The following is a 72,089-nucleotide window of genomic DNA, read 5'->3' as shown; positions in this document are numbered from 1 at the left end:
GATTTTCTTCTTTCCAGCCCATAAATACGCGTGCCATCCAAATCTATTATCAAATCCTTCCAAATCCAGCAACTCTGTATTTTCTAATTTTATCCATTCCTTTAACCAACAGAGACATGAGACATGTCCCACACTTGGCCATCTTGCAAGAATAAGGTAAGCTCAAAACCACACCTCCAACACAATTCCTACCCCCCAAAAAATTCAGCTGCCCTGAGACTATGGCAGAAATACGGATGCTTTTTGTTACAGAGGAGGGAGGGACTCTTGAGAAATTAAAGAGCATATTTCAGTGCAGCCCTACCACAACTGGTCCCAGCCTCAAATAGATCTAAATGCATTGCACCCCAGAGAAATTGATATTTGCTGAAGCTTCTGATAGTTTTCCAGTGCCAGAGTGATAACAGGTTGACTCTCACCTGCTATGCTGCACGACAGCAGTTGCGTCAACGTTTAAATAAGGAAGTGAACAGTGATTCATTTTGACACTGATGGATAAAAACCTCAGCATTCTCAAGGTAGATAAGTGGTACAGATCTTCATGTGAATTTTATCTTCATGTGGGTAGAAAACTCTGGAAAAAGAAAAGAAAAACCACACACACATGAGCAGCAAGGCTAAGAATAGCACCAAATAAACATTCAGGACAATACATAATTCCAAACCTGCTCATGGGATGTGTTGATTAAGCTAATTTGCATATTAATTCAGGAGAGAAAACATCAGCTCTTTTCTTGGGATAAATATACACAGCTGAAGCACCAAGGCAAGGCACCGACTGGTTTATTTGCTTTCAGCTTTGTTTCTTCAGCAACAGCAAAATCTTACCATTGCAGGAAAAACACCTTTTACTATCTCGGGGGCAATTCAGATTGCCTGCAATGTGCAAACAACTAGGAACTGCTATGGCTGGATTTGAGAGGAAAGATGCCCTTTGTTAATTACATTTGAAATACGACTATACTCATCCATGAGCAAAGTTTTGGGAGTAAATCCCAAGGAAATATCTGTTCCCGCTGCCTTGTGGGACATCTTTGGGAGAAGAAAAGGCTAAAGAGTCAACCTTACACAAATCTGGTGTGGAGTCCCTAAGATAGTCGGATGGTACCTTGTACACCTCCTTCTAGTAACTCCTACAGCCAAGCTGGTGCCAAACATGTTGCTCTGCTTTTCTTTGGACTACATATGTGAGGCCAAGAGGGGGGTTTGTTTGGGCAGCCCAGGACGTCCATTCACATGGCCCAGGCTTGCGCCCTAGAGAGATCACTTCAGTGCTGCTAATGCAGCAAAAACAACATGGGAGGCAGCAGTTATGACTTAACATCTCTGCAGCCACAGCAGGCGCTGTGATTCTCCAGTGGTTTGACTTCGCTCCCGGAGGTGTACTCCATTGTCTTTTGAGACAGATGGATGCCAACAATCCTACCTTTTCTCCAGGGAGCTCAAGTGGGCATGCAGTGTTCTTCCCCTCCCTTTATCCTCACAAAAACCCTGATGTCCTGCCCAACCCACAGCCAGCCAAGGAAGAGACATGTCACTCAGCCATGACACAAAAATAAGCATCACTACAAATAGCATATAAATCAGCATGTGTAAGACAGGCAACATTTCCAGCACACATTCAGACACATGGAGGGATTCCATAAATAGCTTATTTACAAGAGGGAGCTGCTTCTGTAGGTCTCTGACATTAATAGTGCAAAACAAAACATTATAAGGAAGGGGGTGCAGCTCTCATGGGACAGGAGAGACTAAACTCCTGCAAGAGTGCAAATTGTTTTCACTCTCAAAAAAACCGATCTTTCTGCAGTTAAAAAAAATCAGCACACAGTTATGAGACTGACTTCTGGCACAATGCAAAGTGCTCACTTGGAGACAAAATATAAATCCACAGATGCACACAGGGGAAGGAGATAAGGGAGAATGGAAATTATAAGGTAACATTTATGATTTATGGGGAATTCTTCATTTTACTGCTAATCATAATGGACTCCTGCTGCTTATAACCTTATTGTAATCAAAGGGGTCTATTCATTTCTCACACAGTTATGTGCACATAACTCTTATTAGCTTCAGTGCAAGCTATGCTCTCGCTGTGAGGGGCAGAGAGGTCCCATACAATTAAATCATTTGCTGTAGCTGCATTGTAAATGATTAGAGTGGCTTGTAGCATTATAATTATAGATAACAATATACAGTTTTAATTTAAAATAAGATTTGCAGCAGTGGCCCGGTGGCTTCACGCTAAGGGGGAGGAAAGGGCTAACATTGTCAAGAGGTTACATTCAGACCAAAGTGTGAGTTGGTCTAGGATCTATTTATTCCATCATTAGCACCTTCCTGCAGTAGACCTGCTCAGCCTGTAGAAGGAGGTTTCTCGAACCAGCATACTGAGATCCAGCAGGAGGCTGCTTTCATTTCACAGCTGGGATGAGGGAGAAATTCAGTCAGTTCACCAATCTAATTCACACTACCCAAACCAATGCCTGAAGTGAATGGCAGCCATCCTTCAAAATATACACTTCTCCAAATTTTGCTATGCAGTTCTCCAACCCCAAAAATGTGTACAAAAGCACATATATGCACAAAAAGTGTGCACAAAAATGAATATATCTTCAACACATACCTGCCAAAGTGGCCAAAAAGCCAATTAACCCATTTCTTCTTCAGCACCCATCTGAAGTACTTCTTCCCTTGCCAACACAGTGGAGCAGGAAAAGAGGAAACCTTCATGACAACAAGACAATTGATCATTACTGTTGACATTGATGGACACCTAGTCTCCAGGGTTCCAGGCAGGGATCTTTCCCAGCCTTACCTGGAGATGTCAGGGACTAAACCTGGGATCTTTTACATATGGATCATGTGGTCTGTCACTGGGCTATGGCCCTTTCCCTTAGACAAAAAGAAACACTGCACTACCAAGTCAATCTCAGTATGAGTCAAAATTCCTACAAGGCATCATGCAAGGCTACCTGTTAATCTTACAGTAGAAGGTGGGGTGAGTGCTGGCAAACACCAAAGAAGGTGGGGACTGGGCAGAGTGGGTTTATATACCCGCACTTGGCTTAACCTTTCTCTGTCAACATGATATGTGTCCGCACATCATGTCAGGGGTTTCCTGTCTCTCTCCTGGCCCTGCCTGCAATCCCATCCCTGCTTGGACCTGTGCTAGGCCAAGAGGAGGAACAGTGTTGTGAAGTAAGGCTTCATCTCTTCTGAGAGTGCGATCATTTGTTAGCGACCCACCAATAAGTTCTGCGATGCAATATGGAGTTGCTGTTACTGATTCCCCATCAACACCAAACAAAGCACTTCATGCTCCCTCATCGGTTGTGTGAAGGGGGTGCTATGAAGATAGCTCATTGCAAGAGAGTATTGCGATGACATGTCAAAAGTAAAATAGCCCTACATATTTCATCACCTTGTCACAAGTAAAATAGCCCTATATATTTCAGTACCTTGGACAGCAAACACTATGGTAGAAAGATGGAAGGAACACGCTTTGAGATTGGAACTGCAGAGTTCTCACTAAGGAATTGCTATGCTCTCACTTTAGCCACTGAGAAAAGAGTTACTATGGGAGAATGCTGTACCACTATAAATTCTGTGGTGACAATGAACCAATGTGGCCTAACCAAGATCACCATCTAACTTGTGGAAGATTAAGATGCACCTAGAGCATGCAGCCCTGAAAAATGCTTTATGCTGAAATGTCCCCAGAGGTGGCTGCTTTTCATGTCCCCTCTGAACCCAGCCTTGGTAGTCTACACATTGCTAGTCTTTCTGCCCATAATACCTGTGATAGTCTTTCTGGTGGTTCAAAAAACAGAACAACCAGTGCTGTTTAATTTTGCAAAAATTCTCTTGAATGAAGAGGTGATTCACACCCATCACATATTACTGAGCTCTTTTACAGACCTTTCTTACACTGAGTGATTGAGATACAGTGGTACCTTGGGTTACATATGCTTCAGGTTACAGACGTTTCAGGTTACAGACTCCGCTAACCCAGAAATAGTACCTTGGGTTAAGAAGTTTGCTTCAGGATGAGAACAGAAATCGTGCTACGGCAGTGCGGAGGCAGTGGGAGGCCCCATTAGCTAAAATGGTGCTTCAGGTTAAGAACAGTTTCAGGTTAAGAACGGACCTCCGGAACAAATTAAGTACTTAACCCAAGGTACCACTGTATAGAATTCCCCTTCTCACCTCTCTTGCCTTTTTCTAGTGCTAAATGCCCAACATGGCATTGGAGGACATCACAGTAACCTTGGACACACCCACCCTTGGTACCCACTAAAGCCCCCTGGTTCTCTCTTTTAAAAAACCAACAACAAACCTGTCAATTTCTTTTGGTCATTGGCTGGAAGGGATTGCCTGTTTGCATGCAATGTTGGCTGCTTGTTTTCCCTCTGTGTTATTTGTTTCGGTCAACACTGCCAGTATTTCTCTTCTGCGAAATGGGTATTTTGTTGTGACCACAATAATTTCTTTCCAATGTGCCCCCGGGGCCAAAAGGGTTAGGATTCTCAGTTCTAGTGGAATACTCATAGAATTGGAAGGGACCACGAGGGTCATCCAGTCCAAACACCTTCAATGCAGGCATCTTTTCCCAACATGGGGCTTGAACCCATGGCCTTGAGATTAAGAGTCTCATGCTGTACCAACTGAGCTCTCCCATCTTGGAAGCTGCTGCATGCATATAAAAAATGTTTATGACTACTGCATCTCCAGGATATATATTTTTAGCATGCCTTAAGTACTACTCAGAGCCAGAATGATTATGGGATTAGGCCCTTCCTTTTGTTTCTAGCGCTGAAAACTGTAGCAACTGCAACAGGAAGGACTCCCCAAAGGGCGGATTAAATGTAAAGAAAACCGGCATCTGCATAATTGTCAAAATAAGCATGACTAGGGCCAAGTCAAGGGCTTACCTCCCTTTTGACTGAAATAGCAGGTGGTTCCTTAAGATGCTGAGATAAAAATTATATTCTTTGGTTGAGATGTACTGATACCAGCAGGTAATTGTATTAATTTCCTTTGAACAGGTGGACAAAACATTAGCAAACTGGGGTATGGGTGGATATACACTTTTGTCTTCTCAGTATTATTCCACCAAGATCATCAGGTTACACAGCTCTATTAATCCAACACCTTTCTTTTCAGCTTTTCAACTGAAGTCACGTCATACTGCTTATTCAAAAACATGTGATGGTCTTAGGCGTCTGAGTCACCAATGCTTCTTATTCACAACAACCAGAGATATGGTAAACTGATGACAATACATCAAAGATTAAATCAGCCAGCTATGAAAGATGTATACTGCTGGCAGCAAGTTTCCTAACCTGATATTATGGTTAAAGCAGATGCAGACTTAAAGACCTACAACATCTACTGGAAATCAGCACCAGGCAGTGTTCACATCTGAGCACGGGATACATGATATTCCATTGTTCAAAGGGGAAAACTGTTGTTGGAATCATGTTTGTTAATAAAGAAGGTCGGGACAGGCTATATGAGCCTACCTGGCTACTGAGATCTAACTCTGAAACCCTGTTCCCAGCTGAATTAACCCCCCTCACTAGCCGAAGTCACCAGAAATAGCTTATTGTGGTATTTTCTTTTCAGAGTGGTTCAACCAAGGCTATCTTTATTCCTTTGTTTATTTGTTTTTTGGTGCCAGCTAAAAACATATATTTAAAAAATCTAAGGTTTTACCTTTTTTTATAAAAAAAAAGTAACCTTTTAAGCTTTTGGTCATTGTTCTGTTTTGCTCTGGATTTCACTCCTCACAATTGCCTTGTTCTGTTGATGTTATTGGATTTTATGTTTTCATTGTAGCTTCCTCTAAGGGCCATTTTTAATTTTTAAAAAAATCTTCCAGCATGTTCACCCATTCACCAGCTGAAAAAAGACTCTCAGAGTGGCATACACATATCAGTAATTAGACAGTACCTACCCTCAAACTCACAATCTAAAATGCACCACACAAGAGGAAAGGGGTTGGGAAAGGAGGGGAGGAAGCAAGCACATACACTAGTTATTAGCTGCACAGCTCTTGTAACAACCAGCTAGAATGGGAAGAGTTTGAGGAGTGGGGGAGCCTGAAGTTGAGGTCTTTCAGTCAAGTCAATGGGGGGCTCCAAACCCTATGACAGTTTCTGCCTCAACATATGTGCATGAAGGTGTAGAGCCCGCAATTGGCTAAGCAGATGTTATTGAAGTCCTATGAATGGGTGAGGGAGAAAGAAAGAAAGAAAGAAAGAAAGAAAGAAAGAAAGAAAGAAAGAAAGAAAGAAAGTTATTCTTATTTATTTATTCATTAAATTTGTAAAGAAAGAAGGAAAGATTTCCAGATTAGAAATGACACAAGCACAGAATTCATCTGCATTATGGTGAGATAAGTAATGGTATGATTACCTTCAAAATTATAACATTTTTACATTAATTCAGCTTGCCAAAAAGAAAGAGAGAGGGGCAAAGAGATGGTGAGTGACTGTGGAGCAAATAACTGTGTCACATCTTGCCATCTTCCTTAATTACATGCAGGCAGCCAACTCATAGCAGAGGAAAAGAGTTTCGTGAAGCAAGCAAATCTATATATTCCTGGCCATTTACACCCTGCCAGAACTTGTACTGAATGCTAAACACTTACTCTAACCATGTATTTCAAGAGTCACTTTGGCCAAAGTGACTGAATAATGTTAGTTAATACAACATTAAGGTACAGTAGTCCTCAACACACTTGACAGCCCTGTCAAATTATGGGTTTTTCTGCACCAGTGACTTGCTGCAAAATAATGTCTGTTTAATGCATATTGCACTCATGGAAATCACAGACTTGTGGGGCATATTTATACAACAGTCTGGAGCGCATTTAATAATCAGCCTCTTCCAGAACCCCTAGCATCCGTGACTTTGTGAGATGGAATAGGGAATCTTTAAGAGAGACTTTCCAGTACAGTGGTACCTCAGGTTAAGAACTTAATTCATTCTAGAGGTCCGTTCTTAACCTGAAACTGTTCTTAACCTGAGGTACCACTTTAGCTAATGGGGCCTCCCACTGCTGCCACACCACCGCCGTGCGACTTCTGCTCTCATCCTGAAGCAAAGTTCTTAACCCAAGGTACTATTTCTGGGTTAGCGGAGTCTATAACCTGAAGCATCTGTAACCTGAGGTACCACTGTATTCTTTGATGAAGCCATCACTGCTAAAGCAATATAAGACTGAGGCACATTTGTAGTGCAGAAATGTCCATGGAGTGGAGGGGGTCTAAAAGAAATCTGCTGTGATCCAACTAGGGCAATGAATATTCAGAAGCCATGCACATCAGTTGGTACTATGCATACAATTCTGGGCAGCATCAACTTCTGAGTTGCATGTTTGGGTCTCATCTCTAGATCAAGAGCTGCAAATATAGCCCTGATCAAATGATCAGAGAAGCATCAATAGGCTCAATATTACCAGTTATTTGGGCAGAGAACACCAACATGAAAATACCTCCTTGAATCTTGATCCCAAACATGACACATCTGCAAAGTGAAATTCCAATGGCATGCAAATCTGTGCAACCAGAAACTGGTCTCAGACTGTGCCTGCCCCTGATGCTCTGCTCTGATGCTCAGAATCTCACAGTTAAACAATGGCATTTGTTCCCACAAGAGAAAGTGGTGGCCTCCAACTTGGGTGGCTTTAAAAGATTAGACAAATTCCTGGAGGATACATGGGTGGCGCTGTGGGTTAAACCACAGAGCCTAGGACTTGCCGATCAGAAGGTGTGTGGTTTGAATCCCACAACGGGGTGAGCTCCCGTTGCTCGGTCCCTGCTCCTGCCAACCTAGCAGTTCGAAAGCACGTCAAAATTTGTTGTTGTTGTTTAGTCGTTTAGTCGTGTCCGACTCTTCGTGACCCCATGGACCAGAGCACGCCAGGCACCTCTGTCCTCCACTACCTCCCGCAGTTTGGTCAAACTCATGCTGGTAACCTCGAAAACACTATCCAACCATCTCATCCTCTGTCGCCCCCTTCTCCTTGTGCCCTCCATCTTTCCCAGCATCAGTGTCTTCTCCAGGGAGTCTTCTCTTCTCATGAGGTGGCCAAAGTACTGGAGCCTCAGCTTCACGATCTGTCCTTCCAGTGAGCACTCAGGGCTGATTTCATTAAGAATGGATGCGTTTGATCTTCTTGCAGTCCATGGGACTCTCAAGAGTCTTCTCCAGCACCATAATTCAAAAGCATCAATTCTTCGGCGATCAGCCTTCTTTATGGTCCAGCTCTCACTTCCATACATCACTACTGGGAAAACCATGGCTTTAACTATACGGACCTTTGTTGGCAAGGTGACGTCTCTACTTCTCAAGATGCTGTCTAGGCCTGTCATTGCCCTTCTCCCAAGAAGCAGGCGTCTTTTAATTTCGTGGCTGCTGTCACCATCTGCAGTGATCATGGAGCCCAAGAAAGTAAAATCTCTCACTGCCTCCATTTCTTCCCCTTCTATTTGCCAGGAGGTGATGGGACCAGTGGCCATGATCTTCGTTTTTTTGATGTTGAGCTTCAGACCATATTTTGCACTCTCCTCTTTCACCCTCATTAAAAGGTTCTTTAATTCCTCCTCACTTTCTGCCATCAAGGTTGTGTCATCTGCATATCTGAGGTTGTTGATATTTCTTCCGGCAATCTTAATTCCAGCTTGGGATTCATCCAGCCCAGCCTTTCGCATGATGTATTCTGCGTATAAATTAAATAAGCAGGGAGACAAAATACAGCCTTGTCATACGCCTTTCCCAATTTTGAACCAATCAGTTGTTCCATATCCAGTTCTAACTGTAGCTTCTTGTCCCACATAGAGATTTCTCAGGAGACAGATGAGGTGATCAGGCACTCCCATTTCTTTAAGAACTTGCCATAGTTTGCTGTGGTCGACACAGTCAAAGGCTTTTGCATAGTCAATGAAGCAGAAGTAGATGTCTTTCTGGAACTCTCTAGCTTTCTCCATAATCCAGCGCATGTTTGCAATTTGGTCTCTGGTTCCTCTGCCTCTTCTAAATCCAGCTTGCACTTCTGGGAGTTCTCGATCCACATACTGTTTGAGCCTTCCTTGTAGAATTTTAAGCATAACCTTGCTAGCGTGTGAAATGAGTGCAATTGTGCGGTAGTTGGAGCATTCTTTGGCACTGCCCTTCTTTGGGATTGGGATGTAGACTGATCTTCTCCAATCTTCTGGCCACTGCTGAGTTTTCCAAATTTGCTGGCATATTGCGTGTAGCACCTTAACAGCATCATCTTTTAAAATTTTAAATAGTTCAGCTGGAATACCATCACTTCCACTGGCCTTGTTATTTGCAGTGCTTTCTAAGGCCCATTTGACTTCACTTTCCAGGATGTCTGGCTCAAGGTCAGCAACCACACTACCTGGGGTGTACGAGACATCCATATCTTTCTGGTATAATTCCTCTGTGTATTCTTGCCACCTCTTCTTGATGTCTTCTGCTTCTGTTAGGTCCTTACCACTTTTGTCCTTTATTATGGTAATCTTTGTACGAAATGTTCCTTTCATATCTCCAATTTTCTTGAACAGATCTCTGGTTCTTCCCATTCTGTTGTTTTCCTCTATTTGTTTGCACTGCTCGTTTAAGAAGGCCTTCTTGTCTCTCCTTGCTATTCTTTGGAAATCTGCATTCAATTTCCTGTATCTTTCACTATCTCCCTCGCATTTTGTTTGCCTTCTCTCCTCCGCTATTTGTAAGGCCTCGTTGGACAGCCACTTTGCTTTCTTGCATTTCCTTTTCATTGGGATGGTTTTCGTTGCTGCCTCCTGTACAATGTTACGAGCCTCCATCCATAGTTCTTCAGGCACTCTGTCCAGCAAATCTAAATCCTTAAACCTGTTCCTCACTTCCACTGTGTATTCATAAGGGATTTGACTTAGATTGTATCTTACCGGCCCAGTGGTTTTTCCTACTTTCTTCAGTTTAAGCTTGAATTTTGCTATAAGAAGCTGATGATCTGAGCCACAGTCAGCTCCAGGTCTTGTTTTTGCTGACTGTATAGAGCTTCTCCATCTTTGGCTGCAGAGAATATAATCAATCTGATTTCGATACTGCCCATCTGGTGATGTCCATGTGTAGAGACGTCTCTTGTGTTGTTGGAAAAGCGTGTTTGTGATGACCAGCTTGTTCTCTTGACAGAACTCTATTAGCCTTTGCCCTGCTTCGTTTTGATCTCCAAGGCCAAACTTGCCAGTTGTTCCTTTTATCTCTTGATTCCCTACTTTAGCATTCCAATCCCCTATAATGAGAAGAACATCCTTCTTTGGTGTCACTTCTATAAGGTCTTGTAAGTCTTCATAAAATTGGTCTATTTCAGTTTCTTCAGCACCAGTGGTTGGTGCATAAACTTGGATTACTGTGATGTTAAAAGGTCTGCCTTGGATTCGTATCGAGATCATTCTATCATTTTTGAGATTGCATCCCAGTACAGCTTTCGCCACTCTTTTGTTGACTATGAGGGCCACTCCATTTCTTTTACGGGTTTCTTGCCCACAGTAGTAGATGTGATGGTCATCCGAACTGAATTCGCCCATTCCCGTCCATTTTAGTTCACTGATGCCCAGGATGTCAATATTTATTCTTGCCATCTCATTTTTGACCACCTCCAACTTACCTAGGTTCATGGTTCTTACATTCCAGGTTCCTATGCAATATTTTTCTTTACAGCATTGGACTTTCCTTTCGCTTCCAGGCATATCCGCAACTGAGCGTCCTTTCGGCTTTGGCCCAGCCGCTTCATCAGCTCTGGATCTACTTGTACTTGCCCTCCGCTCTTCCCCAGTAGCATGTTGGACGCCTTCCGACCTGAGGGGCTCATCTTCCAGCGTCATAACTTTTATATGCCTGTTGTCTTTGTCCATGGAGTTTTCTTGGCAAGGATACTGGAGTGGCTTGCCGGTTCCTCCTCCAGGTGGATCACGTTTGGTCAAAACTCTCCACTATGACCTGTTCATCTTGTGTGCCCTGCTCGGCGTAGTTCATAGCTTCTCTGAGTTCTTCAAGCCCCTTTGCCACGGCAAGGCAGTGATCCATGAAGGGGCACATCAAAATGCAAGTAGATAAATAGGTGCAGCACCGCAGGAATGTAAACAGCATTTCTGTGTGCTGCTCTGGTTCAGCAGAAGTGGCTTAGTCATGCTGGCCACATGACCCAGAAGCTGTACACTGGCTCCCTCGGCCAATAAAGCGAGATGAGCACTGCAACCCCAGAGTCGGCCACGACTGGACCTAATGGTCAGGGGTCCCTTTACCTTTACCTTAAGGTACCAATGCCTTCTATCCACAATGCCTATGTCCTACCTCCACTGTCAGAGGCAATATGCCTTTGGGGACTTGTTGGTGACGATCAGATCAGTCACTTGCATTGCTGTGTTTTACATGTGTACTTAAAAGTAAATTCCGCCTAGATCAATGACAGTTCCTTCCATGCAAGTAGGAGACACTCTGGGGCTGGAACTGGGACTTGAACTGGGAACGTTGCAGCATAAGATTGGAACCTATCCTAGTCTGCTTTCGAAGATAGAGGTGTAATGAACATTCAGACCAAGGTGAGGATAGTGCTGAGCCAAATTATTCAGCCCAGACTCTCTTTTTTTGTGGGGGAGGAATTAATTGGCTAATGGCGAGCAACCATGATGCATATGTTCTTCCTTCACTGTTGGAGGCTGTATGCCAGTTGCTGGAAACCATAGGATGAGAGAGTTGCATTATGCACAGGTCCTGTTTGTGGGATTCCCATAGGCATCTGGTTGCCCACTATGAGAAGAAGATGCTGGACTAGGTGGGCCCCTGGCCTGATCCTGCAGGGCTCTTCTTATGTAACTCCTAATGCCTCTTTCTTGCCTAGATGGATCTTTGGTCAGTGACCATAATAAATCAATTCATTCATTCATTGCCTAGATGGGGAGGAAGTGTAGGACTTTGTGTGTTTGTGTTTGCATAGAAACATCTGACATTTGCATGGCTGGAATATAACCTACTGGTTACAACGTTTAGCCTTGCCCACCACTGGAACATAGATCTCCTAGAAGGTTGTCCACGAGGACTGAAAAATATTCCCCATCCCATAGATCGATAGATGATGATAGATAGATAGATAGATAGATAGATGATAGATAGATAGATGATAGATAGATAGATAGATACTGGATTTGCCTTGATTTCATTTTGTGTGTTCCTGATGCTTTAATTGGCAGCACTTTTGCTTGGTGCCTGGAGACTGTGAGCGCAGCTCCATCTGGTGGCTCCTATGACTTTAGGAACAGCAGATCAGCCTGGCCATCCTCTCTCATCCAGGCCAAATCAGAGGGGGGTGGATTAAATGAATTAGCATCAGCATATTTATTTAAATTCTGTTTTAATTAATCACAGATTGAGTGGTAAATGAGCCGCTAAGTGGAAAGTGGGCAGAGTGGGGAGGGGTGCTGAAGTGAGTGATGGCTCACAGATAATGAACCTCATAAACGAAAAGGGCAGTTATGCTTCTAATCGTACACTTCCTATGGCCAAACTGCACATGATATCACACGTGCGTCTTTGTATCTAACATGCAGGATCTGTCCTTTTGTTTAAAGTAGGAGGGGAGTGATAATTCATGGGACCACAGTGTGCATGGAGAGTGGGATTTAATCCCTTTCTCCCCTGCTGGGATCCTGTGGAAACTCCCACTTCCGAAACTGGTATTCACAGAGGGGTGGGAGGAGGAAATCCCACACTGATACCAAAAAGGAATTTCTTCCCAACAGCAATCTACACTGGAGGATTTTCCTCAGGGCTGCAATGGAAGGGGAAAGGGTTAAACTCCCACTCTGCCCCTGGTCTGATCCCATTATTTCTCTGACCATGGTGGTCCAAATTATATTTTAAAACAAAGAAGCAAATACACATATAATGTCATGGGTAGTGTGGCCCTGAGAGACATGCTTTCCTCTGAAGTGGGGCCACTCCCTGCTCCCCACTTCTGCCAGCCAGCACCCCAATTTGCCATCTGCTGTGCAAGAGGTTTGTTTTTCATGTTTTTTTCTCCCAAAGCATATCAGTCTAACAAGGGAAAGAGAAGAGGAGGAGAGAGTGTTTTTATTATTATTATTACTGAATAAGCAGGAAGAGCAGATGACACTTGACAGAGCTACATGTTTGCAGCTTAGTGGTCCTAATAACAAAAGGTCTTTTAAAAAAAAATAGTCCAAGGTCTAACTAGACATTATGGGGGATGCCTTGTTACTGCTGCCTGGTTTCTCCCACACATCTCTTGGCAAGCCACTCAGAGCACAGCCTTTGTAGCCATTGTTTGTCTTTTAGATTTCAAGGCTTCGAGCAATAATATATTTGTGGCATAACCAGGAGCTGTAAGACATATTTAGCCAGCACAGCTAAAGCTCAGAACAGTTTTATATGAGATTTCACACTGTGTTTGTACTAAAATGTTGTATGCCACATAAGATCATGTAGCCATTATTGTACGTTTTATTGGCTACCAGTTATATATTCATTTTGGGAATATTTTTTAAAACTCTCACATAGAATGCAATGGGCCCTGCTTCCTGTCTCTCCCAGTGAAGCATTCTGGGAGAATAGATGACTGCTGAGGGGAAAGAAAACCTGAAGAATCTGGCCTGTCGCAGCAGAGCCAATGGAGTGAGCTTTGCTTCCCAGCTCTCCCAGTGAAGCAGTCAGAAGCCAGTATTTTTTATAGTGCTCCTTTATGGCGGTTAACTAACTAAAAAAAAAGAACCCTTTCTTTTCTTAAATAGTATATCTCATACCCTCCAACATTTTTCCAATGAAAATAGGGGCGTCCCATTCCATAATGATAATTTTACTATTTATACCTCACACATCTTACTGGATTGCCTCAGCCACTCTGGGCAGCTTCCAACATATGTAATAACATAATAAAACATTAAACATTTTTTAAAAACAAAAACCTCCCTATACAGGATTGCCTTCAGACAGCTTGGGGGTCAGATAACTCCATACCCGCCAACATTTATCCAATGAAAATAGGGACATCCTAAGGAAAAGTGGGATATTCCAGGATCAAATCAGAAACCAGGATGACTTATCTAAATCAGGGATGTCCCTGGAAAGGGTCTGATATCTGTGTGGCTAGCTTGCCTCCCTCCCACCTCACCTCCAGTTCAGGCCAGCCACAGCACTGGAAAATTTGAGTTTTTGCAACTGGAGACTCTTGCAGTGTGCTGAGGATTGTCAACTCCAGCATGTTGCACTCGTGGCATGACAAAGCGCCGCCACATCCCTTTCTTACGGGTAGCTGGAGAAGGCTTTGTCAGTAATAGTCTGTGCAAAAATGCACAAGGCATCCTTGAGAGAAGCACAGCTGGGGACATAAACAAAGCCTTGTTGCTTTTAGCCCCATTTTGTTTTGCTATGTCAGGCTGCGGGAGAAATTATTGTTTTAGCTTAAGTAGCTCCAGAGCTGCGATGGGAGACTCATCCAACCGAGGTGGCTGCTGTGTACAGTGAGAACTAATTTCAATCACTACATCTCTTAAACAAACTGGGCAGAGAGAGGGGCGCCCCTGCTTGGAATTTACTTAGCTGTCGAGAAAGGCAATTACCAAAATTCTAAGCCGTGTGCGCAGTTGCGAAAAGGACTTGCATACAGCTGCTGTAAACCTAATCAAGTTGTCTTAAGCTGCAGTCCTATTCAGTGAGGATCCAGCTGATCTAGGTAGCCTGGAATGGAGGGGGGCATTCAAGCAAGACTCCTGCCATATTTCAATATACTGTTCTCACTGTCTGGGAGCCATTATTCCTAACATATCGCTGGGTGATTTGACATGGGCATGTTCTTTCTTAAGAAGCATATTCTTTCTTAAGAACTGGGAAGAAATTTCATCAGAAGGCATGTTTTTCTGAGAAAATTTCTGAGATCTTCTTCTTCTTCTTCTTCTTCTTCTTCTTCTTCTTCTTCTTCTTCTTTACTAACAATCTCCACCTAAAAAAAGAGCACTTTGAAGAATTTTCTCTATTTTGAACCTTTAAAAAAATCAACAATAAGCTAAAAGAAACTAGGGAGTTCTGAAGTGTGGGCACAAAATGGTGGACAGGCTGCCAACATAGATGCTGACATAACAACAAGAAGAAAAATGGTTTAGGTCCAAAGAAAGCAGCTAGGCTACTGCCGCTGCAAATGGAGAGCCCTACATCTGAAAGACAGGAGAATTTGGTGGAATAATCCCTCCCACCCTCCTTTAGTTTTTCTTCACATATTCAGGTTCAAAATGACCATTTGCACATAGCTCTATTATTTCTAGGAAACCTGGAGTTGGTGGGGCCAGAGCAAAGGTGGGTGATAAAAGAGCCTTTTCTCTCTATCTTTCCCTTTTCTTTCTCTATTTTTCACACACACAGTTTTTCTGCCCTTATCATCTGCATGATATTAGACCAGGGGCAATAGATCCATTGCCACACAACTCTACTGTAGGCTAGAAGGAAGGACCAAACAGCCCTGATTGTTAGCTTCGTGTTTTGTCCTTTCCATGAACTAAGACGATTTCTAGGCTTCTCTAAAGCCACCACTTCAGCTTCCCTCTCCACCAACCAAAGTCTATGAAGGCAACCAGTATAAGAAAAGCCTCTGCCCTGGAGTCTGGAAAACTGTAGCCTGTTAGGGCCTTCTCTGTTGTTGAATGCACTCTCCAAGGAGGCCCACCTGGTCCCAACCTTGTCACTGTTTTGGCACCAAGCAAAGGCATCTTTTGTTCTCCTAGGTATTTGGGCAGCACCAACAATATTTCTGATTTATCATTATTATTTTGTTAAACATGTTCTTAACATGTTTTCATAATTTGATTATTGTATTTATTTATTTTTACTATGCTTCTAAGGCATTTGGGGACTTTTTTAGTAGGAAGCAATGGATAAATGGAATGAACCTAAACCTAAGTATTAGAGTTGATGACCCTGGTCTTATTCAATAAGAAGCAACTCTTACTGTTTCATATATAGCAACTGGGAAGCAGACAACAGGGTGCACTGCAGAGCCTTCATTCTCTTTCCTTTACAGTACACATCTCCAGAGGTATCTAGAATAGGGTCTCCATGTTTCCATTAGGCATCCCTAAGATTTCCTGAGTAGCAATGATCCTTGGCTATCTGTGCCCTTTCCTGTTTCAGCATTCTGGTTGTCTCTGGGGAGCAAAGGCAAGGAAGCCACTTAATAGGTCCCCTTGGGATAAACATGAGCAAAGCAATACAACAAGAACAGAATTCATTACTTGCCTCAAGCAGGAGGGCACATTAAAGCCATCCTCCCTCTGGAGTGGATTAAGCGGGCAATCCAACTGGAACCATTAGAAAGAAACCACTCCTAGCACTGAGCATCCAGAAATCTTGCATTATTCACCATGTTCCTCCGTGAGCACCTACAAGAAGAGTCCGGGGAGAGTGAAGCTCAGCAGGGAAGAAGGGCAGCTTCAATCAAAAACAAATGAATGTAGCACGTTCCTCACAATAGGGAGGCATATGAGGAAGAAGCCTGCATGTGAAAGGAGTTTCTTCTGCCCTCTCCATGGCTCTTTCTTTGCAACATGCTGCTTTTATTTGATTCAGGCTTTGAGAAATGAAATTCCTGCACCTGTTTTGCTGGACGTCAATGTATTGCTTTCTTTCACTGGCAGCTTGCCAGGCTGACATAACACTGAACTGCGCAGACTGAAATGATGGCGCATTGTCTGCATTTGGAAGTGAAATGCACAGAAAGACACACAGAGAGACATTCATGAGCAGGACAAATTGCTAAAGTTCATTCTTATTTGTCCTGGGAGTTTGAGGCACATGAACAGGGCCAGCCTTGGGGTAAGCTGGGCATTGGCCCAGGACTCTAAGCTGAGCTGAAGGGGATGCCAGTCTAAGTTCAGTGGTTGTGGTTGTGTCAATATACTGTCTGCAGTGTGCTTGGGACAGCAAAAAGTGTCTGCAACTTTCCCCGCCAATCTTCCACAGGTTCCCTTGGGCACTGAATACAAAAATGATATTAGCTAGGAGTGGTGTGAGGCCAGGTCTTAAGGAAGGAATCCTTCCTGAGTGAGACGTTGAGAAGTCCAGCAGCAAGCCATAACCAGAAGACCTGTGAGACTGAGCCCCAGGAAGCAGAAATAAGCTCTGCCAGAGGGAGCTTGGAATTAGAGGAGTGTCAGACTTCAGAGAATCCAATCCCTCCCATGGTAGGCAGCCAAGTATTAGATAAACAAGGAGAGTTCTTACCAAGTCTTTTATTCAATGCATTCACAGAGAGAGGCTTGGAAAAGTTGCCTCTTGTAGTAATGGCATTGCTCCGAGTGAAACCCCACACCCTCCGTCTCTCCCATTATACGTCATTCCTACAGTGGCTGATCTGTGCCTTCTGCCTCTGAGCTCTCTGCTCTCCTACTTTCAATGCCCACTGGGTTCTACGAGAGGGGGGTCTGGCATGTTTCTAAAGACACTGAGTCTGTCAGCTGTCTCTCCCCTGGTGCTTCTTCTTCTTCCTGCTCCTCTCCCATTATTTCCCAGCTTCTCTCCTCCTCTACCTCTGAGCTACGCCCTCCCACAAACCACTGTTGCAAATCTCTACTGTCTTCCTCTTCTCTGGAAAGTTCAGGAGGAGGGAGAGGTGATCTCCACCTTTCCTCCTCCGCTGTCCAGTCCCTGACAAAGAGGTACTCAGGAAAAGCCCAAGCTGATCTCTATTCCCTTATCCCTCTGTAAGAAAAATGAAGCACACCCGTCATTCTGCTTGATCCCAGGACAAAGTGGAGCTGCAGGTGAGAATCTTCACATGTAGTCTATGCATGTAATAATTCTTGCATAGTGCCCCTAGCTTTATACACACATGCATGGGAAAGCAGCAGATCCAACAGCATCACACCTGCACCAGGAACCACAAAACTGTCCAGGTGGCCCTGCAAAGCTGGCCATGGGGTCAGGGATGCCAAAAAGAAGACCTTTGGAAACAGAATGTACATGAAATGACAAGGATTGAGAAAGAGCCCCAATTTAATTTAATTATCCTTCTGCTGAACAATGAACGTGGAAAGGGAAATTCTCACCATCCCAGCGTAAATTAGTTTCTTACCGATCAACAACTGCAGTGGTTGGAAGCCATCACCAAAAGTGTATAATCAATTATCCGGATTCAAACCATTTAACATTTTCCTCTCTCTCCCTACCACACAATAATTATTATTGTTATTATTTTATCATGAAGTAATAGCTTTTTGAGGCCATTTCACCTTGATGGATTACAAGACTGCCTTAAATGTCAATTGATAATAATTATGCCATAAAAAGCACAATAAATGTTATTGGTTTAAACCCACAGTGCCATTCTATTAATATTTCTAATTTACAGGCTCGTTGGGACATTTTACAGAGACAATGGGGGTAATAAATCCCAAGGGAAAGCTGAATGAGCTGTCGAGTAGATTGTCGGCAGCCATTAAACTTGAGAAAGTTTTTTTAAAAAAACCTGGCCCAGGTACAGCCTAAAGTCCAACAGGACACAAAACTATCATTGTGAAAATATGATGTGTCTCAGGGTCAAACTACACATGACGTGGAAGTTGGAGAACTGGAACTCATAACATCTTAATGAACATAAAGCAGCCAGGCAAGGTGACTTTATTTTATTTTTAACCAAAGGGACATTGGGAGATTCTATAATGTGCGGCAGATGGGCCATAGAGCTTCCCCCAGAGACTTGGGAGGGCCACCCCAGTAGATCCACATCTTGTGGAGGACCCACAAGGCTCGACCTTGTCATGTGTCAGCCACCACCTGAAGGCTGAAAAGGGAGATACATCCAGTGCCTAAGCCAAAACCGACCTACACCTGGAAGCAATTGTCTTGCCAAAGGTGGGTCTTCTGTTTGGAATTCAGAACCAATACAAACCACAAGTGAGTGAGAAGAAGTTTTTATTCCTAAACATCAAGCAATATATACATACCAGGTATGAACTATCTGCCACTTGGAAACCCTCAAGAAGTGGCGAAGTGACTCCCCCAGGTAGCCTTAATTAGCATGGCCCTGCAGCCAATCAGTTCATGCATGAGCTTCTAAATCACTCTGCTCAAACCATTTGATTTTATAGATAGCCACCTCTTTTTAATGCTCCACCCTCCAACAACTATTTGCAACACTAAAGAAGGTTCCCAGCACTAACCTCGCAGACTGATTAAGACAACTGGGGGGGGGCTTCACCTCCTCCCAACTGATTAGGACATCAGAGAAGGTTCTCACACCTTCAAAAACTTAATAGCTGCCAGGGAGGGGGAAGGAACAGAGGGAGGAAGGGTAACCATGTCAGAATCACTACCTCCTCGATATACAATTGGTCTTCCAGTTCAGATTTTCCCATACAGCAATATAGTTGTGGCCAGAACATTGTCTTGTCCAGTTTGTACACCTTCATAGACTAGCCATTGCTACCCGGAGGGGTCGCTTCAAGTGGGTCTGCAATGAAATGCTAAAAAAAAGGGTCTCCACTCAGTTTGTCTAAACATACAGCAAGCATGCTTCACAATAAAGAACATGGGCATCTGTACACTGACTGCCAGAGTTGGCAGACTTGTTTTCCTGAAGCCAGATTACCAGCTGTTTTATCAAGCTATGAAGTATTCTTAAGCACAGTCTCCTTTTCAATGCCAGAGGAGAGGAGCACGTATATTGGGGAAGTGTTTGCTGAGGAAGACGCTAATTCTTTGTCCTTAAATAATCATGGATTGTTCACATACTGGCTGACTAATATGCCTAGATCCCTCTTTATGTGCTTCCTTTATGTTTCCCGAGGAAAGGTTGCACAAACATTTGCTGTTTTACAGGGTAACAGAGTGGCTTTGTGCGTTACTCTGTAGAGGACAGCCCCGTACTAGGAACCATCATCAATGGTCAAGGATCATGACTGTTGGATTCCAACATCAGAAGGGCCGCAGGTTTGTCACCCCTACAAAAAATAAAATATTTATTTCCTTAGATGTTTCTCCTTAGATGTCTCCTTCCTTAGATGTTTCACATTTGTCTTTAGATGAACATTTCAGTGATAACCAAGGCCCTTGTTGCTTCCGGCTCTACTTGTTTCAGACAAATGGAGTCATGTGTTGATATTAAGACTGCAATGCTAGCTGTTTTCAGCTTTCTATAGTTAACACAGTAGAGCATAGTTGCTCACCACTGTCAGCATATACTCACCTTTAGCCATACTAACTTATTTTACTCTTCTTTAATATCTATCTGCACCTAAACGGAAGGAAATGACAAATGGGCTATGTTTTAAGCAGTACTGCTGTGTTGAACTCTAAGACTATTTACTTTCACTTCTCTAGGGACTTGCTGAATTGTCTGTATGTTTTCTGTTGTAAACAAAATCTGCCCTTTTTCCCTTATGGGGTATCCAAGAGCCCATATAGAGGCCTTATGTGGGTTCCCTTTGGTAGGAAAAAATAACAGAGGCCAACCAGAGAATATTGAGAAGCAAAGCAGCTAGTAAGCCTGATCTTTATTGATCTGTTGCAACAGGGTGCTTCCCTCACACGCAGGAAAGGAGGACTCCGAACAAAGGTCTACCTGCCCTTATATAGACATTTTAAATTCCCTGCCCTGGAGCGCAAGACCACCCCTCCATACATCATACATACATCACAGAAGGGGTGTAACCCAAGACCACCCCCCACAAAAATCATACCTACATCACAGAAATTTGAGTGGTGTTGTTTTTCCTGTCTGGCAGGTTTTCTGATAATGCCTTATCTGATTGCCTTTCCTGGTAGTCTGCCCACTCCTTTGAAATGGTGATTACTATTACCCACTCCCTGAGACAATGGGAAAGTTCCCTCACCCCTCCCTCCTTGCAGAGAAAACATTTGGTCAGTTTGGGAGTCAAAATGGTTCCAGGGAGTCAAAATGGTTTCAGGAAGGTCTGTGCTGCTCCAGACATTGGTACATTTATGAACATCTGTGTGTGTGTGTGTGTGTGTGTGTGTGTGTGTGTGTGACCTTAAAATTCTTATAACAATATGTACCTAAATATGTAAAATTGTGATGGCTTTTTTTCTTGTGAAGGAGGGAGGGATCTAGTTTTTTCCTCTTAGTTTTTCCTCTTTATCTTTTTGTTCTGCTTGCATTCTGATTTACAATTTTAAAAATGCCATTTATTTTTTTTAAAGAGCGATGAGATACCTTGTCTCCCAAGGGAATGAGATAAAGGCAGCAAGATAAACATCAAACAAGACACTGATAGAGCATCAACAACAGGGCTTAGGCTGCAAGAGTCCTTATTCTTGGCCTTTACAACAGGTCATGGATCATAAAAATGGAGAGGGCAAAAAGCTTCTGCAAAGGAAAGTAAGGCTAGATTATATGTTCTTGGATCGCAGGGAGCAGGTATAGCTGTTCCCCATCCACCTACATGGCAGCCTCTTCTTAATGAGAATAGAGCTGCTGTGAAGGGAAGGGGAGAATTTGCAGTGCCTTAATTAAACAGAGAGATGATTGCTGGCAGGATTACCGGCTTCTGTGAAGTAATCCTGTGAAGAAACCAAGCCAATAACCCCTCCCCAAACACATTTAGAAAGCCATAGAATGTTTAATCAATCAAAGGCCTGGTTATAGAAAAATGTTTTCGCCTGGCACCTACAGATATGTAATGAAGGTGCCAGGTGACCCTCACCCAGTGGCGTAGCGTGGGTTGTCAGCACCCGGGGCAAGGCAAGTAATTTGCGCCCCCTGTAGTGAGAGAGAGTGAGTGAGCCAGGTAGGGGCAGAGAGCTGTGAGTGCGAGGGCACCCCCCCCCAGATGTTGCGCCCGGTGCGGCCGGCCTCCCCTGCACCCCCCACGCTACGCCACTGCCCTCACCTGTAGGTTAACCCAGTGTGAGGGACAATGGCTGCATTCATTCAAAGGGGTCTGTAAAATACCTTGACAGCAGAGTTGTTCCATATAAACAGAATCAGATTAACTGCAATACGCAATAAAACAGGACCTCAACAAAATGGGACTTCTGCAAATTCTTGGGTCTGTCTGGCTTTATTATCACTATTTAAATCCTGCCTTTTGACCTAAATTGCCTCTTCTTGGATGATGATGGTGATTCATTGTGCTCCCAGGCTGCAATACTATAGACGCTTACTCGTAAGGAGCCCTCATTGAATTCAGAGGTACTTATTTCTGGGTAAACATGCATAAGATTATGCTATTATGTGAGGAGGCTTATAAGATTAGTTAAAACATAAAATTCCAAATGAAGTTATCTGCAAAGAACTGATAAAGGATTGGTGCTACTTTAGTTATCAGTCTGAAAGATAGTCAATAGCCTATCTTGCTTTGTAGAATAGAACTTTGATTAGTACATTCAGGCTGAAATCTTATGCCCACTTATTCAGGTCAGGACTAAGCCTCGTTGGAATGAATGCAGTTTACTTATAAATAGACATGCACAGGACTGCATTGTCAGGGTAAAAACCTGTGCATACTTCTCTATGAATAAAATCCACCCAAAGCATGGGATGGTGATGTTAGATTAATTGAATATACACATTTTATTCTGCCTGACGTGCTGGTGTTCCACCATAATTACTGTCCCTGGGCAGCTAACTTTACCAGCCCTTGGGAAAACCCAGAAGTCTTTCATCTTGTCAGGTGAGTTTTATTGCCACCTTGGTTACACAGTAATTTCAGCCTAAGCTATACAAAGAATCATATGATGGGATATCAGGTAATTGGACAAGTAGGAATGGTCTGTCAGTACAATTGTGGGATAAAGATAATGAAAGGAACCAAAGGGAAGAGCCAACCAAAAAGGGAGTTGACTTTCATAGGTGGGGAGGGGAATCTTAGCGGAATGTACAAAACTTCATTTAAATGTGTTAAAAACAACAAGAGAAATCCAAAGGAGTGGGAGAGGAAGATGAGCCTCTGAAGTTCTTCCTCATGGAGCTTACACAGAGAGGATTCTCTAACCTTTGGGATGTTTTTGAAGCAAGATCTGTCGAAGTATTAACAGCAGGGGAAATGACTCTTCCATTTGCTCAGGCATTCTAGGAATCTTTTTATATATTTATTTTTCGTTATTGCCATTTTGGCAAAAGCTTTTTGCAAAGCAGCAGTTTTGGGACTTTTTGCCAGTTGTAAAACTTGACAGAAGATAAAATTCCCAAATCATTTCAGAAAGGATAAGTAGTATGAAGGTCCCAAGAAGCTTGTTTATTTATGCTCAAGACTTTCAAAGACTTCCCAAATAAGCTTGGAGAAAATTATATTTAGTCCAATTGCTTTTTCAAGTGCCATATCGCCTATTGGTCGAAGAAGAACGTGCTGGTTCATGTTTGTTGGTCTCTTTGGAAAGAATAAAAAGGAAAGTAATCATTTCTAAATTCTTTCTTACATTAAGCTTCTCTTTAGTGGGTCTTTCTAGCAATATCTTGGATCTGTTAAGAAGAACACTCCTCCTCTTGGGATTACAATGAGAGTGGATGTATGAAGAGGCTTAGAAATTTAAATGTGGGGGTGTTGTTTTGATAGGGGTGGGGCTGCACACACTGCTTCTATTTGGTTGTCATGCTGTTACTTCTGACTCAATTTTTTTTCTAAATGTTGTAGCAGATTTCAGGGATCCAAAAGAGAAAGTGGGCTTCATTCCTCCTCCCATTTTTTGAATTAGTCTGAGTAGGTGTCAGCAAGGAGAGAGAAATCAACATTTATTTGCCTTTTCCTTGCATAAAATGAACAACAGCAAGAGTGTGGTATACACAGTATATTCTCCATATCATCATATATAAATTTGTCTCTGTGTTTCCACCTTCATAATGGAAAAAAAGATGAGTGACTCAAAGGAACGTGATAACGGGGAGAGGCCCATCCTACATTTTTCTATTGAAGAGATCTTAAAAAGAAAATCCAGGGAGGTCTGCTTACGCACGACGACGATCTGCAATAACCATGCTGAGGATGCTCAAATCCTCAGAACAGAGCCAATTTCAGAAACGGCTAAGGGTAAGTAAGTACCGCTGCTTCTAGTTTATGAAACTTATATGAGCCTTGATCCTCTTATGCCCTTGATCCTCTTATGCCCTTGCATGACTCCAAAGTTTGATTGCTTAAGACAGCCACCAGCCACAATTTATTTCATGACTTAATATCATCATGCTTAATATCTTCGCATTCAAAATTACTTTATTTATGATACCAACGTATAACCCTTTGGGCAAGATGATGGAGGGGTGGAATTCAAATGTGTTCTCCAGTCGGCAAAACACTGCAATAAGTTGGCCTGGCTAGGGCTGCTGCGATGTTGCACCTTTAACAGAAGTGCGCTTGGCAGAGGTTCAACAGGTGCAGCTTTTCCCAACATGAAAATGCATTGATGACATCCCTTCTACTTGAGAACTTTGACAAACTTCATACAATGAAGCCAAAATTTTGGTCTTTTTGTTAAATATTTGATCTGGCAACCCTACAATATATGTACAAGTGCAGGTGAAACGGGAAAGAATGGAGCGGGGGAGGGGTGTCCTGACATCACATCCCGACACTATGAAATGAATTGAAATTTGAAATTTCAAGCCACTTTGTTCCATATGAAAATTGCAAAACTGTCAGCCTGAGATTTCAAAAAGATGAGATGCTTGGAAGTGAAAAGGCCCTGTGCTAACATACACAAAGACAAGCAACTGCTAATTCTTTTGGAAGGGCTGTGCAGTGTGAAAACACTGTACCGTATTTTTCGCTCTATAACACGCACCCGACCATAACACGCACGTAGTTTTTAGAGGAGGAAAATCTGTAGGCCTGCCACCCGTAGGCATTCCCTCCATAACACGCACAAACATTTCCCCTTACTTTTTAGGAGGAAAAAAGTGAGTATGGTGCAAAAAATACGGTAATTAGCAACTAAGACTGGAAGACCTGAGGTGATTTCTAGTGTTGTGAATGTTTACTTCTGGGTGGCTTCCAACATATATAAAAACATAATAAAACATTAAACATCAAATCCTTCTATGATCTATGGCAAGATTAATCTAGAGCTGTTTTTCCAAACGAGATGATTTTGCTGCAAAAAAACTTACTTCCGTGTTGAGAAAAAGGGCATGCACAAAACATGTACATGATATCCTATAGCAAAAGGAAATATCTGTTTTACGCAGTTTATGCATGTAGCAGACAGAAACAGATTTAGGGGCATGCAACCAGTTCGGATCCACGGAGTGCAGAGCCTCGGAGATGCCTCAGGAGACACCACAACTATTATTTATAATGAAGAGAGAGAGGCAGGGGGCACCAAATCTTGGCTTTGCATAGGGAGCCATTGAAATTCGAGACCCCAAGGTCCACCACTGTAGTGGAGACCCACCAACAATTGCGATTTCCCACCATTTATTAAGGGTGTTCACTGACTCCATGCAGCCCAAATTATGAAGTGAATCAGATTGATTCAGGGAAAGTTAGTGTGCTTCCAAGTCAGATCACGCAGTTAACAAGGTGCCTTAAGGCAGATCAGGGATTTCCTACACTTCCAAGTAGGGATGGAATGAGCTGTCAAGTTCCATTCTCTAAATTTCTCATTTGTCTAATATTAACTTCAGCTTTCCACATTTCTGCAGCGATTTCTGGTGTTTTTTTTATTATAAAATCCTCATGAACATTATCGGAATTTTAGTGTGACTTTTTCTCATGTAATTCACTTTGTACATTCTTTTCAGTGCTGTGTTCATTTTTATGCACTTTTTCCTAATATAAGCATTTTTGTAAACATTGGTTGACCAATAGGTTGGAAAACTACATTACAGAATTCGAATTTCAAATGATGGCTATATTTCGCTTCCAAATTGTTTCAGAAAGTATGAAATTGATAGATTTGGCTTCAAATGCAGACTGAATTGAATTCCCCCTGTGAACCGCCCTGAGACCTGCGGGTTTAGGGCAGTATACAAATTTAATAAATATAATAATAACTGTCCAAAAATGCATTAGGGGGAAATCTCATTCAGTCAAGCCTGGGCCTTCTCCCACATGTGGAGTCGTCGCTTCCATAGCAGGGCTAACTGGTGTATTTCCTTTCCACCATCACCTTTGCAGCTAATGGCCTGAGAGCAGTTTCAGCAGAGTTGCATGAAGCAGAAATCTTCTTCAAATAGTACTCCAGTAACAAAAGATCTATTGTATCATTTTTTTCCTAGGCTCCCAAATTTGCATCTGGCTTTCAGTCTGACTTTTCAGTCATTACTTTGAACTAAGGCTTCCAGAAGTGAATTCAACCATCCTATCTTACATCTTGCTGCAAAGGCTGAAGCCAAGGCAATTTGAAACAAACCTCAAAGCCATTTCTCTCCCGATTAGTAACATTTCTCTCAGCCTGCGCCAGGCTAAAATGTCACAATTTCTGGAAGTCAAATGCTACATTTACCAAAGTAAAATGTCATCCTGGCTCCAAAGACCTCCCCCCGCCCAACATTCTGTGTTTCACCTGCTCCACTTTCCCTGTTCCTCAAAGAGAATATTCTAAAGGGTGCAGAGAAAGTTAACATTTTCCTACTCATGTTTTTAAAACGTATGCAAATATGGGACTAGAAAGGAGCTGAGGAGACGGGCATCTTAGTATTGTCAGTCAGAAGGGTCAGATGGAAAACTAGGACCCATTGCAAGAGCTTTTCGGAGTATATTTTTACCCCTGATTTCTTAGGACAGTGCTGACTGGGGATGATGGGAGTTGTAGCTGAAAACATCTGGAGGTCACCAGGTTGGAGAAGGCCGATTTAGGGTCACCGCTTCTTCCTTTTGTCTAGCAGGCCTCCTGTTCAAGTCCATCAGGCCTATCATCACATGGAAGTAGGGGTTCTAGGCTTATTTCCTCAGTTTGGGCATGTGGCAGTGTTACTGGGTAGTTCAGAATCTACAGAATTTCCATCCTGAGGGAAACTATCTCAAGGCAGGGCAGTGCTCAAAATATCTATCACTAGCAAGACACAAACCGTTCACACTAGTTACAATCTGATGAGAAGCTGGAATTGGGGTATGGAGCTGTCTTGTACCAAGTTAGACCCTTGGTCTACCTAGCTCAGAATTGTCTTCAGGAAACTGAGACATGAGTCTGTCCTGCCTGGAGATACCAGGGATTGAACCTGGAGCTTTTTCCATGTAAAACATGCTGTACCACTGCAAAGTGGTCATGCAACCTACTTTTCAGAGGACAGTCCTCTATTTTCAAAGGTGTCCTCTGTTGAGGGGTTGTCCAGTTCAAGTCTGATTTAAAGAAATCATAAAAAGGAACTTTGAAGTTACCCATCCGCAGTTAACAACACCTGGTCAGCAGACTGAGCAGGCACACATTGGTCACCTGGTGTTTTCCCCACTATGGTGAGATGTATTATATTTGGATAAAATGAGAGATTCGCAGGAGGTGGGTGATTTTCTTCAGGACCACAGCAAGGAGGGAGAGAGTTCGGCTTTATCTCCCAAGCCTAACTGCCTAACATGGCTGCTATTCAACATTCCTCCCCAGCCCTTGCCACCCTAGACCTAACTGCAATCTGAAGCCGTGGCTGCTATTTGCATTTTTTAAAGTGCACATTAAATAAAATTAAAAAACCGTAACTTACTGTAATGATTAGCTTGGCTCTTGGACTCTTATCCAATACCTTACCACTGAGTTAGACTGTACTCAAGTCCTGTTTGTAGGCTTTCCATAAGGTTCTGGTTGTCCACTGTGAAAACAGGACAATTGTCTAGATGCACCCTTGGCCTGCTGCAGCAGGACTCTTCTTACATTTTCTCTGACTCTCCAGTTCCCCTCAGATCAGCCTATATAATCCAAGCAATGTGCCATAAGCAGAGAGAAGTCACTTGGCATAAAGGTGCAAGTTAGGAGAAGAAATACTTTCTCCTGCATCTCCTGGGATTTCACATATGCAGGTCACATTTTATAAGGCTGTTCGGTAAACTTATGATCACAGCTGTAGGGCTTCTGCTAATAGACACTGGGTTATGGGACTGTTTTATAAATTAATAACATTGTTGACCATTTCCTCTCTAACATCTTTTGTGGTTTTATTGGTCTTTTCCCAAACTGATCTAAGAACTCGTCATTGCAGCCCAAGGATTTGATTTCTTGGTGTGTGTTTTTTTATTATTCCTTGGCTAAGAATTGAGGGCATGCCTTTTATCTGTTGTTTTAACAAGAGTTTTATCTTATATCAGTAAGGAGCAGAGGCCAGGTATACTGAAGTAATGACAAAATTACACTGCAGGAATGGAAAGGGAGCAGGAAACCTGATTGAGACAGAGATCTGAAAAAGGCAAAAGCCTCTGATTGATGTGTAGAGCTTTGTAGGTACAAGTAACAACAGATAGCAACAGGTAGCTTGTAAATGGTCTGACAGAGAAACCTATAATAAATCCAACTTCATTCTATAGTTCTATTTCAAAAACACAAGTATCATCTGCTGTATATTTTGGAAAGTTGACTGTTCCAGGTCTGTGCAGAGGGTGTGGGGCAGCTGGGCACACTGAGCCCCAGGCCTCATTGGGCTAAGCTGATCAGGGCCCCCCGTCAGGGACCAGCTGCTTTTTCTTTTAGTTTATAACTTTAGTTTCACAAGACTTCTGCCCTGGGCAAGCTCTGTATGGGCTATTTCTGTTCACTGTGGATAACCAAATTTTGTGTGATGGTTTCTGAGATCAAGGAGCAGGCTTATATCTGAGATCAAAGAGCAGGTTTATGTTGGGTGCCATTTTGATCAAGACAGCAGACTCGGCTTTTCAAAACTGCACTGATTTTAACCAAATTTTGCATACCATTTGCTGAGATCAAGGAACAGGTTTTCTTCTATGTTTGGATATAGTTGGGTGCCATCTTGAATCAATATGGTGGAATGAACTTCTCATAACTGTACTGATAATAACCACAAATTTCGGCACTGCACTGATTGTTTGGTTTCTTGGAATTCCCAAGCACAAGGTACAAGGCTGTTAGTTAAATGCAAGAAGGACCTTGCATGATCAGACTAAAAACTCACCTAGTCCAACCCTCTGTTTCTTACAACAGCCAAAAGCCCCCAACAGGGCATGACAGCAATATCGTTTTCCCAATCTTGCTCCCTAACAACTAGGGAAGGTTAAATTAGTCTATTTCCATCCCATGCCACATGTATTCACTGATGCTTGTCCCATTTCCACAACAATCTGCATTTTTAAAAGAAATGTATTTTTTGTAATCTGATGTGTGAAATGGACCTGAACCCTGAATTCTAAGTCTATATTTCCATCCTCAGGAGAGCCAGGGACAGCTCCAAGTTTGGTGCAGTCCTTGGGCAAGATGCCCTTGTTCAGGGCAGAGATCCGCAAGTAGAATTAGTCTTTGTCACTTTCATCCCTAGCCATTCAATTGCCCTCTCCCACTTGGCCCAGTGCACAACACTGCTCCAAAGGAGAGGGGAAGTTGTGAGGAACTTGCTATTCCTTTCCCTTGTGTTGCCATAAAGCTTGCTGGGTTGGCCTGAGAACTGGTTGGGACAACTTCACTGCTCTCATATAGTTTTGAACTTCTTAGCCTAACCTTGGACTTTGGAATTCTGGTCGTGTTCCTAGCTTGGTTAACTCCTCCGTCCTGTTTGTAGGCGCTCCGGGACAGAATTAGCTTTTCTTGCTGCTGTTGCAACTATAGCGTACTTCTCTTCCTCTCAAGTAACGGCCTCTGGTGTCATGTCTGGAGCAGGAGGCAGGACGCAAAACTATTAAATACTGGGAAGCTCAGAAGCCTCTCTACAAATGCCCCCATCCTTTCCAGGATGAGAGTTGCTGTAAATTTGCCAGAAGCAAATCCATTCCAACCATACCAGTTGCCAGCACATCCTTGCTGGCAATGAATTCAAGGTGTGTTTGGCCTCCAAAGGTATCTTCTTCCACACTGCATTTGGTTTCAGCACACTGAACAGGGACCTTCACAAAACATTGGTGAGCATTTCATAGCTTTGCATGAGGAAGGGAGGAGTTGGGGAAGGGAGGGAGAAAGAGACAGAGAGCTCCCAATCCTTCTCAATATCCATTCCCACTTCTCATGTTTTTTTTGTTGTTGTTGTTGTTTTCATTTGTTTTTGTTGAATGATTCTCTACTCTTAGTGCCTGGGGCCTTCTGCTTACTCTTTGTTCCAGCCCTCCTCTCCAATAATTAAGCAATCTATGATTGGTGTCTGGGTAAAGGCAGCTTTTTGTCTGAAAGTTTTGGGCTGAAAGAAATGAAATGGAGCCTTTAAACGTCCCAGCATCCTGCTGCTCTATTTCTGCAATGCCTCAACAGATAGCAGCAGGATGCTAAATGCTATGCTTCAGTAGCAGAAGGCTGTACCCTGAGCAATTTGTATGTACCCAATTAGAACCATTCTCCCTGACTACACTAGTCCCTTTTAATAAGGGGTGAGAAGCTCCTTTAATAAAAAAAAATTAGCCACAGCACCATACTCCCGCCTCGTCGTCTCTCCACATGCTTTCTTAAATTGGAAAGCAAGCTCTTTAGCTTGGAGGAGAAACCCCAGAGCAGACATATCTCCTTATGTATACAAGCAAATTTGGTTTGCTTCACTGAAGCACAGCATGGTTACATCCTTTTTTTATATTTTTAATGAACTGGCTGACCTGTACTTTCACGGAAGGGCCAACACTTTAAAAAGCCTTGCCACACCATTCAGACACCAGTGGCCATGATTAGGATCATCTTTTTGAAGAAGCAAAGCTGATGTCATCTTCACCATCGCTGACAGCACCAAAACTGGCCTCAACATCAGCAACATCATCATTACCAGCACAATATATAGATATATGATAACTCATAGCAGGGCAGAAGTGGGGACCTTTTTCTAAGCTAAGGGTCATGGTAGACTTCCTGTGGTAGAGAAGGCCAGTGATAAAAGACAGCAGATAAATGGGTGTTACTTTTCCCTCTATACAGGACTATATTCTAGCCATGCAAAAGTCAGAGGTTTGCACACATGCATCTATCTAGGCAGGCAAGAGGCATCATTACGGTTCAAGGACACATTGCAAATGAGCAACAGCAATTGAGGGGGACATGGAGCAGGACCAGTGAGGATTGTGACCTGGAGAGAGTCCCAAGAGACCTGGAGGTCTCTAGGCCTGAAATACCCTGAAATACCTTAGGGACCACTTTGTTTCATACCAGTCTGTCTGCAGCCGAAGATCTGTGTGGAACTGATGAGCCTATTTGAAATACTACAGCATGCTAAGGTTGCTCTTTGTTCCATGAAAGCATGGGAGCTTTTGCTAGAGGTTTCAGGATCTACATTCAGAAAAAGGAACTGCACTCCTAAACCACTTAAGCTTTTATTCTGAATGACTTCCCTGCAGCTTTTAAAAAATGCATTTGAACATCCCAAGCTTTTGCATATGGAAACATTTCAAAAAAGAAATGGTGTCTTATTTCCCCAGGGATTCTGGAGCCAAATTTGTAAATCTGGCGTTACGCTCAACATTCTCTAGCCTTATATCCTCCTCCCACATTCTTTATTAGACTGTAATTTTGAGCGCTGTTGTTTGCTGTGGGATCTCCAAAGTTGAAATCCCAAAGGCACTTACAAATATTCGGAGCTGCAGTCAGAGAAAATTTCACCTTGTGGGGGTGAATGCTAACATTGACGTGCCACTTCTTTCTTCCCCTTCCTCTCCCCACACCCAAATCTCTCTCCCTCTCTCTCTCTCTCTGAAACATAAACAGAATTATTAAGTTTAATCAAAAATGCACCATCTCACTTTCCTACTGGCGAGTTCTTGATTAGCTGACTGTAACTATATCAGCAGCAATTTCATTTGGAGCTGAAATCAAAGCCAGTCTACTCAGACTCTGTTGGTCCACAGCTGACCTCAGGTTATTTTATTCTTTTAATTTGATGAGTTCCAGCTTAAAAAAAATGCTCTCAACAGGACTGGCACTCAAAAACTCTGTGTGTTGTTGTCCATATGCAACGAATCAGTAAACAGCTTGCCACACCAAGTGCAGAAAGCAGCAAGACCTACATTACCTTAATATCAACAAAAGTGTTCTTTAGAGGCATCTGCAGTGGGACACCAAGGCGGCGAACATCTGTACTCTCAAGGGCCAATCTGTTCTCCAGACAATGGCCACTGTCAGTATTCTGTGGAAAATGCTGAAAATGTAGGTTTGTGCAACTGAAGTAGATTAAAGCACTCTGGTGAAATATATCTACTTTATAAAAAAATACTTTTGTGATTAGGAAAGTGGTGGGTTAACAGATTTTTAAAAATGTAGGATAAATGACTGGTTGATGGGAAAACCTATAAACACCATACAGGCAAATCAGGATGAATGCCTCAGGTTAGGGACAGCTGGGAGGGGTGACAGATCTGGGGGGCAGCAGCAAAGCAGTCACCACCTCCTTCACTTGTCTCCCACCACCTCCAGCATGTCCTGGCCTTCCTGGGCTGCCTCCAGTCACCTCAGGCAGCAGCAGTGGGGGCAGAGGAGCAGGCAAGAGTGCCATTTTCTGCTTTACCTCAAGTGGCAAAACATTCTTGACCCCTATAGTTTCTAGCCCATATATAGTTTTGTTAAAAACTGAACAGAACTTTCTTCTGAAACAACTTGTTTCAACAAGATTGGCGTTTACAGGACTCCTGTCTTTAATGCACATCCAAGGAAATGTTTGCTTATCTCTGATCACTGCCCTCATAGTGTCCGCAAGACTTAGTGTGACTGGCACTTCCTCCTTGAGGCAACTTCAAGAGATGCATCTAATGAGCTGTATTTTGATACGCTACTTAAAGGTCCAAGGGTTTGAGACGGAACTTTCTGGTACATAAGCTTCATTCATTCAATCAATCAATCTGACCCTTCCTTCTGAGATGAGCCTGTGATGACAGTATTCATTACGATGGATGCTTATATTTCTGCCTAACTTGCAGCCACACTGAAAACTGAGCTTGTAAGATTGTTGTCTCAGAATATATTCCCTTCAGCGTTACCCCCACCAACCATGTGCATCCTGCTACTTGCTGTAACGCTACAGCTATAAGATTGTGTTGTTTAGTAATAAGGTGACTGAGGCTAAACATAATAGGTGATAAAAGTGTGCCTAATATGTGGTTGAGACTGTGACTGACCACCTACATGTGAGCAACTGCTCATTATTAGATGCCACTTTGCAGGCATCTATACTCAGTGCCCCCTTGTTAGGGGCAGGGTTGGTGGAAAGGGCAATATGCACAGGAACTGTAGACTTGGTCCCAATCAAGCCTTCACATATAGCACTTGCAAACAAGGCTTTATATCTCAGCCTAGCCATCCTCAGTAGCCTGCTGTGATTTGTTGTGACACATGAATTACTTGGAAGGGAGTGAGATGCGTATGTGTTTGATCTTTCAAAAAACAACAACAATGAGATGTGCTTGGTAGAATTTTGTAATAGCCACAAGACTTGGCTTGATTTGATCATGTGTAAATCAGCCTGGTTTTGCTTGGGAGCAGCTTTTCAAGTGTGTAATAAACATCTTCAAGCTTAAGAAGACTCAGGGCCCTGCATCAATTCAGAGGCTGACTAGTTCAGTTCGGGGATCTGAGTCTTCTTTGTCCTCCACCCCTCCACTATTGGAAAATCAATATCCTTTTGACAGAAAGGGTTAAAATTTGTAGGCACAGTAGCCCCTCAAGGATGTGTAAAGTTTGCCAAATTATAGGAAGATAGATCCTGGGTCTTTTGTGCTGGACAACTGTAAGATGGGGAGATGGGTCCTATCTATACTTTTTATTTGGGGCCATAATTGGATAAATCCCACTCCTCTCAAAAAGGAAACCAACCATATTCTTTTTTCCCCCTTAATCAGAATTCAGTGGTTTGTTGCTTTTCCAGAGCAGGTTGCCCCCCTAGCAGGAGCAAAGGAAGGGGGGTGCGGTAGGTGCAGGCCACCCTGGGTGTCACCACTGACGAGGTTGACAAAATGCCTGAGCCATGCATCTCTCCTGGCAGAGATGCAGCGGCTTGGGTGCGCACAGGCTCTGCGCCGCCCAAATGGTCCACCAGCTGCCTCCCCCTCAGCTGGGTGACTAAATGGGAGGAGGCAGGCAAACTCTGAAGGTCCTGCAGTGTGCCCTGCACCTATGGGCGGCTTGCGCCACCCCAGGCACCCGAGTGGCTTCCTCCGCCACTGCCCCCTAGGATCAACTTCAAACATGTCCCTGTCTTATAAAGGTAATCTCCTAAAATACCTATTCTTCTGTTTGTACAGATGAAAAGAAAGGGAAACGAAGGATCAGGACAACATTCACAGCAGAGCAGCTTCAAGAGCTAGAGAGGATCTTCCACATTACACACTACCCAGATGTTAACATCCGCAACCAGCTAGCAGCAAAGATCAATCTTCCAGAAGCCAGGATCCAGGTAAATTATTTGTCCCTCTGATATAGGGTCAGTCCAATACATTTTGCTGCCTGAAGCAAACTAAAGTGTGTGGCTGTAAATATGCTCAGGAAATGGGTGGGATAGAATCCTCCCATTCATTACAATCCATGTGCCTGGATGTATTGGAATGGGCAATCTGTTTTAATTAGGTTGGTTCTCAGATCCTCTAAATCAGTGTTTCCCAACCTTTGGTCTCGGGCAGCTTTTGGACCACAATTCCCATCATCCCTGACCATTTTTCTTCCTAGCTAGAGGTGATGGGAATTGTAGTCCAAAAACAGCTGTAAACCCAAGTTTGGAAAAACTACTCTAAATTAGTGGTGCCCTTGGTTCCATCAATTCACTCCCAGTGCCCCCTATAAAAAGCATTATTCAGAAAAGTGGTTTGCATGGCCCACTAAGGAAGGTAATAACACCATAAAATTCACAACAGTAACTATTCATTGCATATTTATTCAAAATCCAATCAAAACTATTTAAGTAATCCAACAAAATGGATGAGCCAGTGATACCAGCTTTTCAAAGTTTGAAAATCAATTGACACCTCCAGCAGCATCCCCCCCCTTGCCTCTTAGTGCCCCCCAAGATAATCCTAGCACCCTCCAGTGGGTGGGACTGCTCACTTTGAGAAACGCTAGATTGTTATATTTTAATGACTATAAGCTGCTCACCATAAACATTTGTGTCGTGATTCTTCTTTTTAGTGGCAAAGCCCTGTTCTCATCACCATGTGAGTTTTATTGAGAAATAACTTTTAAAAATGATTTCCCAGTAAGCAATCTCCAGTGCCCTGCATTTGTAGCTGAATTCATTATATTTGAGCATGTATTCAGTTGCAAAGCCATGTGCTTGATAAAAGGTAATGTTCTGACCAGAGTAGCCCCAGCATGTCCCACTTTCAGGTGGAGATAAACAAACCCACCTTGGCTCACTATCTGAATGGCTCGTAAAAATCAGCAAACAGTTCATTGCTTACTCCAAACCCAATTTTCCTGAGGCAGTTCTTCAAAGCAGCCCCCAGCAAAGCAAGAGCGAAACTTGTTTTTGAATTTAAATTCTTAGATTAGATGAGAAGACACATCTCTCCGTCTTGTTTAAATGATCATATCTAAGAGCCATTTCACAGGCAAGGCTTCCCCCCCCCCTACACAAGTGTTTCATAGTGTGGGGGGGGGGATAGAGAGCCTTCAGATGTGAATATCATGTGCATATATTCATTGTCAAGAAGTGTACACTTATTCTCAGTTCATTGCCAATCAAAAGAATGAAACCTCAAAAAATGTCATTTGCATCTTGGTCTCAGTGAACCTGCAGGGTTGAATTTTCATAAGATGTCACAGAATCATAGAATCAATGAATTGTAGAGTTGGAAGGGACCTCGAAGATCATCTACCCCAACCACCTACAATGCAGAACTCTCAGCTAGTCAATCAACCAGCTACAAATCCACCTAAATTTGGGTTCCTCACTAGTCCTTCCAGTAGTCTTCACCATTTGTAATTCCACAGGTGTTCAAATTAATTAATTTCTTTTTTAAATACTTTGTGTGGTTTTTTTTAAACAATGTTCTTATACATTTAAATCATTTTCAATTTTTGCGCATCTGAGATTACTTGAATCCCTGGGCTTCCCCCCCACCCACCCCCATTTCCAATATTTATCTGTTCTGTCTATTGCATCTAATTATATTTTTCAGATCCGTTTGTATCCATTTTTAACTTTAGTCTTATTACATTGTAAGTGTTATAACAATCCTGCTAACGTTTTTAAATCTACAGTGATCTTTAAGGTACTCTATAAATTATTCACACTCTTTGCTGAATTTCTTATCATCTTGGTGTCTGATCTTCACAGTCATTTTTGCCATTTCAGCATAGTCCATCATCTTGATTATCCATTCTTCTTTGGTTGGGACTTTCTCTTCCTTCCATTTCTGGGCGAAAAGCATTCTTGTGGCTGTCATCGCATACATAAACAGTCTTTTCAAGTCCTTTGGTATTTCATCTCCTATTATTCCCAATAAGAAAGCTTCTGGGTTTTTTTGTTTTTTGTTTTTTTTGACAAAGGTTGTCTTAAACATTTTTTTCCAATTCATTATATATCATTTCCCAGAATTCTTTTGCTATTCTGCATGTCCACCACATGTGATAGAATGTGCCTTCTTTTCCCTTACTCCTCCCAGCATAAGTTGGAAGTGTTTTTTATACATTTTTGCTAATCTTATAGGAGTCAAAAACCAACAGTATATCATTTTCATATTGTATTATTTCAGCGTACAAGCCGTGAATTATAAATCCTCCTTCCACAACTTCTCCCATGGGTTAAGTTGTGTTATACCCAATATATTTTGCCCAGTGTATCATTACTGATTTGACTTCTTCATCCTTAGTATCCCATTCTAACAGTAGTTTATACATTTTTAATAATAATTTCTTATTGTTTTCCAATAGATCTTTTTTGAACCTTGAAACCAGTCCCTTTATCATTCCTAAATATATCACTTAGTGATATTGTTACCAGTCCATTAATATGTGTTTTTTATCATATTATCAATTTTTTTCAGTTTCAGTTGATTTTCAACTTCAGTTAACAGCTCTTTATAGGTTGCCCATTCCCAGATATCACCTCCAATGGGGAGAGCCACTGTGGCGACCACAGGTGTTCAAATTAAAATCCATTTAGTTCCTATATTTTACCATAAACAATTCTCAGTTGTGGGCACATTTATTTCTTCTAATATATTTTTGGTTGATTTCATTTCTTCTCTTCCCCCACACATAGATCTGGTTTCAGAATCAGCGGGCAAAGTGGAGGAAGCATGAAAGATTTGGCAATTTTTGTGGTCTTCAGCATCTAACTGAGGTTGATTTTATCCCAGCTCCAAAGGCAGAGACAGTAGTGAGTATAAATGACCATCTGTAAAGGGAGGACCGGCCTTGTTAAAGTGAGACTTTTTGTACATATGAATTGTACTAATTAAGAACAAATACTGAACCTTGAAAAAGCAGGTAATAAACACCCTGAAATGCTTCTGATTAACAATTTTGGGTTAGGCACTACTTGTCATAGTTTTGCATAGCCTTTGTGGGTGTTTTTGTAAAAGCACAAATAGGCTTAACAGTCATAGCCTTGCACAGAGAGGCATCCAAGAGTCTAGCACATGTTTTAGCTAGCAGCACTAAAATACCATAAACTCAGACCTTGTTATCCATTCTGGCCTACAAACCTCAAAAAAATATATTCCTTTCTTCACCCTCCACCCCAGAGTTTAATGTCTGCAGACCATGGCTAATACAAAACTGAAACACTAGTCTGAGCTGTGTTTGCAAACCATGGTTTTGATTACTTCAAAACTTCATCTCTACACAACTGCTTTTTCTATTCTAATCCCAACACGTTCTAAACCCTGGATTTACATGTTCTGCAAAGGCTAGAACTGTCTGACAGCACAATTCTATTATTGTCTACTCAGAAGTAAGTCCCACTGGGCCCCTGTACAGGGCTGCAGCCTGAAAGAGTTATTTGGTTGGCAAACAATATTTCTGTCCCGTCCTCCGCCCACACAAACCCTCGCAATCACCAGAACAAAATGATTTCTTTTCTCCCTTACTGATTGCCTGTCACTATATTTTAAGGACTCCATTTAGAGGTACTCTCTGAAACTTTGTTGCTTTTTTATTGCTAAACACTGAAGAGAATTGATAAGGCAAGTCGTGTGTTGCTCATAAATTGCACCCAGCTAAAAGCCTGCATTAGTGCGCCTAAGATTCTCTTTCTATCTGTCTTATGACAGGGTCCCTGCCGAGTGCCATGCAGCCGTTGTGACATAGGCCCCCACCCATGGCAGTACTCATCGATCCAAGAGCATTCCTCATCTTCCTGGTTACCAGACATGACGCCCTGTGCCCTGCTGCGCACGGATCCAATGATGTTCTCAAAGCCTTATCTACTCTTTGACTACCTCCCTCAGTACAGCCTCCCACCTCTGTCCTTGAAACCAGCATGGAGGCATATTGGTGGCAATTTCACATAGAAGAGGATGAGGAAGGAAGAGCTACTGTGCTTTGTAGCATCATCATTGAACTAGCCTGTTGCGGTGGACTTACACCAGGGAAACCTGCTGGATTCAGATCCCCAAGTGGCCACAAAAGTGACTAGGTGGTCTTGAATTGATTGCTAGAAGAACATAGGGAGTTGCCTTTTACAAACCCAAAGGTCCACCTAGCTTAGTATTACACTGACAGGCAATGGCTCTCCAGGGTTTCAAAGAGAAGTCCCTCTCGACCTGCCAGGAGATGCCAGAAACTGAAGATGGGACCTTCTGCACCATAGGAGCCAACTCCTAGGGGCTGAGGCCCCTTCGCCGCTCCCATAAAATATTTGAGGGGACCAGGGTCCCAAAGTTGATGGGCTTTAGCATTCAAATGGTGTGTATGTGCCACATCTTGTGATCAATTAGGTGGGGCTTACCTGGGCCCGTCCAATCTTTTAGTCAAGTTGGCACTCTTGTTCTGCATGCAAGAAAAATGGTCCACTGCTGAGTTGCAACCCTTCCCCATCTCTCAGCCTCACCTACTTCACACCGGTGAGGATGAAAGAGGGAGAAACCATATGCGTCACCTGGAGCTCCACAGAAGAATGGAGAGATGCAAATGTAATACTGATAATTGCTGGAGGAGAATTCAGCTTAATACAAAGCTAAAATGCTTCTCGTTGACCTTGAAGAATGAATGCTGCTTGACCTAAATGAGAAGCAATTATAGAAGAAAGCCAACACTTCCTCCATTGAAGGACTCTGCTTGAAAAAAATATCACTTTCTAGGTGTGGGGTTAATATACCAAATGGATATTGCATTGCAATGTCTGTTGGAGAGTTGAGGCTTTACACAGCCCTAAAACTGATGGATAACACTGTTGCAAAAGTGGCCTGGGATGATGAGATTTTATTGGTCAGTGCTGAAGGAGTAGAATCACCTTCCCTCTTCGGGAAAAGCACTATTATTCTGTTGATCAAACTGGACAGTCTAAAGCAGTGTTTCTCAAACTTGGGTCCCCAGATGTTGTTGGACTATAACTCCAATCATCCCTGAGCTCTGGCCTTGCTAGCTAGGGATGATGGGAGTTGTAGTTCAACAACATCTGGGGACCCAAGGTTGAGAAAGGCTGATCTAAAGGATAAGGCTGTTGGATTCCTTGCCTTGCACACTTTGCGTTAGTTGTGCTTGGTGAGGTAAAATGTACGTTCAAGAAAAGGGATAAAAACACCAAGGTAGCTTTTGAATAACCTTATTTCTGTGAAGTGAGGGATGAGGGTGTTTGCTTTATTGTATTTTGAACCTGAAATAATGGCTTATAGATTAATAGATGGAGGGGGAGAGAGATTAATAGATGGAGGGGGAGACAGAATTATATTGGATGAAATACTGGATGTCTTGCCCTGTTGCATTAAGGAGTGTCTTTAAATGATTAAAATCTTTATACAAGGAAATGGCTTTTTGTGTTGTTGGGGTTTCTCCAGTGCTGAGGATCAGTGAACCACCAAAGAACAAAACCAGAAGGAGCCATGTTGGAGGCAGAGCGATTTTGAATTCTCCCAGAATTCCTGTGTGCTTTTACAGGAAAATAGAAAGCTGCCCCAGGTATACAAAAGTGAGGTTCCCCAGGTGGCACAAATACCACAGGCTAATAGCATAAGAAGCACTCGATGTAATTGACAGAAATAGGAATACGTTTTCAGGGCCCTGAAGCTTGAACTGATATGGGCGCCCCTTTACAACCAGAAATGAGGTTTGGGTAACCACTGTTATCTTCTTCAATAGGGTTGTTCAGCAACGGATCACCATAATTTAAAAAATAATATTAACTAACTGCTCAGATTAACTACCTCTCAGATTTTGATTAAAATTGCTGTACTTTATTATCTCATATTACATGAAGCACATTTTACAAAACACTCTTTCTGATTTTTGTAGCAAAATATTCATGAGAACATGGATTTGGGACTATGTCTAGCAACATAATAATGCCTGACACACACAAAGAGCTTCCAGTCTCTTAAAAGCACTCAGATTCTGCAACAGGGATAAATGAAATGAGTGTGGTTAAAGAAATCTATGCAGATTGTCCAGATTTCAGTCATGTATTCTGAATGCAAAATGTGAGTTTTTTGGTTGCAGAATTTGAGGTGGTTCAGAATTGTGTGTCCCCAGCATGCAGGATAGTCTCCAAAGACTGAGAGGCCTCTTGATGCCTTCCCAGATGTAAAGTGCAGGAAGAGACTTTCCACATATTTCAGTCCATCTCTTCAATAGTTTTGTGTGTGTGCGCGCACGCCACACACATACACACATTTTTTTCCTGAGAGGGGGAAATAGTGGAGCAACCTGCAGGCTCTTTTCATTTAAATGATCAAATATGAGTCCAGTGTTGAATCTTCAGGGGATTTCAGATTAAACACTTTAAAGGGAAACTCAAATAGATTTTTTATCAGCTCTAATAACATTCCCACCTCTGAAAAGTTGCAAAGAATTTATCGCTCTGGTTCTTGTTTTCATAAAAATTTCAAGGAGAAAATGTTCCCTGCCCCCATGGAATAGCAACAATGGCAATGAAATGCTGGCTAGAAGCCCTGGGCACAGTCCTCGGGAATGCTAATTTAAGTGGGTTTGTGTTGCGGTTTTTCCAGCTACCCCAGTGATCTATTAAAAGAATCAAAGCCTGTTGATTAGACAGGGCCCTTCTGCTTGGGATCTTCGGTGACTGTGCCTCATCTCTGTTTTGCCAAGCCTTCTATCATCTCATTTCTCATCATTGTTTCCAGTGCCTCTGCCATGTCATCAGTGTCAAGTTTATTCAATCATTAAATGTAGGCACTGCTACTCGCAGCCTCCTAAGCCTAAAGCTTTATCATTCTTCAAAGGTCTTAAAAACTTTCAGTAGCTGAAATGGCCTGGCTATTTTTAATGGCTCCCAGTACAATAAGAAAAGGCAATTTAACAACCCTACACCTGCCCCCTTATCTGTCTCTTTCGCTCCAGGAAACATTTTTTCCATCTTTTGAGTGTTCCTTTATTTATGTCTGGTACAGAAAACATTGTTTGGGACTTTCAACAATTGCTTCCTTGTTGGCTGCTGATTGTCCACTCTGGTCCAACAACAGCATTGCTGACCTCTCACCCAAATGTCTCTTGCTGTTTGTATTAACAGGACAACTGTAGCCCATCTGCCAGATTAATATATATATGTGTGTGTGTGTTTCCTAATCTCCTTTCAAATGGAGAACTATATCCACATCCTATTGATCAGCAAACAGGCTGATCACATGATCTTCAACCATGAGTTCCCAGATGCTATTGGACTACAACTCAAATCATCCCCTTCCAGTTTAGATAACGGTCCCTTTGCAAATGAAGCACAAGTCTTAGGGAACGGTGGAGACAGTCACATGCAGAGCTTGTCTGAGGCCTGAAGTGGAAGTCTTGTTGGAATAAAGTTTTCACGCAAACAAAGTAGCTAGTCCCTGGAAGGCCCCCCAGCTGGCCTAGTCCTCTGAGGCATGGGACAAGAGTAGTTTGCTACCTGGGTGGAGATTTGGGGTAGAAGCAACATAGCACCACATAGCATATTAACACAGCCTTACAGCAGTGTGGGATTGTCTGGTTGCCTTTCATGGGGATCAATCAAGTCTTTTTTGCTCCTCACCATATTGTCTCTCTGTGACTAGACTACAGCATAAAGTAAGTTTAAATTCCTTTACTTACACAATGCAAGTTCTCATTCACTACATCAATCAATGCTACATCAAAGTTCCTTTCAGGTAAAAGCTTACTGAGCACAAAACACAGAATAGTATCTTCAAACATGGAGTCTGGGCTTGGAGCACCAGTCTCACATATCTGATCAGCTACATGGTTCAAAAAAGAGAGAAAGAGGGAGGGGGAGAACAGGAAGAAAAAGCTTTACTTCCTCCCTCTCTGGAGAAGAGGAGACATAACCTGACTGAGCCTACTCTACCAAATTGCATTTCTATGGTCTGAATCTGCCTCTCAGCAAATACAGCTCTATGGTCTTAGACCCTTCATACATTAACAAGCACTGTGCTTGCTGATTATGTTTTGACTGCAAATTTCCCACAAAATTCCCCTTAGCCCCCAACCCCCACAAGACCTGACCATGACCATAAGCAGACACTTCCCATGGAGGCTGGGGGTACACTGCAATGTTTTCATTGCAGCTTTCACTTTATCATAATACCTAACCAGTGTGGTCCCCATTGTTCCAACATGCCCATTTCTGTCATGCCAGCAGAACAACTGCCACTGGAGAATGGGCAGGGAAAGAAATGGTAAAGGCACATAAAAAATAAAAAACGGATTAGAGCAGCTTAATTAAAAGATAAACACAAACCAGATCAAAGCAATCAATGGCAGTTCAACTCTGATTGAATTTTGTCATCATCACAGGCTGAGCTCTTCCCCCTCCTTCTTCAGGCTGATTGCTCCAGAGGGAGAATTTCCCAGATCAAATTTCACATTTAGCTGAATTAGTTTTGGGCATCTTGTTTTTATTTTGCTTTATTTATTTTTTAAAACAACAACAACTTTGCAGATTAGATAAGAGTCTTCTGTTGCAGCATGGCTCAAACAGAATCATAGAATTGTAGAGTTAGAAGGGACCATGGGGGGGTCATCTTCTCTAGCTAGGGAAGATGCACTGAATTCACCATGTGGAGTTTGATGTTGCACAACACCATTGTAATGCCCAGAAGGAAGAATCAGGAGCCCAAGTAGCAGCCAGAAGGGTTGATACTAAGTGGTGAAATTATGTATTTTTGTTTCCCAAATGGTTTTATTCTGGATTTTTCCACTAAGAGTATTCAAAGTGGTTTACACACAACAGTGAGCACAGATTAAAATCAATTAACAGTGAATTAGCGGTTTAGCAGCAAGTATTAAAGCCAACAGATTAGGGAGGGGTAAGTTTACAAACTTTGTTTAGTTTAATTCAGGAAGTTCTGGACCTCCAAAGGTTGTTGGACTCCATACCCCATCACCCCCAGCCAGAATGGTTGAGGGACAGAGATGATAGGAGTTGCAGTACAAAAATATCTGGGGACCCAAGGTTGAGAAAGGCTGCTCTAGAGAGTAAAATAGCCATCACTTGATAGCTAAATGAGAATGATGACATTGTCAGACATCCCAGGGATCAACACTGAAGGTCAACACAAGTTAAAGGACCACTGGAAGGCTGCCCCCATTGTCTGCCAGGGAGGACATATTGGCCCCTTTCATTAGCCAGAGAAGGACCAGTTGACTAATGAATATCTTCAACTGACATTGCTTAAGTCCCTTCCCCTCCAGCTAGGAAAGATGCACCGAGTTCATTATGAAGGGGGTGTTGTACAAAGCCTCCCATTTCTTACCAGAAAGAAGATCCTACTGCAATTGCCAGTTGTTCCAGCTGCCGGGATGGGGGAGAAAGTCACCTAATCTGTACTTTCTGAAACAACGTGCAAAACAAAACACAGCCATCCTTTGATGAAATATGCACTTCACCAATTTTGCAACACAGTTTCCTATCAGTGAGCCTGAGGCCACACATGTACCATTAGTGGCACCTTAACATACAAAGAACCAGGCTGTTCTCTTATTACCAGAGGTGGTATGCCCCTGAATATCAGTTGCTATGAATTGCAGGAGAGGAGAGTGCTGTTGTGCTGAAGTCCTGCTCCCAGGCTTCCCATGGGCATCTGGTTGGCCACTGGGAGAACAGGATGCTGAACTAGATAGACCACTGGTTTGATCCAGCAGGGCTCGTCTTACGTTTTTATGTACCAGTGGCACTAATGGGTACAACTCAAATCAATTTTAACAGTGATGTTTCCGTCAACATGACATCTTTACAAGATCAGGAAAAAAAATATGATTGGTATTGGGTCCTAGACATTCAAAGTTTGTAGAGTCCCTGTAGCAGAGTTAAAGGAAGATCACCTTGCCAGAAGGCAGACTTCTTCACTTCACTTTTGCAGAGTTAATCCTGTAGAAGCAAGTCCAGCTGAGACTAATCCAGGTAAGGTACAACATGTGCTATGTGCTCGCTTGACCCAGAACAGAAGACAAAGTGTTTGCCTGAGGAAAGACTAGAACTTTGTAGCTTCCTCAGCTGAAGTTAAGCCTCAAGACTCACCTTGAATAAATGTTTAGGGATTTTATTTTGCTACATTTATTCCCTGTGTGTGTGGTGAGGAGGGACAGTCAACACACACATACTCCAAACCAAATGGCAAATGCAGGAGAGGAGGAAGGCGAATGCAAATGTGTCTTGGTGGCAAAGTGGAGGGTGGTCCAGGAAGGCAAATAACTCATGAGAACTTAAGAACAAAGATCTACTGGATCTGGCCAATGGTCCATCTTGTTCAACATCCTGTTCTCACAGTGGCCAACCAGATTTCTCTGGGGAAACCACAAGCAGGATGCGAGCACAAGAACAGTCTCACCTCCTATGGTTTCCAGTAGGGGGTGGGAATGTCCCACCAACCCCATTATGTCCTCTACCTGCCTGCCACTTAACCCACAACCAGTCCAAACAGTGGCACTGCCTGTCAGCTTCTTCCAACTTAGCCTCAGTGTATTGCTTTTGTAGGACGCAATAGGGAGGCAGATGGGGGAGAAACTAAAATAAGTGGTTCCATCTATATGGACTCTAGCCCCTCCTATTGTTGGCCTCCCTACCTCAGTGGGCACCAACCACCATGGGAGGTGGCATCACTGGGGTGTGGAAAGTGGAGGCAGTCACGTGACAGAAACAGAGGGTGGAAAAAAGGAGAAATACTAAGGATGTAAGCTCTAGTTCAGAGATGGCACTATCCAGTTCTCACTAAGCAAGGGCCATGCACATGTGAAGCCATCTTCTGAGGAAGTTCCTGCAATTTGATTAAAAAGATCAAAGAGCAGTGGTAGGCCTTGCATGAACTGCTTCTTTGAAACACCAGAAACTTTGGAAGCACAGCAGAAGAAATGTGCCCAGTCACCCAAGATTGCCCCACAAGCATAATAAATGCTCCTATCTATTTCAATGGGGCTAGTGCACAATAATGCCCCAATGGATTTTACCTGTAGCAGCTAAAACAGATAAAGGGTACCTGTGGCCTATGGTCAGGTATGATGGGAGTGGTAATCCAAAACATCTGGAGGGTTCCCCAACCCTCTAAAGTAGGGTTGGGGAGCCTCCAGCCCAAGAGCCAGACTAAGCCCATCAGGCCTCCACATCTGGCCCACCAGACCATTTTGGTATAGCCACACCCATATCCCCTACACCTGATGTGTCAGTTGTGCAGCAGATTAGGACAAGGCTTTGTCCTAGTCTCATTGCTTAGCAACAATGTGCAGAGCTCAGTGCAGTGGGAGACTAGCCAACTAGAAGAGTCTCTGAGGAGTACATACCTAGAGGCAGAGTCAGCATCCAAAGTCAGGTCCCGTCCTAGGGTTGGGCGAACAGCAATCCACATGGTCAGATAGTCCAGGGGTCAGGGAATCCGATGATCATGGGTCAAGAGGAGCAGGAAGCAGCAAGGTAGGACCAGGAACTACTAGAGTTGTTTCCAGCATCTGAGTGAGGCTAGAAGCTCTGCTTAAGAAGGCTGAAGCCAGCTGGTTCTCATCAGTGCCTTCTCCTCTGTGTTGTTGCAGGCTGATCGGCTGCCGGTGGAGTCACTCCACCTTCTTCCCTTTCAGGCTGCTGTTCAGCAGGCAAAGCTTACTCCTGGCCCATGACAGGCTTCAGAGGAACTATTGAGAGCTCTGCACCTTCAGCATAAGAGCATTTAGGGCCATGTATTTGTTTGATATGTACAAATTAGGTAGGTTCTCATTAAAATACCAACAAAATCAAGTTTCTCCCTCATCTTCCCTAGTGGAGGCAACCATCCTATGAACTGATCTGGAGCACCATCAGCCAAGAAGTGATCCCAGGCAAACCCCAATTGAAATGAATAGGAGCTGTCAAAGAGTACCAGAGTTCATCTCAATGAGGTTTGCCCAGACAGTCCTGATGGTCTGTGTCCCTGGTATGACTCACTGTAATTTCCATTCCCTCCAGAGAGACTTTTCCAATATGTCCAGAAGATTTTGTGAATGTCATAACTGGGAAGTACTGTCCAATGAATTCTGCTGAGCCTGTTTTTCCTTTAAATCACAGCCCTTTCCCTGCAAAGCCATAAAGTCACAGCATTTTACAAATGCCCTAAAACCACAGCAGTTTTCACAAATGCCATAAATGCAAGAAGAGGGGGAGACATTCAAAACACAGCTCCACATCTAATAAATTACTGTGACAGCACAGTTAGGACCACAATACAAAAAAATATCAACAAGCTACATCAAGGCACATAGGGATGTAAAGCATCCACAATAATGCTGGCAAATGCTTGATAGTAGTGGTTAAATGTAGATCTTGAAAAAGCACAGTGTGTTTTAAAAGCCCCAGCTTCAGTAATAGCAGGATGTAAAGATACGCATTTATTCTACAAAACATCCTTCATTCCAAAGTTGTACACAAAGTGGGGAGGGGAGGGAAGAAGATCTAATTTGTCCACCTCATGCTTTCAGTCATTGCACATTCTCTGACTGGGCGCTGTTCCAAGATGTGATGGAAAGATTTGCCCCTCATCACAAAAGAGAGTTTGGATAATTCTAACAATTATGGCTCACTCCTTTAGTTCCAAAAGCAAGGTGGGAGGAAAAAAGGAAATGTGAGAAAACAGCGGAGAGGAAAGAGGTGAATATTTGTGACGTGGGGCAGGAGAGTTTAGAACTCAACCACAATTTCAGCGTATTTCTTCAAGCAGCACATAGTTAAGGCATGGATCTTGCTACTGTTGGTTCTGGAAAAAGGAGTTATAGGAAAGTGAATTCCTTGATGCCAAGATCCAAGTTTGGGACAAGTACTCTTTGGGGAGAGAACCCCAGCAGAGATTTAAATAACAGAATATAAGGTAAAGCATGGAAATACAAGCTAAGAGACTTTTAAAATATGTTTTTTATCAAGTGACTTCCAAAGGTTCCATCTTCCCTCAGCATGGGGGGGGGATACATTTTGTAAGTTAAAAACTAGTTTACATACAAACTCTTCAGATGTCTGGTTCAGGTGCTTTTCCATACATCAGCACAGAAAGGTTGCACAAGCAGTAAAATTTAGTTTAGTTCCAAAGTGGTGAAAGTTCCTAAATTATTGGCATCAGATCTCAAGCATGGCTTGTGAGAGCCATGCAGCTAAGCTGGAGCAACCAGCTTAGCCTCTTCATACACTGAGCTTCTCAGGCAGACTGAGGGGAACAAAGGCTTGATCACTGTACCTAGTTCCTCCCAATGTGAGGGGAAGTGGACATAGCTAAACCTTGCAGGACAGCTTAATCTATGGTATTAACCATGTCATGCGCTAATCAGACTTCAGCATGTTGGCTATATGAGGCTGGTTATCCCACAGCAACCACAGGAGGCAGTGATGGCCACCAACTTGGATGGCTATAAAAGAAGATAGGGCAAATTCATGGAGAATAAGGCTAGCAATAGCTACTAGCCATGATGGCTATCAGAGGCGGTTTTAGGATGACATAACCAATATGGTTGCACTGGGCGCCACACACTGCAGGGAGCACCAAAACAATGTTGTAGAATGGAGTGTGAGAGGTGGGGGTGCGGAATTTAGCATCACACAGGTTCCACTGAAATTTGAGAGTCCAAAATCTGCAACTGTGGCTACACTCTGTCCTCATGCTTGGAGGCAGTAATGCTTCTGAGTAACTGGGGCTAGAAATCACAGAGGGGAGTACTCTTGAGCTTAGGTCCCGCTTGCAGATTTCCCACAAGACTAAGTCCATCCCATTGTGCTTCTGTGTTGATTTTTAAGGGCAAATCCTTCAAAATTCACGTGGAAATCCTAATATTTTTATTTAAAGGTACTTACAAGGAAGTTTCAGGGTTGCAGCCCTGTCTCTGTTATTGTAAAAGCTATTTATTAACTTTTTAAGTGTTCTGAAACAGGTTGTCCAGCACAAGCTGAAAGTTGTGAGTACCTTCACATCATTTGTAAATTGTAAATTGTAAATTTGTAAAGTGTTTCTTCCAGTGCTGAGATATTCATTCACAAAAAAAGATGTGTCCCCCCAGACATGTAGTGTCACGAACGAAAACATACCATTTTCCAATTAGATGTACATATTTCTAGTCTGCAATGCATCTTCAAACCCCTGGTTCCATTTCTTGTGAATATATGTGAGACCAATTCCACTGGCATTGTATCTGCAGATCACAAGTGTCATGCCTTCCCCCCCACACACACACCTTAGCCAGTGTTTCATGTGTGTGTGTTATCTTCAGCTAAGGGTCTGGGGCAGGTTTGCTTTGCTATGAAATCTGGCTGCTCTCACTGGGTGAGCCTACAGAACTGGCTTTGTTCCTGCTATCTGGATATGGCTCTCTAGAACCTAATATTTGATACATGTGGACTGGCACATGATGACTCCAGCCAACCATGATTCTCAAGCCTTCCCTGGTGCTCTGCTGGTAGTAAGCAGAGGACAATAAAAGGCTTGAGAGAATAGAGGCCCTGAATCTCCTGTTCTCTGTCCTGTGTATGTGACCAGGATCAAGGAGCAAACACACAACTGTCCTCAGCCATTAGTTCTTCCTCAGTGCATAAGGCAAAACAACTGGGCTGACACACAGGATTAAATAGGATGTTGCAACCAATATTGTTCTATGTTGGAATGGCATTGTCCCATTCTTTAGAGTGGACAGACTGAGTTCAGTCAACCTTTCTATATGTCAGCCGTTCTTTGAGAGTTGCCTATGTTTTATAAGGGGTCGCTGACAGCAGGCACATTGAAACTTGCACTTTACCATCTCCATACGTGCAGACAAGAGAACATTTCATCCAAAACAATTTGTATCTATTACACAATGTGTGACCTATGGAATTGCAAACATCTATGTAGGCAAGGATGGCCTCTTTTACTTTGAATCTAAGACATACTCTGCTGTCACATACGTGCTTAATCAGTGCAGTGCAGTGCAATGCCACAAGAGCATTATCAGAATGTGAGCACAAGAGTTCAGGAACAAGGTGTTGAATTCTCAGTACACACCTTATCAAACACCTGGGCTTTGACCACTGCATGACCTTGCTTCAATTTCAGTGGGACAATAAAGTTGTTTAGCAGTAATTGGATTCAAACTCAACTGAAGAGTTTATGATTCTCAGGTAGTTAAATTACTACTCTTATCAATACCACGAGTTCCATTTGGAGTACATATGTCATAAGCTATAAATGGAACTAGTAGGATATTGGGATCTTGTATAAATCTGGCTTGGATAAGAAATGACTAAGTCGGGAACTATATTGTTTTATAGATTATAAATGCTGTATTGATTTGTTAATCATATGATTTGACTCTTGTTTTAATTGTGATGTTTAGCTTAATTTTTAGTTGTTGCTTTGTTAACAGTGTTTTAGACATTGTGATTGTTTCACTGCTGATTATTCTATATGATTTACGCTGTATTTGTGATGTTCTGTTATGTTCTACCATGTTATTATCATTAATTGTTTGTAAGCCACTTTAGAATTCATTTGAATGAAAGCGGCATCAGTAGGTATCACTTCTTCAAGAACTGGAATAACATGGCAGTTTCCCACAAGGCTGCTGTTATCTCCTTCTTCTGAGTGGGTGGTACCACTATGGCCACATAAGGATAGGTGCACAGATAATAGTTATTACTATGTATGGTTACTTTGGTGCTTGGACATGCTATTCCTCCTATTAGGAGTTGCTACTACCACAAATGTATGACTCTGGCCAGAAAATGGTTATGTATAAGAAACCTATCCCAGCTTTTTATCTTTGTATTCTTTGGAATCTCTCTTTAAGGAGATTTCTTAGTTCAGTCGAGAGCCTCGGGACATGCTCTTGGTGAAGAGAAGGCTAGTCACCAGCCATGCAATTAGATTTTAGCCTTCAGCAAATTGTGCCTTTTCTTCATCTCTTGGGTAGTTTAGTGCTCCTGGACAATCTCCCCTTCACTATTTCTGAAGGTCACCCATGAAAGGACAACAGTTTCAGCAGCTGCACCTCATATACCTTCTGTAGAAACTTCCAGGATGCAACATCGCTGGGCTCTGAAAGCTGCAAATGTCTTTGAAGCAAATTTAGAAAGGATCAAAGCACTCTTGGCAGCTCCTTTTATCCCCGATGTGCCCCTGCTATCGCTGCATAAAGCAGAGAATTAGCTCTTGGCAATGCTGGATCCATGTGGAATACAGCCTTTACATCCTCTGCTGAACTTCTGCCTATCACCAGGCATATTGTTCAGAGGGTTTGGAAGGATTTTGCGTGTTGTGGGTTTTTCTTTACTTCTTACTTTGGCTGTGGCATACAGAGTCCTGGAGGAATTTCCCCCTTATGATTTTTTCCTGAGGGGCATTGAAAGATGGGGCTCATCCACACTTACCCTTTGCCCTGTGCGTTTTGTGCACAGGTCTATGGCACTTTTCTTTTTCTGCCCCTCTTCTTTCCCATGAAAACCTGCTCTCTAACACTGAATTGGAACAAATGACAATTTGGTTTTTCCACAGCTTGCAATTTGGCAGGAAAGAGTGGGTTTTCACAGGGCAAAAAAAGAGATGGGGTGAGCTCAGACATGGCGCTTTAAAGCACAGACCTGTGCCCAGAAACCTGGCACAAAAGGAAGTCTGGATGATCCCATAGCTGCATTTGGAAATGGTGTGCAGTGTGAAGGTCTTGTGTGTAAGAGCAAAGACCACATAGAGAGGCTCAGTAGGGAGAACATGTCCAGGTCTAGTTGCTCACCATATTTGCAATTGGAAAACTATTTTCCTCCTTGAGTTGGCTTGAGAGGGGCTCATAGAAGCATAGAACTGGAAGGGACCCTGAGGATCATTTATTCTAACCTCCTGCAAAAATATGCAGCTGTCCCATACGGGGATCAAACCTGCAACCTTGGTGTTATCAGTACCATGCTCTAACTAGTTGCTCATGGTACTTCCATTCACCAACAGAGTTATAGAAATATTGAGTTGGAAGGAGCCTTGGATATCACCTAGTTCTACTTCATTGCAGGCTAGACTTTTGGACAAAGTGAGCTGTAGTCCTACCAAGATTCTGAAACCCCCCCCCCAAAAAAAACCCCAAAGGTATAGCCAATTTTTACTCCTATCAACCACAGTCATACCTTACCACTGACTGAGAGGCTTTGTAGATCCTTCTGCCTCTCTCTTCTCTGCTTAGCCAATCAGAAAAAAACATTTCCAACTGGTTCCCACCTGGGGGGTGATGCTTACATTTCCTCAAACGTTGTTTCCAGAAATGTAATTTCAGAGAAGCAAGTGTGACAGTAAGGACTCCTCAGGACCGGATTTAGGTTTGATGAGGCCCTAAGCTACTGAAGGTAATGGGGCCCTTTATATGTCCAGCTGTCCTTTGTCAACAACAAATTGTCACTGTTTTTGTGTATTGAATATATGCTATATGGTAATTTATGGACCTAACAGGTATCTAAAGCCATTTGCACATAACAAATAGGAGCCTACACAACACAAAACACTGTTGCTGTATGCAGGTTTTATTTTATTTGTTTTTTATCTTATATTTTGGACATGTACTTCCAGTGGGTTTTTTCCTTTCATTTTTTGGGAGGGCCCCAAGAGAGTGAGGCCCTAAGCTATAGCTTGTCTAGTTTATACGTAAATCTAGCACTGGGACCCCTTCTGACCCAAGGTTAGACCCTTTTAGGTGCTAAGCTTTGGTACAAACATAATCCTTAAATGTCCACTGTTTATTTGGAAGGGAAGAGGATGGGCACCTCTCAAAGAGTCACCTCCTAGCTGATCTTCTAGGCTCCACCCAGGTACAGAGGACACCAGCCCACCTGCCCCCCACCCCGCCCTCCAACTCCTTTCTCAATGTAGTATCTACAGTGCAGGATGCAACTACAATATCCCTGAACCTGAGATGGGCATCCATCCCCTGTTTTGCTACCTCCAGTGAAGCAGGGTATAGCACTATTTGCTTCCTTGAGTCATCTGGGTGTAGCTTTACTGAGCTATTTCTGAGTCTAATTAAAGAAAGCATTGTGACTTGCCTATCTTTGTATTGGTCATGGGCTTTATTTGCTATACAGGCATACTCCAGGCCCTCCTTCCCTTCTGCTGGTGATATACAGTGGTACCTCGGGTTACAGACACTTCAGGTTACAGACTCTGCTAACCCAGAAATAGTACCTGGGGTTAAGAACTTTACCTCAGGATGAGGAAAGAAATTGCGCGGCAGCGGGAGGCCCCACTGGCTAAAGTGGTACCTCAGGTTAAGAACAGTTTCAGGTTAAGAACGGATCTCTGGAATGAATTAAGTTCTTAACCCGAGGTACCACTGTATATCAGCTGGGTGATATGCAGAGGTTTTTCGAATGCAAGCTTGTCAGACTGAATGGTATAAGGCTGCTTTCTGTATTCCAATTTAAAGCATGTTGGGCATCTCTTTTGAGGATGTACACAAACCATGGGCATGATCAGCAGGGAACATCTCCAGTGCAAGTGTCATATGAGTTCAACAGCATATTTTTGCTCTTATTTAAATTCCATCTAGAGAAACGAAGCCCAGGCCGGAGAACTTCCCTGTATATTCCACACACACAAACATTTGTTAGAAATGGTTCAAACATGGATGATAATGGCAGGTGAGTGGTTCATTTACCAGTAAGCCTGGTATAACTGCCTTGTAGAAAGATTCTCGATTGGAAGGTTCAAATACTCAGGAGGACACAAGAGGACGTCTGAATGAACTCTCCTTCCTAGGCAATATCCACCCTATCATTGAAATAGCCATCCTTATACTCACGAACTGAGACTGTAACCACCTTGCATTTTGCATCCTGTTTAAGGTGTCTATGGGTATTCTTAATATAATCCTAACAGATACTAATAGGATTTACCAGACCTCTTTTCCAAAAGATGCATTTTCATTAGTTTCTAAGACACAATTATTTTTAAAAATCCATTAGCATTTATAGTCTCAATGGAATATAATATTCTTTCAAAGCAAGCCTAATAGAGCATTAATAAGGATGGCGTAGTGTTTTCCAGATAGGAGGGTTTTTTATATATTTTTGCTTCATTAGGAGAGATGAGTGAATCTCTGGGATTATTGCAGCATCATAGATATGCGGCATAGATATAGCCATCAGCATTACTGGCAATGAAGCCTCTTCTTATCTGTTCTAGCGGTCATTTCAAAGCATTTTCTCAAATGCTGCTGTCCCTGACATCTTCTGCTTTGAAGAAGGACAAATTTATTTTCTTTTTGCATGTTGTTTTTTGTCTTTCTTGCTGCAGTTTAATTAAAAGTTGCAAACCAATGTAGTTTCAGGAAAGACTATTTATTATTCATGTGTTTGTGTTAGTAGGCTGCCCTGTTACACCTAAAAGCTAAAGGGACATAACAAGTCTATAAAAACCAGTCACCACTTAAAAATGTGGTCTTTCAGGGGCATTCTGAGATTAGTGTGGACCAGTGATGTAGAACCTCAGGTCCCAGTTCCAAATGTGCCCCCAGGCCTCTATATTTGGCCCCTAGAGCTCTTCACAGGCCATGCCTCTCACTGGCCCTGCTTTACACACACACACACACACACACACACACACACACACATTTCTATACAGCTGGAATGTGTTCTTGAACTCTGATAATGTCTCTTGCTTGTCTGGATGGAGAAAACACAAGGGTGCATGAAATTAAGACTCTTGCACACATCACAAGCAGAGCAAAATAAAATTCCAGCATAAAATAGAAAAAAGGGAGACTAAAAAGCCTTTGAAAACTAAAATGTGGCACCAAAAAGAAGTTGAAGATGGTGCCAGGGCACCACAACTGAGTCTCTTTCAGATGAGACTCAATGTCTGAGGGTAGACTCATGCAGAAGGTGATGGCCCATATATCAGTAGACAGGGTAGTGCAATGCTCAGAACAGGAATGGGGGAATTTTTCTAACCTGAGGGCCACATTCCTCATGAGCAAGCTATGAGGGCTGCATGCTGTGGAGTGTGTGCCAAAAGTGGGCGTGGCCAAATCCCTGGGCCTGAGTGTTGAATTAGGACCAAGGATCTGGACCAGAATTATGACCAGTCATACAACTCATCCACCATCACAAGGTTCCTGGAGGCTATAGCTATTTGGTAAGTGTCTGTAGAGGCCCATGTTGCATATTCTGACTCCTTCCTTTGGGATCCCTCAGTCCCTGTGTGGGACCTGAAACCTTGTATCAAGAAGGCTGTATGTGCTGCCTATCAGCCTCCTGTCCAGAGAGCTATGTGGGTTTATTAAGGAGTCAGTCCCGTTGAACATAGTAGAATTTACTTTATTTCTAAGTATCCACTTATAGGAGTGCATTGCCAGAGGCAAAGCGTAAGCATCAGGTATTCTATAGAACAGAAAAGGGATTACGAGCTTTTTATTGTTTTGCATGACCAATACATCAAAGCATTCCATCAACCATAAAATGGATGAATCACTTCTTCTATTAATCGCTTGTGATGATTATCCATCAAAAGGCAACCGTTTTTAGCTGCTACACATAGCTTTGTGAATTCTACAGCTAAGACTTTGTTCTGCTGCAATCTTGAATGTCATTTAGAAATCTGAATAATTGTTATTGTCCTTTTTCATGAAAATCCCCTCATCCAGCAGTGGGGAAGCAGTCGACCTCCAGATGTTGCTGACTTGAACTCCCGTCAGCCTCAGCTAGTCATCAGGGATTATGAGAGCTGGAGTCCAGGAACATCTGGGGGGGGCACAGATTTCTGATGTCTGGCCAAACCCAGACCACAAAATTCCTAGGAACAGCATTTCCTAAGTCTTACTAGGAAATCTCGGCCTCGGTCCTGTATACCTGTATACCTGAAGGAGCGTCTCCACCCCCATCGTTCAGCCCGGACACTGAGATCCAGCACCAAGGGCCTTCTGGCAGTTCCCTCATTGCGAGAAGTGAGGTTACAGGGAACCAGACAGAGGGCCTTCTTGGTAGTGGTACCCGCCCTGTGGAACGCCCTCCCTTCAGATGTGAAGGAAATAAGCAGCTATCTTCTCTTTAAAATACATCTGAAGGCAGCCCTGTTTAGGGAAGTTTTTAATATTTAATGCTGTATTGTTTTTAACACTTGATTAGAAGCCGCCCAGAGTGGCTGGGGAAACTCAGCCAGATGGGCAGGGTATAAATAATAAATTATTATTATTATTATTATTATTATTATTATTATTATTATTATTATTATTCTATAAAATTCCTGTGACTTACATACAAAATCTAAATTGGTTGTGGAATACAATTTTTATCTGAGTCTTATTTGGAACTTTATCTAATGGCTTTTGCCCAAGACAGGGGTTTTCATCCAGTGTGCTGTGGCACCCTGGGGTGACTTGAATGGTAGTCAGGGCTGCCATGGGCAACAAAGGCCTCTGTCCCTCGTTCCTTCCCTCCCTCCTCTGATGCCCTCTCACATCTCTGCCTCCCCAAGGCTTGCACAGCTGTTTGTTGCAGTAGGCCTGGTTAACAAGCTCTGCAGGCAAATGGTGCCTCGGGGGCTGCCCAAGGGGTGCTTCCCAGCCCCTGTAGAGCAGTGTGAGGAAGCACCTCTCTTTGTGGCAGGGGACAGCTCAGAGACTGGGGGGAGGCAACAGTGGATGCCCAGAGGACTCCCAAGGAGAGGGGAGAAGAGAGGAGGCTTAGGGAACCCCCCACAAGGGAGGGTGTTCGAAAAAGGGTAAGGGGTTGCCAGCTCTGCAGGCAAGGGGTGCCCTGAGCCCCACAGGATTGCCGCAGAAAACATGTAGTTGGTCAAGGGAGCCGTGGACTCAAAAAGGTTGAAAACCTCTGGCCTAGGAGCATAATTCCTAGGGGTGCTATAGTGTTGTGAGTTTGTGGGTGCCCTATATCCCTAGTAAGTGTTAATAACTACTCAAGCCAGGCTAGCTTCCTGATGAGGTAAGTGTCTGGGTGATGGACCATTGAGAGAAGAAAGGAAAAGGGGCTCTGGGCCAGATGACAAATGGGTGGACCCCCTCCTCCAGCTCTCAGATAGTTAGAACGATAAAGTCTGAGTCTGAGGGCTGAGTTTGCAGTGGTGTGACCTAGAAGAGAAAAAACAGTGGGCTGAAAAGGCAAAGAGAGAACATGACTGATTTCTGTCTAATCAAAGTCTATGGGAAAAACCTTTGGGGTGTTAATACTGCAAGCCCCTCCATTGCAGGCTCGGGGTCTGGGTAGGTGTGGGTGTGCAAATAAACCATATATCATAAAAACACCACAGTCTCCACTGTGCCTCATTTCCAAAAGGAAACGGAACCCCGGGAAGCTTGGCGATTAGGGTGACGTACCACTCTAGGATGTTCTTCACACCTTTATCATTTCTTCATTACTGGTGAGGGGGTGGAACTTTGCCCTTTACTCAGTTGAATTATTATCTTTCTTCATAAATGCATAATCTCATAATTAATAATACAACCCTGGGGCAAAAGTTCAGTTTGAATAGCAAAATGAGAATCGGGACTCACTGTGACTCTCCTGGCCAAACCAGACTGTACTTATTACTACATATCTGCACTTATAACCACAGACTTGTTTTTCTCAATGTAAATTGAAAACCATGTTCACACTGAGATGAATGTGAACGATTTCCCCCCCCCCAACATTAATTGCAGATATGGGTGGGGAGTGGGCTATCAACCCATATTGGAACCATAATAATATATGGCTTCTGATCAGGATCAGGGAGACCACACTTCCAATTTGTGTAAAATAAACCCTGCACTTAAGGTTATAGGTACATACCTAATGTACTGTCTAGAAAATAAGAAGGTGGCAAACTGGAGTCTACTTTAGAGACTGAGAGCTTGTCCCATGCCTATAAAACAAAAGTCAGAGTGGTTTTCCGCTTGACCAGTGCTTTCTAGGCATAGGTCTGAGTGATTTTGCCTTTTTCCCACCACTTCTCCTGGAAAGCCTGCTCTTTAGTGCTAAATTGGAACAAATGGCAAACCACAGAAAACCTGACTGCTGTTTGTTCCTATTCAGCACTAAAGATTGGGTTTCACGGGAAAATGGAGAGGTGGATAAACTGGGACTGCATTAATCTACACTGCAGACTGAGTCTGGTTTTATGCCAGTATAACTGTAATGGTTTCCTTCAAAGCAGCCTGGGACCTGTAGTTTTGTGGGAGTGCTGAGATTTCTCTTGTTCAAGATCCTAGCTTCACCCACACATAGCTTCACCCACACACAGAGTTCCCTGGGACATGGGGATGACTAATATACATCCTAAGGCTGCTTTCACAATGATGTTTTAAAGCAAGTTTGTTGCTGTTGCTTGCCTGACATATACCTGAAGTTTAAAGCTAACCTAGATAAAAACAACAACAACCCACCACCCAATTGAAAATCAGTTCCCTTTCAATTTCGACACACACATACCCCTAACAAATCATGTTCACTACAATTGATGTACCTTAATTTAAATGGGTTTTCAGCATCACTTGTGACAATTTGGCTTTCGGGTCAAATGTACTGCAATCCGAGATGCACAGATATACACAAACTGAAAGCTCAGGATAAAATGTTGTTATTTACATCTTTTCGGTTTCCCAACAACAGAGGAAGTAAAGGATCACAAGAACAGTATTATAGCTGCTAGGACTGCTAAGGTTGCTTGAGGAATCAATGGTGGGACATTGGGAGTGGGGTATGGAAGTACTGGCACCTTGAGCATCTTGAGCTCAGGATAGGGATGGAATGGAAGGGTGTGAGGTCAGGAGAGGTCTGGCTTGGTCGTGGCAGCCCAGCAGGAATGTGAGGGGGAATTCGTCCTTTCTTTTGTTTGTCCTTCCAACATTCAGCTTCATTGGGTTGCCCCAAATTCTAGTACAGTGGTACCTCGGGTTAAGTACTTAATTTGTTCCGGAGGTCCGTTCTTAACCTGAAACTGTTCTTAACCTGAAGCACCACTTTAGCTAATGGGGCCTCCCACTGCTACCGCGCCGCCAGAGCACAATTTCTGTTCTCATCCTGAAGCAAAGTTCTTATCCTGAAGCACTATTTCTGGGTTAGCGGAGTCTGTAACCTGAAGCGAATGTAACCTGAAGCGTATGTAACCCGAGGTACCACTGTATTATGAGAGGGAGAAAAAAAAGTCCTCCTAAAGAAAGCTACTGAGTGGATTTTAGGTATAAGATGACAACAACTTTCTCCACCTCCGCCGTTAGTTCTCACTAGTAGCAAAGGTGGCCTAGCAAAGCAAGTTTTGCATGAAACCAGCAGGTGATTACAGTGGCGTAGCGTGGGTTGTCAGCACCCGGGGCAAGGCAAGTAATTTCTGCCCCCTAACCCGTGGATTTGCACCCCCTAACCTGTGGATTTGTGCCCCCTAACCCTAACCCCCAGATGTTGCGGCCGGTGCGGCCGGCCCCCCCTGCACCCCCCACGCTACGCCACTGGGTGATTATAGATTGAGCAAGAATATTACACACATGTTTTGCATCCGATTTTGAAAGTGTCAGACTTCCTGAATATGTTGACCTGCAATCAAGAGAAGAAGAAGAACCAAGCAAATTAAGAACAAGACATAATTGTCTAAGAAGACCAGGGTGGCCAGCATTATTTCAAAGCAACATGGAACCTGCAACTCATAAGGGGTGAACTTTAGGAAAATGAAGTCTGATGCTGAACTTGTGAACTTCTCCTTTCACCTTCATCTGAACCCTGCTAAATGGTTTTACAATGGTTATTGCTTTATAACCCCAACTGTAAATTCTTCCATTACATTTTATTACTTGAGGATAAAAATGTGTGCCCAACACTTGTTATTTAAAAATAAAGTATCGCACGCACTTAAACACAGGATGATTGGTAGTTTAGATAAAGGAAATGCAAACTGTTCCCAGTTAGAGGTTTCGAGACACACTGTGAATATGTGGGTGGAACTGCTACAATGTATGATGGATGGAAAGCAGTCAGCCTTATATGTCAATCAAGAACATCAGAGCGTTCAGACTTCTTGGACAAATAATGGTAACTAATGATACAAAACCTCAAGCAACAGGACAGGGTGTGTGTGCCCTTATATCAGTATCAAAATTCTGCAACTACCAGAAATTCACCCAACCAGAATGAAATCCTGATTTCATTCAGTGATAGATCCAGCTGAAAACAAAAGCTTCTTTTCTAATTGAAATGGGCAGCCTGTGGCCCCTAATTATAAAATTAAGCATGACATGGGGAAAGTGGATGGAGAAAGGTTTTTCTCTCTCCTTTGAAACACCAGAACTTATGGGCATCCAATGAAGGTGGAGGATGGAAGATTTAGGACAGATAAAAGAAAGCACTTCTTCATGCAGCACAGAGTTAAACTGTGGAACTCACTTCCACAGGAGGCAGTCATGGGCAGCAACTTGGATGGCTTTAAAATAATAGTAGACAAATTCATGGAGGAGAGGGCTATCAGTGGCTATGGTTCAGTGTGTCTGCCTGTTAACCAGAAGGTGGGTGGTTCAAGCCCACCCAGGGATGGCTGTGGGCAGGATTCCTGCATTGCGGGGGTTGGACTAGATGACCCCTGGAATCCCTTCCAACTCTACAGTTCTATGATTCTATTATTCATGTATCATGCATACTGTTAAAATGCTGCAAAGTTAAGGTTCCACTGATTTAATTGAAAATCTTCCTTTACTGACGCCCTGACAGCCAACCTATGCATCACAATAAACGTGATTTTGTAAAATAAAATAAAATAAAGCATTCCTAGAAACTGGCTACTTTTTTAACTGTGAAGAAAAAGCTACTTCAAAAACCAGGAGCAAGCTCCTGATCCAGGCTGAGGACCCTGTTCAGAACAGCTCTCCCACCCCAAAAATGTTTGCCCCTGAAGACCCAGTGACTGCAAACAGCCTCCTCAGGAGCAAAGAGCAGCCAGCGGAGGAAGGGGGTCTTCAGCAGAAAACTAGCAGAGGATCAGGAGCATATTCTCCCCCTTCCAAATAAAAACGGCCAGCTGAAGTACAATTGTTACAAAGTGCATTATCAAAACTTGGAAGTTTGGCCCTGGGTGGTAGAGGGGGTCACTGGTAGCATTCACTGCTGTGCTTATGGACTTAAAAGGCATTTATATGGTCATTGCGCTGCCAGTCACACTTTTCAAAGGCAAGGGATGCCATTTCCTCTACTTTTCGGTGCCAGTTCAAGAGACACCTCTTTGCTCAGGCTCTCCCAGGAGGAAGCTGATGCGATGAACTCCAGGCTGTAAACCTTGGATTGCCTGCCTGCTGCACTATTGACTCTTGATTATTTTACATGTTTATTTGATGCTTCATATCTTTTATATTTGTATCTGCTTGGTTTGATTGGATTGTTGCTTACCTTTAATGTCCTAACCTACCCTGGGACTGTGAATCACTGTAGGCTGAGCTAGAAATTGAAATAATAACTATAAAAATAAATTGCAGGTATTAGTGGCTGGAGGAAAATCATGGCGGGGGACTTTTACAGTGAGGTTCAGATACCCGGTCTTGGATATTGTCCATATTAAATCTCAGACAAGGAAACAAAGAACATTAGTGGAGTCTTCAGGGTTCTTGTTCTTTCATACCTTGCAACAGCAAGGCAAGTTGCGCTATTTTTTCAACACCCCGTAACAACTACAGCAGTGTTCTCAGCACAAACTAAACGACTGTCCTTTTTGTGTTGATGCTTTGTTTTTCAACCCTTTTGTGTCTTCGGTGTGCATAGCAACCGCACAGGTCCATTTGGTTGTTTATAGTAATAGCTTCGCCAAATATCGAATTGGTACATTTGAGAGCTGTGCACCAGCTCTGGATGAATCCTGGATCCTGAACTGCACTGGGTCAATGGAGGTCTGACCTGAGATTTGGTCACACAGACTGATCCCCTCAGGTAAAACTGTGTCCACCCAGAGGTTCTCAAAATAGGGGGCACTGGGTAGCAAGGAGAGGAGGAGGAAGAAGGCAATGCAACTGAGCAACTTGCATATTGTTACAAAATTTGGGTGCTGCCCCCACACTCTGCTGAGCTGTAACAAGATTCCAGAGGGTCCCAGGCACTCACCCGGGGTTTGTGTTCCAGTGAGAATCAAGACATGGCAGAGGCTGTTGTATCTTTAAGAAATATGATTTAGTTATATTTCTATGGAGGGAGTCCAGATCTGACAGCATGGTCATCTCAAGAGGGGCTTGATCCTCTAGAGCATGGGTAGGCAATCCCAGGGCCCGGATCCGACCCAATCACCTACTCAATCCGGCCCGCAGACAGTCCAGGAATCAGTGTGTTTTTATATGAGTAGAATGTGTCCTTTTATTTAAAATGCATCTCTGGAATATTTGTAGGGCATGGGAATTCGTTCATTTTTTTTTTTCAAAATATAGTCTGGGCCCCCACAAGGTCTGAGGGGCAGTGGACCGGCCCCCTGCTGAAAAAGTTTGCTGACCCTTGCTCTAGAGCACTGGAGTCCAATGCATTTCCCCCAACCTGGCCAAGATGGAGCTCTCTCTTTTTTCTCCCTTCTTTCCAGCACGCCTTGCTAAAAGCACTCTTTTCCTGTCACCTCACAAACACATCATCATCATCATCATCATTATCACCTTGGCATCCTCTGCCTGCCCAAGCCCAATATTACTCTCAAATGAACCATCACCCCCTTTTATCATGTTAACGCCTCTATCCCAGGTGAGCCACTAGCTTGGAAAGGAAGCTTAGCCTGTATTTTTCCACTGGCCTGCAGTCTTCCCTTCAGTACCCAAAATAAAATAAAAATCCAACCATTTATTAATTTCTAGAGCTTAGGGGGACTTATAACACCATGTCTCCTTCTCCCCACACCTCAACTGTATGCTTAATGTTTATCCCTATGTACACTCACTGGGGGAAACATTGCACATCCAAAATCTCAGGACATTTGGATTATAAAACATTAGATAATGATGATTTTCCATGGCACACATGCAATGATTAAAATTACCATAGACTTTGTTCAGATGGCTGCAATGTATCAAGAAAGATACAAATTGATACGTGTCATGTTTAAAAATAAGTGTCATTATCATTCCAGTAAAATATCTTTTCAGACTATTAACAACATAATTTCTCCTCTGCTTGACTGCTGGCATACACCAGTCTTAAGGTCTTTAGGAAGCTGATGTCTCAGTTAGTCTGCCATGGGGGAAATGTCATTGTCATTAAAGCGCTGTTAATTAATTAATCCCCATTATTTGATTGGAATAGCCATTCTGCCCTCATTTTGCACCGTCATTACTTCCTCCATTTAATTTTCACAGAACTGAAATTTTGCAGGGCTGACTGTGAGGCAAATGTGATATTTCATGCAGGTAGAATTAAGGTGAGTAAGGAATTTCTGTTTCAAAAAGAGCAATTCGTGCCAAAATGATACATGATACGACCACATTACAAAAGACAGGAATCATACTGGCTATCATTTCCCAAAAATATTTAGTGTGCTTGGATGCTCCCAAAACTGGGGAAAGTACAAACAACATGCCATATGGAAATTTCTGTCTCGACATTCGGGTGAAAAATTGTCAACCCAGCTCTGCTACTTAAGGAAGCACCAACTTCTGGCTCCCTGCAGACTGTGACACCAGCTGTCAATCAGTACTTTGCTGACAACATCAGTGACTTCCCTACTGAATTGAAAGCTGCACAGAATTCTTTCCAGAGGTAGAAGACACTCCTTATCTTGGCAGGAGGTCCGTGCATTTCGACAGTCTGGAGCAATGCGTATGTGTGTAACCATTTCTCCTGTTTGCCTTGATGGAATGGGAAGCCCTGCGATTAAATGCTGCTTGAATTTAGACTCAGCTAGGGGCCAGAGAGATTAGATATAGGAGATCACATAGGAGGGCTTCCCTGTTAACATGTGGAAAGCTTCTAGAAGGGAAGGAAACACAATATAAAGTAACATATCAGATATATCAGGGGCAGGAAACTTTTTTTTTCCTGCCCAAGGGCCATTTTCCCTTCTAGGCAAAACTTTCAGTGGTGGGTGGAGCAACAAACGCTCATTTACTCACAGCTTGTGGTCTGTGATGGGAGCTTAAAACTATGTCTCCACCGCACAAATTGCCTTCTAATTTTTAGCTGCTGCAAGGCGTGTTTGGTGATCGTCCTCTAATGTGTGTTTGGCTGCTTGCTCTCCTCATCACCTGCACCACATTGCTCCGATTGTGATAGCGCTTCATGCTTGCTGGGAAGTTATCTGAAGTGCCCAGACACAGGTCTTCTGCCAAGTGTTTGGGAGCACGCATATTGATTCTGAATGTGTGCCATCATGCCTCTTTCGTTGCTGTTGTTGGTCCTTTCTCACACTAGGGGAGGATTTAAACTCTGTTTTTGGGGGGATGCTTTTCTCCCCCAACAACTGTCAGATTCCTCTCCCCTAGTCTGCTTGATCCATAAATGCATAGCAGTACAGATGGAGCAGTCTTATAGAAAAGGCCATTAGAGCTGTTGTCTTATGCCTCTGCATAAGACAACAACTCTAATGGCCTTTTCTATAAGACTGCTTTTTCACCCGCGACCTACTATAGCAGGCATCCAGCAGGCAAATAGAAACACCGTGTAAAAATTTCAGCCTTCAACAGATACACAGATGGTGCTTAGAGGTAGTGCACTCCTGGCGGTCATCTTCTGGCCATTTTACAGGTTGTTTTAGAGGAAAGCTGGAATGTATGTAACTACCAGGCAATGTTGTTAAAATTCCTATCTCCTGCAAGTCCTGCAGTGAAACAGAGAGAGGGAGTTCAGTTTAGTTTAGTTTAGTTTAGTTTAGTTTAGTTGTTTAGTTTAGTTTAGTTTAGTTTAGTTTAGTTTAGTTTAGTTTTCTCCATATGCCAATACATTTCAAAGTTGTACTTTAATTATTTCCTGGAAAGAATGTTTTGCAATAACTCTCTCTCTCTCTCTCTCTCTCTCTCTCTCTCTCTCTCTCTCTCTCTCTCTTTCTTTCTTGTTATCACCATGACATTCAGGTAAGTAACAAAAAATGTGTGTTAAAACAGACAGGTGCAGTTATTAAAGGTGAGCCATGTATGTGATTTGATTTGTAGAACAATGTACTAATATTATTAAGCATGTCCACTGGGACCCCCAAAGCAGTTCTCAAGGGCAACAGAAAAAGCAATTTGAGGGCTACTGTCCTAGTCCAAGGGAAGAGAGACAGAAGGCAGTCAGGATGCTGAAATGCATTTCTTTTTTCACTGTAGAGTGGAGCTCAATATACCCCATTGCAGGGGTACCTAGCTAGCTAGCTAGCTACAGAGGACAGATGGACAGGCTGACCAACACCAGCTACACACCTTCTTAAATCACCCAGCAATCAGAACAGCAGTCACTAGCCACTAGATTTGCGCGTCAATTACCCAGTTTGTGAGGCGGCACAAAACGGGGGTTTGCAGTACAAAATGGCACAAAGCTAGCACCAAACATTGGCACTTGTTTGGAGTCAGTTGGACAAGGCTGGATGTTTTCTCGGTATTAACCTGTGACCGTGAATTGCTGTGTCAATTACTCAGTTTTGGGGGCAGGCATGAAATGTGGGGTTCACAGCACCAAACTAGCACTAAACTTTGGGAGGATCTGGAATTTTGGGGTCTCATGTTAATGAAGCTTATATTCCACCTATATCATGATACTTGTTTTATGTAGGCTATTGATATGTATATTTCTATGCATCTGGTAACATGGCCATAGAGCACCGGTCATATAATAAGGAAACACCTGCCACATATAAAGAGATATAAATAAAAGTGCAAGTTTTAAAGAAGCCTGGCAGATAAGCTCTCACTTTTCACAGAGGAACCCTCAAATCCCTCTGTTTAATATCAAACCCTAGTGGTGCGTGCCAACAGGACTGAAACCAAAATGAGACTGAAAGTTGAAGAAATCGACTTAACTGAAGAATCCTGAGACTGACAGGGAAAGGGAACAATCCAAGGAAGTGAAGTAAACCAACAGCCAGCTCAGAGAGGATTGAGCCTGATCAGTGGTCACAGGACTGTCAGCTGGAAAAGAAAAGGGAGGGATAGAATGGAGTATATTGGATGGCAAGTGCCCCAAACTCCTGTTCGGTGATGAGAATACACTGCAACCATTTTTCAGAGGTCCCACTTATAATTACGTTCCCATTTGCACTGTTCTTTACTCTGGCATACTCAGTTTAACAGCAAAATGCCAATCTAGCCTTTTAATAACCCAATATCGATCCACACTTTACACAAATGTAACCTCCAATGGTATTACGTTTTTGGAAAGGTGATGTGTGTGTGGAGTTTCTTTCCTTTTCCCCCCAGTTAACAAAACTTTCTTTGGTAACTTATCTTTGCCACATCTCTTGAAGGGCAACCGATTACTTACTCTCTCTTTACCTTTTCACCTCTGCCTGCTCTGGTTATAATGTGGAGTTTATGATGTAATTATATCAGACACAGCTGAAATAGCCCCCCTTATCACTGAGCTGATTACACTTAACAAGGCATAAACTCCCTTTCTCCCTCTCTGCTAGGAGTCCAATTTTAAGCTCTAATTGTTTTATGGCCCTTTTGCACTCAGAGGGAGGGGGCGGGGGAGAAAGAGTAGAAAAATTGTTGCCATTTACATATGTTGTGCAAGGCACATTTGTCAACTGCCTTGCTAAGAAAAAAAAGAAAGAAAAAGAGGTCCCTAAACAGCCACTTAAATGGCTGGGAAATAATACAAAATGGAGACTGTGGATCGTTAACTTATGAGAGGATCAACAGTGAGACCTGAAATTACCCTGGTTCCTTTACAGAGCTGTTGCCAATTATTGGGGGGGGGGGTTCTTTATTTTGCATTCTTGTGGAGGGCCAGCCCAACTGTTAGACAGATGAGGCAGTCAACTTAGGCAGAAAGCATAGCCTGCAACTGTCCCATTTTGAGCGGGACATCCCAGAATCACAATAGCCAATCCCAGCTTTTGTTTGCATCCTGGAATGTCCCATTTTTTGGTCCATAACTCACACCAGAGCGCTGGACCGAAAGATGCTCACTCTGCCACGAGTCAGCAGGGTCGCAACAAAGCTCTGCCATGACCCTGCTGTTGAGCACCAGGACACCTTCCAATCTGATGCTCTGGTGCTCATCACAGGGTTGCATTGAAAGTCCAGCACTCTGGCACGACCCTGCTGATGAGCACCAGAGCACTGGATCAGAAGGAACGCCCCTCCTGACGGCCTGATTTGGGGGACGAAAATGTCAAAGGATATGGCAGAAGGTGATGGGGGTGTGGGAACAGCCATGAGGAGTTGGGAGGGTAGTGTCCTATGTGTCATGCATGACCTGCCCTTAAGGGTTACTGGTTATGCATTGTCAAAAAAGAGCATGCGCAACAAAAGAGGGCACCAGCTGCCATTAGATTTGCCCATCTAACCATGGAAGTCCTTGCATTGCAGCACCTGGCATGTGAAACATATCACCCACTGAACTTAAACTTTTTTGATCCTAACCATTTAAATCTTGCCTACAAGATCCCCTTTTCACTCGTTCTCCCCACAGCACATATACTGAACACATAGAGGGGGACGTGGAGTTGAGATCCTGTGACCATCAGTAGAAAGATGAAAGGGGCTTCTGTGTGCATACAGTTCCAACCTTCGATATATATGGTGGGGAGGCAGGCAAAGCAAACTGAGACAGAGCATCTGGTAGACCTTAAGCTTGGGAAAGAGAGAAGATGATTGGCTGAAAGAAAGTAAAATAAGGGGGGTTGCAATGCAGTTAATGCCAAACCATTTATTTGCAGTACAGCACCGAGTGGTTTTCAGAGAATTGCCGTGTATATCATGTTGCTGAGAAATTGTAATCTATCTTTATGTGGTTTTTGCAACCCCCACCTGTAACACCATGTTCCTTTCTTGACATATTAAGGGTCAAAAGAGGAGAACCATGTGTAATAATATAAACTGATAAGTTTAAGCTGATTTACAGATGAAGGTGAAAAGGCTAACTATACGGAAGCTGAGAAAGCAATGGTGAATATTGGATAGGGTAAGCAAAGATGAATGTGGATGAGGGATGTATTTAAAGAGGAAATTGAGTATTTACCTAGGAAAATAGAAGATTAAGATTAAAAGAAATTAAACAGCTAAATTTAGGGCAGGCAGCATGCAACCTTTTTTTGTTAGTTCTTGCCACAACTTACCTGGAAAAGCAATAGGTCTCTGACATTGGTCCATTAAACATACCTGTGTGTGACTACATTTACTGTAGGGAATTGGCTTTCAATTGCTTGGAAGGATGGGTTCTTGAAGCGTCATATAAGTCTCAACCATTCTCTACATTTGTGGAGTGCTAGGATTTTAATAGCTGTGAGTGTCGCATGGCAAAGATCAAGAAGGGTATTAGCCAACTGGCAACCAAGAACAGGAGGAAGAACTGAATTGCATTGGAAGAATCTAAGCCTGGAGGGTTTGAGTGTGAGGGAAGAGAAAGCTTGCACAACACCTTCTAGCACAGCTGTGGGGAAACTGGCCCTCCAGATATCATCGGACTCCAACTCCCATCAGCCTCAGCTGGCATGGCCAATCATGGGGTATGGTGAGAGTTGTGGGTGTCTGGCTCCAGCAGTCTTTTGCAATACAATATGCAAGCTTTACGCCAGGGCTGGCTTACCCATAGGCGCTAGGGGTCTTGGGCCGAGAGTCCGGGGCTGAGATTTGGAGTCTGGGGATTGAAGAGCCAGGCCAGCCGACAGCCGCTGCCGAATGGAGCAGAGCCCGTCAGAGCGCCGCAGGCTTTTCTGCTGCGGGCGCAGAGGCAACCAGCCAGCTCTCCCCTCCTGCGCACCTGGGATTGGTGGGCCATTGAGAGGCACACTGCTCACACAAGGCTTCCCTCCCAAGCCTCTGCGGGGATTGCTCTCCTCCCTCCACCCGCAGTGGCATGGGAGAGAGTTGTGTGCCCCCCCCCCAAATAAGCTCAACAACTCTGAGCTGTCCCCCTAAAAATGCTGAACAACTTTGGCCTGCCAAAATTGGGGGCACTGGGCAGTTTTTTGAACCCTAGGGCTGCATGTGCTAAAGACGGCCCTGCTTTACGCATACAACTAATGAAACTGCAGGCAATCATCTTTCCCAATGGCACCGTTAGTAGGGGTCCGTTGTACTTCTGAAATGTTTGCCTCCAGCCAGAGTACAGGCTGCTCTACCTTTCCCCTAGTCCTAAACAAGATTGTGTGGAAGAAGGTTTCATTCTGTATCAGGTGAATTAACTTCCACACAATCTGTTTACGGTCAGGGAGGATTTGTTGGAATGACATTAACACCCCCCCACATTTGGGGGGGGGAGTTTATCTGCAGTAAATTCAGAAATGACTGTTGCTGCGGATCTGTACTGTAACTGGGCAGACTGTAGCCCTCCTGAAGCAGATCAATGAGTCCATTCAGCCCTCATATCTTATTTCACACAATAGTCATTTCTGGATTTTGGAAGCAGTACAATACAATGTAGGTGTGAACTGTTACGAAAAAGGACCAATGCAGAAGCAAGCACCAGGTGGCTGGAATGGTAAACAGGAAACTGATGTTATTGGATTGTCCTGTGGGAAACTGGGACTGTTTGTAAAGTGCTCTGAGAGCCGGATGTTACCTCAGAGCAGCACATGACCCTGTACTGGAAGTACATGGGTGGGGTTTATTCTCTCTCTGCAGTGGGAAGCAGAGTGTGCAGACATGTTTTCTCTGTACTGCTGAAAGACAGAAATAAAGACATGTAGATATATTTCTGTCTGTCTCTTTCCCCCTCCCCTGGGAGTGGAGGAGGGGGGGAGTGGTGTGTTCTCCTTCACATTGAGGAGAATCGCCGATTGGAGACCTCCTTTGATCTTGCCGGGAGTCGCAGACGGGAGGTCATAAGGAATCAAGCCGGGCACCTGGAGGGTGGCCAAATTCCTCTGGACTAAGAGCTAAGCTGGGGGCTCTGCTCTTTTGGCTTGAATCCCGACAACTGGTAGCAGAACGATGGATATCTGATCTATGAGAATCTGCATGAGAGGTGAGAGGTCGATGAATCGTTGCCATCCTCTGCACCTAAGCAGATAAAGAAAGCGTCTGCCTGCAGCCAGAAGCTGAAACAGACAGCTGGACACCGAGAGGAGTGTGTTTCAAGGCAACAGAGCCCCAAAAAAGGTATGCAGCATTTCGGGCAAGAGAGAATGAACGCAGAAAGGCTTAATTCTCTGGTTCACAAGAAATAGCCGCGTTTGAAAAACAGCTCTGAAAGAGCAAGCTTGCATACCAGGAATTCCTGTGGTGAGATAAGGAGTTCCGTCCTGAGCAGGTTGCTAGGCAACGTCTGCCAGTTACTAAGAATGGCTAAAAGGAGCCTGGGAAATCGAAAGTGTATCTGCGCAGCTGTGCAAGGGTTTTGAAAAAACAACCCAAAGGTTAGCCTGCCTGTAAAAAAGCAGTAAACAGAAGAGAACTTTTGGAGTTTACTGGCTTGGAAAGTGAAAGCTGGCTTGAGATTGAGTGTAAAGCTGACCCTTGGATTCAGCATGGATGCCAGGAAGGGGGGAGTGCCCCTGAGTGCCGTGGTTCTAGATGAACACAGCCGGCATGCTGCACTGGAAGTAAAGGACAGGGGGAGGGAGGAACGGAGTTCTAATTCCCCCACCGCTGAGGCTACTGGAAAGGATGCTGTAGCTTTGAATGCTGTGCAGTGTTACAATTGCGGACAGGCTGGGCATCTTCAGCGGAGCTGTAAGAAGCCACGTCAGCCAAAAGGAGCGAAGGGCCGCTCAGCAAAGCCTGAGGCGTCAGGCAAAGGTCGTACCAAGCCTATGGTGGAACCTGCAAAGGCTTTGATGGCGAAAGGAACCACGCCAGATGTTGGGAACGCGTTTATTATCGACACTGCAGCGACGGTTCATATGTCTCCACACAAAGAACTCTTTTCATCGTTTAAGAAGCAAAGCTTCACTGTGACACAGGCCAATGGTCAGCAGCTAGAAGCGGCCGGCGTGGGGACTGTCTATCTTAAGAGTCTGGACTTGACAATAAACGATGTTTACTTGGTTCCTGAATTGAAGTTCACTCTGCTGAGTGTTTCGCAGATTGCAAAGAGAGGACTGAAACTGTCCTACGATGCTGAGAGCTGCGTGATCTACAAAGATGGAGAGCTATATCTTTCTGCCAAGGAGAAGGATGGACTTTATTTGTTGACTTTTGCACAAAGTGATTACATGGAATGTAATTCATCTGTGTCTAACCTAGTTTCTCTTGCAGGTGTGAGCAAGAAGAAGACCGGAGTCAACAGAGCATTTCAGCGGGTGTATGCTGATGTGATTGGTCCTCTAGAACTATCTAGAGGCAATGCAAGATATTATCTTGTGTGTGTGGATCATTTCTCTAACTATGTCTGGGTTTATGTGTTGAGAAAGCCAAAGGAAGCCTTGGAGAGGTTTCAGGAGTTTTGTGACAAAGTTAAGAGTATGCATGATGCTAACATTGATTGTCTATTCACAGATGAGAAGCAGATTTTTCTTTTACAGGATTTCCAGAGGTTCCTGCAGAAGAAGGGAATAAGACACAAGGTTTCTATTTCAGCGGAAGCGTGGAACAGGGGTGTCTGTGTACGGGTGAACAGAGAATTGCAAAAGGGTCTCTACAGAGTAATTTTGTCTGAATCTGGTCAGGTGATTCTCACAAAATTTCTAGAGAGTGCTCCTGGACAGGAGAAAGTGATAGTACACACTTTTCCCACTGATGACGATTCAGATGATGATGATTTCACTGATTTCAGCTGTACTGAAAGTGATGACACTGATAGCTCGGAGAGCTCAGTTGTCACAGTCATTGAGAGGAAGTCTCACACAATAGATAGGCCTTCACAACTGAAGGATGAACCACTGTTTACCATTGGAACTAGTTCTCCAAAGAGTCCTGAGACTGGACCAGTGAGCCGAGAGGATCAGCACCTCATACGTAGGTCTGAGAGAGTTACAAAGGGTCAACCACCCAAGAGGTACTCAAAAGAGTTTGCTAACTTAGCTGTTGCATGTGTTGCTGTTGTAAACAACCGAGGACAGGTTGGAGCTGTGTCTAAGTCAGAGACAAAGACACAACAGAGAGTTGCTAGCCAAGGTAATGCAGATGCACTCATTCCTTGGAAACCAGACAACCAGAGAGGTACACTGGGGAAACCAGTGGCGGGGAGTTCCAAGGGTGGAACTGAAACAACAGGGGAGTGTTATGTGTATAACAACTGTTTGTTTTCTTCTCTGGATCATGCTTTGCTTGCTGCAACACGCATTGATTCTTTTGGGGGAGGATGTTACGAAAAAGGACCAATGCAGAAGCAAGCACCAGGTGGCTGGAATGGTAAACAGGAAACTGATGTTATTGGATTGTCCCGTGGGAAACTGGGACTGTTTGTAAAGTGCTCTGAGAGCCGGATGTTACCTCAGAGCAGCACATGACCCTGTACTGGAAGTACATGGGTGGGGTTTATTCTCTCTCTGCAG

At 43.3% G+C, this 72,089-nt stretch overlaps 1 protein-coding gene across 2 annotated transcripts; it reads left to right on the top strand.

The window, feature by feature from the left end:
* Positions 1–22,466: 22,466 nt before the first annotated feature.
* Positions 22,467–39,544, top strand: ISX (intestine specific homeobox). 2 transcript variants are annotated; one of them, XM_053406287.1, is made up of 5 exons: positions 22,467–22,688; positions 23,649–24,041; positions 34,296–34,447; positions 37,250–37,366; positions 38,262–39,544. In XM_053406287.1, the coding sequence occupies exons 2-5, from the start codon at positions 23,855–23,857 to the stop codon at positions 38,499–38,501; spliced, it is 696 nt and encodes a 231-aa protein (XP_053262262.1). In that variant the 5' UTR covers positions 22,467–22,688; positions 23,649–23,854; the 3' UTR covers positions 38,502–39,544. The 2 variants fall into 2 exon arrangements, with proteins under 2 accessions (XP_053262262.1, XP_053262263.1); XM_053406288.1 differs by lacking the exon at positions 22,467–22,688 and having other exon boundaries at positions 23,869–24,045.
* The last annotated feature ends 32,545 nt before the right edge of the window (positions 39,545–72,089 follow it).

The sequence above is a fragment of the Podarcis raffonei genome, chromosome 10 (assembly GCF_027172205.1).
Source record: "Podarcis raffonei isolate rPodRaf1 chromosome 10, rPodRaf1.pri, whole genome shotgun sequence".
NCBI classification, from domain to species: Eukaryota; Metazoa; Chordata; class Lepidosauria; order Squamata; family Lacertidae; genus Podarcis; species Podarcis raffonei.
The sequence above is the reverse complement of the archived record's forward strand: the minus strand, read 5'-3'. Positions and strand labels throughout refer to the sequence as shown.

Bases quoted from the DNA above. Each gene is read 5' to 3' on its own strand.
- ISX (XM_053406287.1), top strand. From the start codon at position 23,855: ATGGAAAAAAAGATGAGTGACTCAAAGGAACGTGATAACGGGGAGAGG. The intron at 34,448-37,249 runs GTAAATTATTTG...CCCCACACATAG, and splicing joins TTCCAGAAGCCAGGATCCAG to ATCTGGTTTCAGAATCAGCG. The intron at 37,367-38,261 runs GTGAGTATAAAT...GTCTTATGACAG, and splicing joins CTCCAAAGGCAGAGACAGTA to GGTCCCTGCCGAGTGCCATG.